A 72,089-nucleotide genomic window follows, 5' to 3' on the forward strand; every position below is an offset into this window, starting at 1 on the left:
AAATCCCAAAGTGATGAAGCTGCACTGCAAAAACTTAAAATCTTACTTACCAAGTATATTTGTCTTATTTCTAGTCAAAAATATCTATTACACTTAAAATAAGACACATTCAGCTAAAGAGTATCATTTCAGTAAGATTTCTGAACTTGTTTTAGGACAGTGAATCTTGAAACTAGACTATTTTCACTTGTTCCAAGCAAAAATATCTTATATTACATGAAACAAATCTGCCAATAGAGCAAGCAAAAATCTTCTAGTTTGAACTTTAGTTCAGTTTTAGGTAAGGAGCTATCTTAAGCTTGTGGAAAAAGTGGTTACAGTTAAGGCTTGATGACATGAATAAATTATACATTGTAAGTAAAGGAGAAAGAGAAAGCTGTGACAAACCAAAAGTGTTTGTTTTTTCAAATTATAGGCTGCAAGAGCTGGATTGTGCAGTGCTAGTCACTGCTATTATCACTGTGTGGAATGTGAAAATGATCTACAGCTAAAGCCTGCGTCATAGACATGACATTTAAAGTAACCATTTTACTAGATGAAGTAATATGTATATAATATATGCAAAACAGATCTTCAAACATTCAAATAAGTAAATCGGATGCCGCAGACCATTCAGATTCATGAGTACATATTCTGATCCTTATTGCATTTTGCATATTCCAAAAGCTGACAGTCACAGCAGTGATCATTTACCTCAGCAGTGGAATAAAGCGTAAAAGAGCATAACATAAATCCCAGTTCATTCCAAATACATTCTTGTCCCAGTGCATCAAATAATTCTATCAGACCGTGACAGGGACAGAGCTATATACAAGATGTCATTTTGTGTGTGTGACTTACACACTTGCACACACCAACGTTACTGGAAATAATGGCCCTCGAAGCTAAACAGGTTTTGTGCTTGGGGAGTGTGATCGTGTGTACAGCGTCTCTTTATGTCTGTCTCCACGTTGGTTGAGTGTGGAGTGAGTGCATATGAGAGCATGAGGGTGGGAATGGATGTTTGTGTCTGTGTGTGCCTGTATGTCTGTGTGTCAGGTTGGGTATCAGACGCCACCTCTCTGGGGACACCTCAGGCCCTCCAAGGTTTGGAGGCCTATCTCCACCCACCACCACTTCCCCTGCCAGTGGCGGACTCCCTCAGGTGTCGGTGCGTTGGTGGTTCTTTGTGTCTGGGGGTGGGCGTCCAGGTACACACCGGCTCACTCCTTGGCGGCCGCTTATCGGGGCCTGGAGCCTGGGGCTCGCTTGGGCCCCTTCGGAGGCAGGGTGCCCCCGGCCTCTCGGCCTGGGGCTCGGTCACTCAGGCACAGCTGGGGGCCGGCGGAGCTCACGGGCGCGTCACTGCAACTCCCCCTGGCTTCTGCTCCGCGGCTGCTGAGTGAACCCTCATCTGGGACTCTCCTCAGCTCTTACTGGAACAGTGGCGCGGCTGCCCCTCTGTTGGTCTTCCTTGGTCTCTTGTGTTCTGGGGGCCTCTGGATGTCTGGAGTTTTGATCTCCTCCATACCCGCTTCACACCCCGGAGGACGGGGCTGTGGCCCCCTCACACTCCCTAGCAGATCGTTACATGGAGAAACCTTTGGAATACAAGCGCGCTGATCCACACAGGTATGCACACGGGTGTTCACTGCTCGTAGACCCAAATTACACCTTTCTTGGCTGCTACTTCGAAGCACATCTGTCCTGCGTGCTGCACAACAACATTGAATATTTAGTATTTACTGCTGTTTACACTTAGCTAGATTAATGCGATGGTGTTGTGTTTAGTATGTTGCTTTGTTGTTGTTTGTTTGTCTTTTTTGCTTGTTTTCTATTCTTCTCTCAACAGGTGATCCAGGAGATTTTTATTTTTTTTCTCCCCCCCTTTCTCACTGTCCCTCTCCCCTTCTGTTTTTCCTTTCCTTCCTCTTTCTTTCTCCCTTTCCTCTCCCTCACTCATGTCTGTCCCGTCTGTAACATCTGGAAATAAAATATAATAAATAATAAAAACAAAGATCGACCAAATGGACCAATACGGCAATGCCACGATGATCCATTTGGCAAAGTAAATCCATTGGGTATCCTTGTTGGTCTTCAGACAACAATTCTGACGGCTAAAGAACCAAATGGGACAGGCAAAAAAGAAGAAAATAAATAAATAAACAGGTTTTGTGCACGTCCCTGTGCAGAACATCAGGGTTTGACTCTCTAGAAACGAGAACAGGCATTTCATAAGTCAAATAGCACTGTTAGGTAGTGTCAGCATATTTTGTATTTATGATTCCTTTTCCTGTTTTGTTTGTTTTTTTTGCTGTTTAAGTTCAAGTTTTACAGTTAGTGTGGAATTTAGTCGTGTTTATGCTTCTAAGTTTAGTTATGGTTCGGTTCCATGTTTTCTTGCCGCTGTTCACTTCCTTGTTTCCTGTGTGAGTCTGTCATGTCCTCTGTGGATGTTCCTTAGCCATGTCCGTGTCTCCCTCAGGGTCTCCTCTCCTGTTCCCATGTCCCTCTCATGTTTCATCCCATGTCTCCCCCGTCTTTCCCGTGCTTCCACGTGCGTTCTTCCCAACCCATCATGTCTCTCGCCCTCTGTGTCTCCCTCTCGCTCCCTGTGTCCCTCACTCCGCGTCCCAGTCGTGTTGTTATTTCATCTCCTGTTTCTGTTTCTTCCCCAGTCCCAGTGTCGAGCCATGAGTCTGGTCATAGTTTGTTCCTGTTGTTTTTGACAGCCCCGCGTCCTGTGTTCAGCATGTTCAGTTTTGCTTCGTTCTGTGTAATTATGTCGATCCATCCCAGCTGTGTTCATCGTGTGTTTCCACTTCCCTCATCACCCTGCTGTGTATAAGGTTGATTTTCCTTTTGTTCATTGTCAGGTCATCTGTTCACTATGCATCATGTCTCTGGTATTCATGCTTCAGGTTTTTCCCCTTGTCCAGGTCTCATGCTCTGTGTTTGGTGTTTAGTTTAATTTCCCCAGTTTATATTGCTTAGCTCTCTTCTGCCTTTCGTTTACTATGTTCATTTCATCTTCAATAAAACAGCTCGCTTTTTGATTAATTCGCGCTTCATTTTGTCTGCGTTTCTCAATTCAATTCAAATCAATTTTATTTACACAACGCCAAATCACAACAACAGTCGCCTCAAGGCGCTTTATATTGTAAGGTAGACCCTACAACAATACATACAGAGAAAAACCCCACAATCATATGACCCCCTATAAAAGAAGGAAAAACTCCTTTTTAACAGGAAGAAACCTTTGTTGGGGTGAGAGAAGGATGACAGGATGAAGACATGCTGTGGAAGAGAGACAGAGATTAATAGCAAGTATGATTCAGTGCAGAGAGGTCTATTAATACATAGAGAGTGAGAAAGGTGACTGGAAAGGAAAAACTCAATGCATCATGGGAATCCCCGGCAGCCTACGTCTATTGCAGCATAACTAAGGGAGGATTCAGGGTCACCTGGTCCAGCCCTAACTATATGCTTTAGCAAAAAGGAAAGTTTGAAGCCTGATCTTGAAAGTAGAGATAGTGTCTGCACTCCATACTGTATATAAATGCCACTTGTTTTGCACATATTCAACTCTGTATATTTTATATATTTTATTATTATTATTATTTATTTTTTTTTTTTTTACTATTTAATTTGTAAAAATGTGTATACACACACACACACACACACACACACACACACACACACACACACACACACACGTAGGAAAATATTTAGTATACACATCCAGAAATGCATACACTATTATATATTGTACATATATTTATTAGTTTCAGGTTGGCCATTCTTGTATTTTTCTCGTTTGTGTTGTTGTGTTTGCACATCTCTGTTGCTTGTGGGGCTCGCACACAAGAATTTCACTCGCATGTGCTGTGCCAGTGTGCCTGCACATGTGATGTGACAATAAAAGTGATTTGATTTGATTTGATTTGATTTGATTTGATTTGATTTGATTTGATTGTCTGTCTCCTGAATCCAAACTGGAAGCTGGTTCCACAGAAGAGGGGCCTGAAAACTGAAGGCTCTGCCTCCCATTCTACTTTTAAATACTCTAGGAACAACAAGTAGGCCTGCAGAGCGAGAGCGAAGTGCTCTAATAGGGTGATATGGTACTACAAGGTCATTAAGATAAGATGGGGCCTGATTATTTAAGACCTTGTATGTGAGGAGCAGGATTTTGAATTCTGGATTTAACAGGAAGCCAAAACAGGAAAATCTGCTCTCTCTTTCTAGTCCCTGTCAGGACTCTTGCTGCAGCATTTTGGATCAGCTGAAGGCTTTTCAGGGAGTTTTTAGGACTTCCTGATAATAATGAATTACAGTCGTCCAGCCTGGAAGTAATAAATGCTTGAACTAGTTTTTCAGCGTCACTCTGAGACAGGATATTTCTAACTTTAGAGATGTTGCACAAATGGAAGAAAGCAGTCTTACATATTTGTTTAATATGTGCATTGAAGGACATGTCCTGGTCAAAAATGACTCCAAGGTTCCTCACAGCGTTACTGGAGGCTAAGATTTTCATGGCTGAGTATAAGTATTATCTGAATTTAGGAATTTAAGGGAAGCATGCATACAGAATTGGTCCTAGCACTGAACCCTGTGGAATTCCATAATTAACCTCAGTGTGTGAAGAGGACTCTCCATTTACATGAACAAGTTGGAGTCCATTGGACGATACGATACAAACAACTGCAGCAGTACCTGTAACACCTACAGCGTGCTCTAATTGCTCTAATAGGATATTATGGTCGACAGTATCGAACACTGCACAGAGATGCGTTTGAGTCTGCAGTCACAAACTCTCACAGATAGTGTATGCAATGCTCATTTTTTTCCTTCAAGAAATCGCGTGGCTTCATTTTGTGCCGTTTGCACAAATACATACTGAATGCCACATGAACATGTTAATAAGGGTGCACAATGGTATGGATGATGTAAGCAACAGTGACTCTTAAATGCTCTGAGGCTTTTTAAAAACCTTGATTATAATTATGAAGTCCTGATTATGTTTCCAAGTGAATAACTGTGACACAAAGTCGTTCAAGAGGCAAGCTTTAAAAGCTCAGACTTGGCACATACTGGTTTCTGGTACAGTTCACCCCTTGTGTGATTCGTGTGACTGATATCTCTGTTTGAGGTGGTGCAAAGTAACTAGAACATTTTTTGTTTACACTTTGTCTACATTTACATTGACAGCTTTTTGTAAGTTTGCAGGCCGTGACTGCCCTACCTCTCAAGCCCAAGGTCCTCACTAAAGAATGGTTTCCCTCTTTCTGATGTGTTGCCAGATTGTTATTGCAGCTGTCTTCAGACAGGTTTAAGGAACCTTCGGTCCTTGGGCGAGACACTTCACCTGTTGCCTACTGGTGGTGGTCAAAGGGCCCAGTGGCCCCAGTGTCCAGCAGCCTCGCCTCTGTCAGTGCGCCCCAGGGCAGCTGTGGCTACAGTGTAGCTGCCATCACCAGTGTGTGAATGGGTGTGTGAATGACTGAATGTAGTGTAAAGCGCTTTGGGGTCCTTAGGGACTGAGTACAGCGCTATACAAATACAGGCCATTTACCATTTCCTGTTCTTTTTTAAATCTAACAGCTGACAAATACCACATATACTGTAATAATGAAAAAAAGCAGAACAAAACCTAAACATACCTAACAATAAAAACTAAACTGAAACAAACAAATCTAATCTATATTTTGTCTGACAGACATTCATGACTTTTTCTGTTGCCTTTTTTCCATTCATTATCTCTAACTCCTGTTAAAGAAAAACCATGAAAGAAAAATTAAGCTTTAGTGCCTAAAAAGCTTTTATTAAGCTCTTTATTTATTGAAGGACAAAGTATACCTGTGAACCAAAGCCATAAGAACATAGTGGGCCTTTCTCAATATGCGTACTTGTGCGTACTTGCGTTCTTGTGTACTCGTGATACGTCACCAGTCGGAGACCAAGTACTGTTCCAATTCGAAGTACGCATCAAGCCGAGAACGCGAAAAAGTCCCGGATGTGTTCTTGCTCCGCCCGTTTTATCGAGCATGCATCGGTGGTGACTTGTGTGGACTTGGTACAGCTAAATATCCCAGAATGCATTTCGTCCAAAACTCAAACGCGGCAATGGCGGACGAGCGGGGCTAAAACTTTTACATATTCCTCTTTCTGGGTCACAAAATAAACTTTTAAGTTATTTTCAAGCGAGAATGTAGCTGTGTGAACTTCAAATATCTGCTCGATTTATCAAGATATCATATATTTCCAAACGCGCTCCGATGTTTTCGGAGACGTCTGTGACCCGCCAGCTCCATAGCAGACCGCGAGGTCGAGGATCATTAGAGCCGGCGAGAACAGCGGACTCCCGGCACATCGTTTCCAACCCCCCCCCCCCCCCGCGGTCTTTTCGCTACTCAGGTTAAACAAACCCCAGTAGTTGTCTATTTTATTGAGTGTCCACTAAAATAAAAATAAAAGCGTTCTAACATCTCACCTGCTTGTTTTTATTAAGGTATGTACACGTATGTACATGTACACTATTTTTATTAATAGAGATTTCACTACTGAGGTTAAACATGATGTATAAGTCACTTAGATCACTTCTAAATATTAATGTTTGGTTTATTTCAGTGTTTTATTTGTTCCTGAGTAAACCGGTTTGGCTGTGATTAAAGTTAAGCTTCATAACATATTACTCACAGTTAAATTAAGAGGGGACGGCAGTAAAAACTCCCATCCGTACTCCCGTGCGTTCTCGCCGAGAACGCGAGTACGTACTCGCCGAGAACGCGAGTCCGTACTCCCCGAGAACGCGAGTCCGTACTCCCCGAGAACGCGAGTCCGTACTCCCGTGCGTTCTCGGCAAGTACTCGCCGAGAATGCACGGGAGTACGGACTCGCGTACTTGAGAAAGGGCCAATATCTTTATTTTGTAATCTGAAAAAACAAAGTCAGGCCATGGAGCAACCACCGTGTCCCTATAATTTGCTGGATTTGCAGTAAACATGGGCATCCAGTAAGTGCAGGAGTAAAATGTTTTACAGTGAACTAATGAGACCTTTGTGCTTTTGAAGTGTTCTCTTAGTCTGTGAGTAAACCGCCAATAACACCTGTGGCTACCAAACATGAGGAAAGACAAAAAAGACCTGTTTGACAACATCTGGGCATGCCCTCGCTCATCTGCACTCTGTTTCTGAGTGCTGTCTTTCATCTGGCAGCAATGTCATCTACCAATCAGAAGGTTGGTGGTTCAATTCCTGGGTCCTCCAACTCCTCAGGCAACATACTGAACCTGAGGTTCCCCTGATACATCAATGCATGTATGAATGTTAGATGAACATGGCTTTGGCATATAAAAAGTGCTGTATGCTTGAGTCCATGACATTTGTAGCAGGAAAACACTTGAAAGTTGGAATTGAGTACACAAGCACTATATCTGTTCCAGTCTGTTGGCACTTGTTAAAGCATAAACAAAGAAATAATAAAGAGAAGGGAAAACATCGACAGATTCTCAACTTGGTGATTAACCTCCACAACTTTGCTACACTTGTTCTTGTATAATGTATCTAAGCAGTTAGGGACTTGTTATAATGTTATAAATGTTATATGTTATATAAATGTTATAAAACAAGGTGGCACCTCAGGCAGAAGAGGTGGTGGGACACGCCCACACAGGCACCTTGAGGAGGAGGCCTTGCTAGGGCCGTAACAATTATACACAAAATGTAAACACAGAGTGTGGGATATCTTTAACGCCACTCTGCCACACCACTATGAGTCATGTAGAAAAAAAACAACCATCATAACCGGCAGACAAAAATACAGAAGCGAGTCTGGTGTTTGTCTCCTCCTCCAAACAGAAAAGAGGAAGGACGACATTGCACATAAAAACCAGCTACACATTAGTAAATTGAGCTGTGTGTTCACAGAACTTTCCTCCACACATCAGGAAGACTCTGAAGCAGGTGAGTGCTGAAGATGACTGTAGTTACAGGACAAGATTTGAGTTTACTCTCGTTATTTAGCCTTTTATTAAATTATTCTTTCATCATCACATAATATCTGAGCACGTGGATGATTCTTTTTCATGTTGTTTGCAATCATTTCATGGATTTTTGCTTATTATTTTCACTCTCCCTATTTTATTTCAGTTTGCAAAGCACCAAATACAATGGCAGGTAAGTGCATTTAAATATTTGTCAGAACAACTGATCACTTTTATAGTTTTTTGCAGAAAAAACAATCACTTTTAAAGACGTTTGCATAATTAGAGGGCATTCTTCTTCCTGTCTACACCTACAACCAATAAACATGCCCACCTCATGTTCTCTATCATATCCAGACTATCTCTCCACTCTGTTATATAATGCATATGTACAGGGTATGAACCCCCTTGGACGTGGCGTGTGGATACTTCTTTAAGACACTCTGGCTCCACAGCTTACGTATAAAACACCTGCGCAGACATGAAACCGGTGATTGTTTGATTGGAACGTGTCTCCAAGCGGCATGAAGGTGGAGAGATAGTCTCTCACTCAGAGGACCAGGGTTACAGTGTAACCGTACGTTTCCTCTAAGACTTAAAGCTTGTTTGGTTTGCAGATGAGAGCTTCAAAAAGGAGTTTCTTGATACCCACAATGCCTATAGGGCACAGCATGGTGCACCACCACTGACCTTTAATACTGAGCTGGATGACGCAGCTCAAAAATGGGCCAATCAAATGCTGGCAAAAAAGAAACTTGGTCACAGTGACACCGATGATGGAGAGAACGTCTTCTATGCATGGAGCTCTGAAACCAAGACGCTAACAGGTAAATGATTCTTTGCAGATAACTCCTTTGTCCACCTCTTCACCTGTCAGAAACAGGTTGCTTTGTTATCACAATGAATTAAAGTCTCACTAATCTTTAAAAGAAACAGATTCCACTGTATCTCTTCTCATTTCAAGTAAACAATTAGAAATGTTCATCCTTATTTCATTTTAAAGTTTCTGAGCTATAAAACCCGTACTCCAACCACCAAATTAACTCTTTATGTTATTTTTCCTCTGTCTCCATGTTTCAGGAAAAGAAGCTGTGGATTCATGGTACAGTGAGATCAAGGATTATGACTTCAAAAAGTCTGGACATCAACCCAAGACGGGTAAAACACAGCCCTCCTGAAAAGTTCTGCATATACCTGTACTGTATATACCTGCGTTGCTAAAGTATTTGTCATTACAAGATCAGGTCATCATCAGTAAGTAGTATGTTTTTACACATTTTCCTTTTTCCACTAGGTCATTTTACTCAGGTGGTGTGGAAAAGCAGCACTGAGCTGGGTGTGGGCATAGCCACTGATGGCAATACGGTCTTTGTGGTTGGGCAGTACCGCCCAGCTGGTAACATTACCAATGCAGGATACTATCAGAAAAATGTCCTCCCAAAAGGAACAGGTAACACTCACACACATTTTGATGTTCTACTTAAAGTGTTGTGTTTGTATCAGATTATTATTACAGATTAAGAAAGACGAATATATAAAGTACTAAATTTATACTTTGTCAAAAAAAAATCAAAAGTATGTGTTGATTTGTTAGTTGTTGAAGCCTACCTTGAAACATTAAAGTGAGTGATCACTTTTCACATTAGTAAATTGAACTGTGTGTTCACAGAACTTTCCTCCACAAATGAGGAAGACTCTGAAGCAGGTGAGTGCTGAAGATGACTGTAGTTACAGGACAAGATTTGAGTTTACTCTTGTTATTTAGCCCTTTATTACATTACTCTTTCATCATCACATAATATCTGAGCACGTGGATGATTCTTTTTCATGTTGTTTGCAATCATTTCGTGGATTGCTGCTTATTATTTTCACTCTCCCTATTTTATTTCAGGTTGCAAAGCAGCAAACCAGGTGACAGGTAAGTGCACTGACAGTGTTGGGAATGTTACTTTTAAAATGTATTCCACTGCAAAGAGAATACATGCACTAAATGTAGTTTGTAAAGTATTCTGTTAAGTTACTCAATGTGAGTAATGTATTCTGAATACTTTTGATTACTTGTGATGCTTTTTACAACTACATGGAGCTGTTTTGCAAAGAAGAATGGGGAAGAATTTCAGTCTGTAGATGTGCAAAGCTGGTAGAGACAGACCCTAAAAGTCTGGCAGCTGGAACTGCAGCAAAAGGTGGTTCTACAAAGTATTGACTCAGGGGGCTGAATAATTACGCACACCCCACTTTGCAGTCATTTATTTGTAAAAAATGTTTGGAATCATGAATGATTTTCGTTCCACTTCTCACGTGTGCACCACTTTGTGTTGGTCTTTCACGTGCAATTCCAATAACATTGATTCATGTTTGTGGCTGTAATGTGGCAAAATGTGGGAAAGTTCAAGGGGGCCGAATACGTTTGCAAGCCACTGTATTACTATTACTGAAGGCTACTTGCCACCGAGCTAGCATTGCTAGCTGGCATTAGCTGAGGTTAGATTATAGACTGATTTCAGAACTGCACAGCTGGCAGGTTGTTAATACTAGCCATCAAGTCTAACAGTCTGCAGTCTATGAACTAACCTCAGGTAGCACCAGCTAAAAATGTTAGCTCAGTGGAGAGTAGCCTTCAGTAATAGTAATACATCACACAGCAGAAGTACGTCGAAGATACTGAAGTGGCACATAACCGAGCTAATTACTCAACTAAAACAAGGTACTTGCAGTAGACTAACGATAGTTTTTAAAAAAAGAACTTACTTCCAGATGTTTCTTTAGGTTGGAGTCTTTTGACGCTGACAGCAGCTTGGCTGCTAGCAAACAGAGTTTGCATTGCACGGTCAGATTTCATCCCTTTCTTCTTTAAATGTAAAACGGTGTCGGAATTTCCAAGTAAGAAATGCATTCCTGCTCGTGCACTGCTGGCTCTGTTGTGCAGGCTCCGGGTCCATTGTGTAACTGATGCCACCAACATTAACAGGACGCTTACATTAGAGCCTCTTATATCATATTTCGTCTGGGTTCCCAGCAATGCAAATTACCAAATTTTCACAGGGAATAGAGAGGGGATAGCCTAACATATGAAACAGGAACTGACCCCCATGTAATCCATTTATTCAACAAAGTAACTGCATTCTAATTATTGCCTATTTAGATGGTAACTGTAACGGAATACAGTTGATCATATTGTGTATTTTAAATACGTAATGTCGGTAAATGTATTCCGTGACTCATCAACACTGTGCATTGAATTATTTGTCAGAATAACCGATCACTTTTAAAGATGTTGCTTAACTAGAGAGCATTCTTCATCCTGTCTACACCTACAACCAATAAACATGCCACCTCATGTTTCCTCTAAGACTTAAAGCTTGTTTGGTTTGCAGATGAGAGCTTCAAAAAGGAGTTTCTTGATACCCACAATGCCTATAGGGCACAGCATGGTGCACCACCACTGACCTTTAATACTGAGCTGGATGACGCAGCTCAAAAATGGGCCAATCAAATGCTGGCAAAAAAGAAACTTGGCCACAGTGACACCGATGATGGAGAGAACGTCTTCTATGCATGGAGCTCTGAAACCAAGACGCTAACAGGTAAATGATTCTTTGCAGATAACTCCTTTGTCCACCTCTTCACCTGTCAGAAACAGGTCGCTTTGTTATCACAATGAATTAAAGTCTCACTAATCTTTAAAAGAAACAGATTCCACTGTATCTCTTCTCATTTCAAGTAAACAATTAGAAATGTTCATCCTTATTTCATTTTAAAGTTTCTGAGCTATAAAACCCGTACTCCAACCACCAAATTAACTCTTTATGTTATTTTTCTCTGTCTCCATGTTTCAGGAAAAGAAGCTGTGGATTCATGGTACAGTGAGATCAAGGATTATGACTTCAAAAAGTCTGGACATCAACCCAAGACGGGTAAAACACAGCCCTCCTGAAAAGTTCTGCATATACCTGTACTGTATATACCTGCGTTGCTAAAGTATTTGTCATTACAAGATCAGGTCATCATCAGTAAGTAGTATGTTTTTACACATTTTCCTTTTTCCACTAGGTCATTTTACTCAGGTGGTGTGGAAAAGCAGCACTGAGCTGGGTGTGGGCATAGCCACTGATGGCAATACGGTCTTTGTGGTTGGGCAGTACCGCCCAGCTGGTAACATTACCAATGCAGGATACTATCAGAAAAATGTCCTCCCAAAAGGAACAGGTAACACTCACACACATTTTGATGTTCTACTTAAAGTGTTGTGTTTGTATCAGATTATTATTACAGATTAAGAAAGACGAATATATAAAGTACTAAATTTATACTTTGTCAAAAAAAAATCAAAAGTATGTGTTGATTTGTTAGTTGTTGAAGCCTACCTTGAAACATTAAAGTGAGTGATCACTTTTCACATTAGTAAATTGAACTGTGTGTTCACAGAACTTTCCTCCACAAATGAGGAAGACTCTGAAGCAGGTGAGTGCTGAAGATGACTGTAGTTACAGGACAAGATTTGAGTTTACTCTTGTTATTTAGCCCTTTATTACATTACTCTTTCATCATCACATAATATCTGAGCACGTGGATGATTCTTTTTCATGTTGTTTGCAATCATTTCGTGGATTGCTGCTTATTATTTTCACTCTCCCTATTTTATTTCAGGTTGCAAAGCAGCAAACCAGGTGACAGGTAAGTGCACTGACAGTGTTGGGAATGTTACTTTTAAAATGTATTCCACTGCAAAGAGAATACATGCACTAAATGTAGTTTGTAAAGTATTCTGTTAAGTTACTCAATGTGAGTAATGTATTCTGAATACTTTTGATTACTTGTGATGCTTTTTACAACTACATGGAGCTGTTTTGCAAAGAAGAATGGGGAAGAATTTCAGTCTGTAGATGTGCAAAGCTGGTAGAGACAGACCCTAAAAGTCTGGCAGCTGGAACTGCAGCAAAAGGTGGTTCTACAAAGTATTGACTCAGGGGGCTGAATAATTACGCACACCCCACTTTGCAGTCATTTATTTGTAAAAAATGTTTGGAATCATGAATGATTTTCGTTCCACTTCTCACGTGTGCACCACTTTGTGTTGGTCTTTCACGTGCAATTCCAATAACATTGATTCATGTTTGTGGCTGTAATGTGGCAAAATGTGGGAAAGTTCAAGGGGGCCGAATACGTTTGCAAGCCACTGTATTACTATTACTGAAGGCTACTTGCCACCGAGCTAGCATTGCTAGCTGGCATTAGCTGAGGTTAGATTATAGACTGATTTCAGAACTGCACAGCTGGCAGGTTGTTAATACTAGCCATCAAGTCTAACAGTCTGCAGTCTATGAACTAACCTCAGGTAGCACCAGCTAAAAATGTTAGCTCAGTGGAGAGTAGCCTTCAGTAATAGTAATACATCACACAGCAGAAGTACGTCGAAGATACTGAAGTGGCACATAACCGAGCTAATTACTCAACTAAAACAAGGTACTTGCAGTAGACTAACGATAGTTTTTAAAAAAAGAACTTACTTCCAGATGTTTCTTTAGGTTGGAGTCTTTTGACGCTGACAGCAGCTTGGCTGCTAGCAAACAGAGTTTGCATTGCACGGTCAGATTTCATCCCTTTCTTCTTTAAATGTAAAACGGTGTCGGAATTTCCAAGTAAGAAATGCATTCCTGCTCGTGCACTGCTGGCTCTGTTGTGCAGGCTCCGGGTCCATTGTGTAACTGATGCCACCAACATTAACAGGACGCTTACATTAGAGCCTCTTATATCATATTTCGTCTGGGTTCCCAGCAATGCAAATTACCAAATTTTCACAGGGAATAGAGAGGGGATAGCCTAACATATGAAACAGGAACTGACCCCCATGTAATCCATTTATTCAACAAAGTAACTGCATTCTAATTATTGCCTATTTAGATGGTAACTGTAACGGAATACAGTTGATCATATTGTGTATTTTAAATACGTAATGTCGGTAAATGTATTCCGTGACTCATCAACACTGTGCATTGAATTATTTGTCAGAATAACCGATCACTTTTAAAGATGTTGCTTAACTAGAGAGCATTCTTCATCCTGTCTACACCTACAACCAATAAACATGCCACCTCATGTTTCCTCTAAGACTTAAAGCTTGTTTGGTTTGCAGATGAGAGCTTCAAAAAGGAGTTTCTTGATACCCACAATGCCTATAGGGCACAGCATGGTGCACCACCACTGACCTTTAATACTGAGCTGGATGACGCAGCTCAAAAATGGGCCAATCAAATGCTGGCAAAAAAGAAACTTGGCCACAGTGACACCGATGATGGAGAGAACGTCTTCTATGCATGGAGCTCTGAAACCAAGACGCTAACAGGTAAATGATTCTTTGCAGATAACTCCTTTGTCCACCTCTTCACCTGTCAGAAACAGGTCGCTTTGTTATCACAATGAATTAAAGTCTCACTAATCTTTAAAAGAAACAGATTCCACTGTATCTCTTCTCATTTCAAGTAAACAATTAGAAATGTTCATCCTTATTTCATTTTAAAGTTTCTGAGCTATAAAACCCGTACTCCAACCACCAAATTAACTCTTTATGTTATTTTTCTCTGTCTCCATGTTTCAGGAAAAGAAGCTGTGGATTCATGGTACAGTGAGATCAAGGATTATGACTTCAAAAAGTCTGGACATCAACCCAAGACGGGTAAAACACAGCCCTCCTGAAAAGTTCTGCATATACCTGTACTGTATATACCTGCGTTGCTAAAGTATTTGTCATTACAAGATCAGGTCATCATCAGTAAGTAGTATGTTTTTACACATTTTCCTTTTTCCACTAGGTCATTTTACTCAGGTGGTGTGGAAAAGCAGCACTGAGCTGGGTGTGGGCATAGCCACTGATGGCAATACGGTCTTTGTGGTTGGGCAGTACCGCCCAGCTGGTAACATTACCAATGCAGGATACTATCAGAAAAATGTCCTCCCAAAAGGAACAGGTAACACTCACACACATTTTGATGTTCTACTTAAAGTGTTGTGTTTGTATCAGATTATTATTACAGATTAAGAAAGACGAATATATAAAGTACTAAATTTATACTTTGTCAAAAAAAAATCAAAAGTATGTGTTGATTTGTTAGTTGTTGAAGCCTACCTTGAAACATTAAAGTGAGTGATCACTTTTCACATTAGTAAATTGAACTGTGTGTTCACAGAACTTTCCTCCACAAATGAGGAAGACTCTGAAGCAGGTGAGTGCTGAAGATGACTGTAGTTACAGGACAAGATTTGAGTTTACTCTTGTTATTTAGCCCTTTATTACATTACTCTTTCATCATCACATAATATCTGAGCACGTGGATGATTCTTTTTCATGTTGTTTGCAATCATTTCGTGGATTGCTGCTTATTATTTTCACTCTCCCTATTTTATTTCAGGTTGCAAAGCAGCAAACCAGGTGACAGGTAAGTGCACTGACAGTGTTGGGAATGTTACTTTTAAAATGTATTCCACTGCAAAGAGAATACATGCACTAAATGTAGTTTGTAAAGTATTTTGTTAAGTTACTCAATGTGAGTAATGTATTCTGAATACTTTTGATTACTTGTGATGCTTTTTACAACTACATGGAGCTGTTTTGCAAAGAAGAATGGGCAAGGATTTCAGTCTGTAGATGTGCAAAGCTGGTAGAGACAGACCCTAAAAGTCTGGCAGCTGGAACTGCAGCAAAAGGTGGTTCTACAAAGTATTGACTCAGGGGGCTGAATAATTACGCACACCCCACTTTGCAGTCATTTATTTGTAAAAAATGTTTGGAATCATGAATGATTTTCGTTCCACTTCTCACGTGTGCACCACTTTGTGTTGGTCTTTCACGTGCAATTCCAATAACATTGATTCATGTTTGTGGCTGTAATGTGACAAAATGTGGAAAAGTTCAAGGGGGCCGAATACGTTTGCAAGCCACTGTATTACTATTACTGAAGGCTACTTGCCACCGAGCTAACATTGCTAGCTGGCATTAGCTGAGGTTAGATTATAGACTGATTTCAGAACTGCACAGCTGGCAGGTTGTGAATACTAGCCATCAAGTCTAACAGTCTGCAGTCTATGAACTAACCTCAGGTAGCACCAGCTAAAAATGTTAGCTCAGTGGAGAGTAGCCTTCAGTAATAGTAATACATCACACAGCAGAAGTACGTCGAAGATACTGAAGTGGCTAGGGCTGGGAATCGTCACTGATTTCTAGAATCGATTCGATTCCGATTCACAAGGTCCCGAATCGATTCGATTCAATTCGATTCGATTCGATTTTGAATCAGTCCGAAATATTATTATATGAACCATAATATATATAAAATTATGATAATTCACCTTGTATATGTACTGTCAAAAGAACCCTCTAAGCCTTGTGAATGAATTACATAAATTTCAAAATTAAGAACAGATACTAAAGCAGTTAAATAATGTAATTTTTAATTAACATTAGTATATATATTTTTTCATACATACATTTCAAGTGGATCAGGGATCCAGTGCAAATAGAACACATCTTTTGTAAACATCAGTAAAACCTCAGAGAAATAGTTTTGCTGTTAGTGTCTCACACAGCTTTTCTGAAATCCACTATTGTGTTTTGGAGACACACAGTATAACACAGCATGTACAAGTGAACTGACAGAAACTGACCGATCAGAAAATGAAAAACTGCCTTTTAAAATACTTCAAAAAATGAAAACATATTGAACAGTATTGTAAAACCTCTGTGAAACTAATGCAATTTAGCCTTATTTATAACTACCCTCTCACTTCTTTGAGACTGTAAGGTTTTTCTGCAAGAAGAGAAGCTGGTCTACATGTTGTGGAGTCAGGCAGCTCCTTTGTGCGGTAACAATGTCACCAGCAGTTGAAAACACTCGTTCAGAAGGAACACTGGTCCCAGGTATGGAAAGATACTGCTTTGCTTGTAGAGCCAAGAGAGGATACTCCCTTTCATGGTCCCTCCACCAGATCAAAGGATCCTCAGAAAGTGCAACAGGCTCAACGCCCCTGTATCGATTCACTTCTTCCTTTGCCTTCTGAGTTGGTGTTTTCTGTGGTGCTGTGGTTTTTGTTGAGTAGGCTGGCCCAAGGAGAAAAATTAATGCAGAGTCCTTTGACCTCTTAATTGGACGGGCATAATCCACTTCATCAACACCACCAAGAGAGATGTCAGGGACAGTTTCCTCAGATGTGTCACCATCAGACTGTCGCTGTAGAAAAATGAAAACTTAATTAATAAAGAAATTACTATTTATATTCTAACTCGAGTAGTGCAAAAAAACCAATAATTTTTTGTTTTTGTTTCTGTAACTCACAATAGCTGTGTCCACGTTCTCCAAACCTGCTGCTTCCAACACCAACTGAGAGAATGTGTTGTTACAGGTCTCTTTGGACAAGAATGGCAGGGCCTTAAAGCGAGGATCTAATGCTGATGCAATGTAGAGCTTGTCCTTTAGGGCCACATATCTTGAAAAGAGATTTTGCACATTTAACTCAGTTTATTATGTTGGATATACATGTGCATGGTTACATACACTCATGCAAGATCAGAAACATTAATATACGACTTTGTTTCCATAATTTATATATAAACATCTATAGATAGATAGATATAAAATCAAAAGGCCTATTACTGGACAAGAGGGCTTAACTAACATTTTTATAATATATATATTTTTTCACTATAATAAGAATTTTCATGTAATACATGCATCCATACAGTTACACTCATTCATGGCATATACACACAATTCATAAACATACCTTGACTTCAAGTTGTCGTATACAGCAGTCTTCAGGTCTTTAATCAGTGAGGAGTCATGAGAGACACTGATCATCTTCTCCAGCAGCTGTGCATGCAGAGGTGCAATGATGGAAAGGGTCGGGGACTTTTCTTCAGACATAACCAGTGTGGCTGCTTTCAGCGGCTTCAAAGCTTTCACTATATCTTCTCCATCAGTTATGTCAGCCTCTGTAAGACTACAGAGATTACTGTCACTTCTCCTCACTTCAGGTGAGAGTAGAGCTGCAGAGATTGCTGGTTGTTGCTCTAGGAAGCGTTCCAGCATCTCCAATGTGCTGTTCCATCTGGTCACCCCATCAGTCACCAGCTTATGGGCAGGTAGATTCAGTATCTTTTGCTTCTCTTTAAGCTTGCGACTTGCAACAGTGCTGCGATGAAAAAAGGATGCTATGCGTCTCACTCGGCCAAGCAGCTGAGCAACAGCTGGAACTTTCAGTCCTGCTTGTGAAGCTAAATTGAGTGTGTGGGCAAAACAACCAATGTGCAACCAGCCCGTTATTTCTACAGCTCGCACCATATTGGCAGCATTGTCAGTTACGATGACTGGATTTTTGTTTGTAAGCTCCCATTCTTCGATTGCTTTGAACATAATTTCAGATAAATTAGCTGCTGTGTGGCTTGCTTCGGTGGTTCTTGTCTGTAAGACATGAGACACGAGTCTCCACTCCTGGTCGATATGGTGTGAGGTGATAGTCAGGTAGTTATCTGTTGCTCTGGATGTCCAGCTGTCACAGGTTATAGCGACTCTCTCTGCTAACTTGAGTGAGGCTGTAACATCGTGTTTCACTTTTTCATACATGTTTGGGATTACCACTTCACTCAAATGTTTGCGTGATGGTAAAACATAGCGTGGTTCTAGCGTATTAATGAGGTTTTGGAAGCCATCATTTTCAACAACGCTGTACGGACGTATATCTTTACATATGAAAGTTGCCACAGACTGGGTTATTTTTTGGGCACGTGGAGAAGTGGATGCCAACTTCATTGCAAATGCCTTTTCGAGTGAGCGTTGCTTGGTGTCGGCCGTTTTTGATAGCGGGATATCTGGATGATGCCTCGTTAAATGATTTCTGAGATTTGTGGTATTTCCACAGTGCTTTACCTCCATTTTGCACATCTTACATACGGCTTTGCTTTTGTCCGGCTCTTCACTGTCTTCACAGTTCTTAAATCCAAAGTGTTGCCAGACATCTGCCTTTAGGCTCGGTGGCACATTCCCGGGAGTAGCCATGATGGTTCATGCGTCCAGGTCACTTAACTCTCGCGTGACTTCCTCATGTTAACCGCTTGCAAGTTTCATACGCGGCAAACTACATATGTATAAAAAAAAATCGATTTCCGGATTTAATGAATCGATATCGTTTTATTCCAGTTAGAATCGATTTTAATCGATGAATCGATTTTTTAAACCCACCCCTAGAAGTGGCACATAACCGAGCTAACTACTCAACTAAAACAAGGTACTTGCAGTAGACTAACGATAGTTTTTAAAAAAGAACTTACTTCCAGATGTTTCTTTAGGTTGGAGTCTTTTGACGCTGACAGCAGCTTGGCTGCTAGCAAACAGAGTTTGCATTGCACGGTCAGATTTCATCCCTTTCTTCTTTAAATGTAAAACGGTGTCGGAATTTCCAAGTAAGAAATGCATTCCTGCTCGTGCACTGCTGGCTCTGTTGTGCAGGCTCCGGGTCCATTGTGTAACTGATGCCACCAACATTAACAGGACGCTTACATTAGAGCCTCTTATATCATATTTCGTCTGGGTTCCCAGCAATGCAAATTACCAAATTTTCACAGGGAATAGAGAGGGGATAGCCTAACATATGAAACAGGAACTGACCCCCATGTAATCCATTTATTCAACAAAGTAACTGCATTCTAATTATTGCCTATTTAGATGGTAACTGTAACGGAATACAGTTGATCATATTGTGTATTTTAAATACGTAATGTCGGTAAATGTATTCCGTGACTCATCAACACTGTGCATTGAATTATTTGTCAGAATAACCGATCACTTTTAAAGATGTTGCTTAACTAGAGAGCATTCTTCATCCTGTCTACACCTACAACCAATAAACATGCCACCTCATGTTTCCTCTAAGACTTAAAGCTTGTTTGGTTTGCAGATGAGAGCTTCAAAAAGGAGTTTCTTGATACCCACAATGCCTATAGGGCACAGCATGGTGCACCACCACTGACCTTTAATACTGAGCTGGATGACGCAGCTCAAAAATGGGCCAATCAAATGCTGGCAAAAAAGAAACTTGGTCACAGTGACACCGATGATGGAGAGAACGTCTTCTATGCATGGAGCTCTGAAACCAAGACGCTAACAGGTAAATGATTCTTTGCAGATAACTCCTTTGTCCACCTCTTCACCTGTCAGAAACAGGTTGCTTTGTTATCACAATGAATTAAAGTCTCACTAATCTTTAAAAGAAACAGACTCCACTGTATCTCTTCTCATTTCAAGTAAACAATTAGAAATGTTCATCCTTATTTCATTTTAAAGTTTCTGAGCTATAAAACCCGTACTCCAACCACCAAATTAACTCTTTATGTTATTTTTCTCTGTCTCCATGTTTCAGGAAAAGAAGCTGTGGATTCATGGTACAGTGAGATCAAGGATTATGACTTCAAAAAGTCTGGACATCAACCCAAGACGGGTAAAACACAGCCCTCCTGAAAAGTTCTGCATATACCTGTACTGTATATACCTGCGTTGCTAAAGTATTTGTCATTACAAGATCAGGTCATCATCAGTAAGTAGTATGTTTTTACACATTTTCCTTTTTCCACTAGGTCATTTTACTCAGGTGGTGTGGAAAAGCAGCACTGAGCTGGGTGTGGGCATAGCCACTGATGGCAATACGGTCTTTGTGGTTGGGCAGTACCGCCCAGCTGGTAACATTACCAATGCAGGATACTATCAGAAAAATGTCCTCCCAAAAGGAACAGGTAACACTCACACACATTTTGATGTTCTACTTAAAGTGTTGTGTTTGTATCAGATTATTATTACAGATTAAGAAAGACGAATATATAAAGTACTAAATTTATACTTTGTCAAAAAAAAATCAAAAGTATGTGTTGATTTGTTAGTTGTTGAAGCCTACCTTGAAACATTAAAGTGAGTGATCACTTTTCACATTAGTAAATTGAACTGTGTGTTCACAGAACTTTCCTCCACAAATGAGGAAGACTCTGAAGCAGGTGAGTGCTGAAGATGACTGTAGTTACAGGACAAGATTTGAGTTTACTCTTGTTATTTAGCCCTTTATTACATTACTCTTTCATCATCACATAATATCTGAGCACGTGGATGATTCTTTTCATGTTGTTTGCAATCATTTCGTGGATTGCTGCTTATTATTTTCACTCTCCCTATTTTATTTCAGGTTGCAAAGCAGCAAACCAGGTGACAGGTAAGTGCACTGACAGTGTTGGGAATGTTACTTTTAAAATGTATTCCACTGCAAAGAGAATACATGCACTAAATGTAGTTTGTAAAGTATTCTGTTAAGTTACTCAATGTGAGTAATGTATTCTGAATACTTTTGATTACTTGTGATGCTTTTTACAACTACATGGAGCTGTTTTGCAAAGAAGAATGGGCAAGGATTTCAGTCTGTAGATGTGCAAAGCTGGTAGAGACAGACCCTAAAAGTCTGGCAGCTGGAACTGCAGCAAAAGGTGGTTCTACAAAGTATTGACTCAGGGGGCTGAATAATTACGCACACCCCACTTTGCAGTCATTTATTTGTAAAAAATGTTTGGAATCATGAATGATTTTCGTTCCACTTCTCACGTGTGCACCACTTTGTGTTGGTCTTTCACGTGCAATTCCAATAACATTGATTCATGTTTGTGGCTGTAATGTGACAAAATTTGGGAAAGTTCAAGGGGGCCGAATACGTTTGCAAGCCACTGTATTACTATTACTGAAGGCTACTTGCCACCGAGCTAGCATTGCTAGCTGGCATTAGCTGAGGTTAGATTTCAGAACTGCACAGCTGGCAGGTTGTGAATACTAGCCATCAAGTCTAACAGTCTGCAGTCAATGAACTAACCTCAGGTAGCACCAGCTAAAAATGTTAGCTCAGTGGAGAGTAGCCTTCAGTAATAGTAATACATCACACAGCAGAAGTACATCGAAGATACTGAAGTGGCACATAACCGAGCTAACTACTCAACTAAAACAAGGTACTTGCAGTAGACTAACGATAGTTTTTAAAAAAGAACTTACTTCCAGATGTTTCTTTAGGTTGGAGTCTTTTGACGCTGACAGCAGCTTGGCTGCTAGCAAACAGAGTTTGCATTGCACGGTCAGATTTCATCCCTTTCTTCTTTAAATGTAAAACGGTGTCGGAATTTCCAAGTAAGAAATGCATTCCTGCTCGTGCACTGCTGGCTCTGTTGTGCAGGCTCCGGGTCCATTGTGTAACTGATGCCACCAACATTAACAGGACGCTTACATTAGAGCCTCTTATATCATATTTCGTCTGGGTTCCCAGCAATGCAAATTACCAAATTTTCACAGGGAATAGAGAGTGGATAGCCTAACATATGAAACAGGAACTGACCCCCATGTAATCCATTTATTCAACAAAGTAACTGCATTCTAATTATTGCCTATTTAGATGGTAACTGTAACGGAATACAGTTGACCATATTGTGTATTTTAAATACGTAATGTCGGTAAATGTATTCCGTGACTCATCAACACTGTGCATTGAATTATTTGTCAGAATAACCGATCACTTTTAAAGATGTTGCTTAACTAGAGAGCATTCTTCATCCTGTCTACACCTACAACCAATAAACATGCCACCTCATGTTTCCTCTAAGACTTAAAGCTTGTTTGGTTTGCAGATGAGAGCTTCAAAAAGGAGTTTCTTGATACCCACAATGCCTATAGGGCACAGCATGGTGCACCACCACTGACCTTTAATACTGAGCTGGATGATGCAGCTCAAAAATGGGCCAATCAAATGCTGGCAAAAAAGAAACTTGGTCACAGTGACACCGATGATGGAGAGAACGTCTTCTATGCATGGAGCTCTGAAACCAAGACGCTAACAGGTAAATGATTCTTTGCAGATAACTCCTTTGTCCACCTCTTCACCTGTCAGAAACAGGTCGCTTTGTTATCACAATGAATTAAAGTCTCACTAATCTTTAAAAGAAACAGACTCCACTGTATCTCTTCTCATTTCAAGTAAACAATTAGAAATGTTCATCCTTATTTCATTTTAAAGTTTCTGAGCTATAAAACCCGTACTCCAACCACCAAATTAACTCTTTATGTTATTTTTCTCTGTCTCCATGTTTCAGGAAAAGAAGCTGTGGATTCATGGTACAGTGAGATCAAGGATTATGACTTCAAAAAGTCTGGACATCAACCCAAGACGGGTAAAACACAGCCCTCCTGAAAAGTTCTGCATATACCTGTACTGTATATACCTGCGTTGCTAAAGTATTTGTCATTACAAGATCAGGTCATCATCAGTAAGTAGTATGTTTTTACACATTTTCCTTTTTCCACTAGGTCATTTTACTCAGGTGGTGTGGAAAAGCAGCACTGAGCTGGGTGTGGGCATAGCCACTGATGGCAATACGGTCTTTGTGGTTGGGCAGTACCGCCCAGCTGGTAACATTACCAATGCAGGATACTATCAGAAAAATGTCCTCCCAAAAGGAACAGGTAACACTCACACACATTTTGATGTTCTACTTAAAGTGTTGTGTTTGTATCAGATTATTATTACAGATTAAGAAAGACGAATATATAAAGTACTAAATTTATACTTTGTCAAAAAAAAATCAAAAGTATGTGTTGATTTGTTAGTTGTTGAAGCCTACCTTGAAACATTAAAGTGAGTGATCACTTTTCACATTAGTAAATTGAACTGTGTGTTCACAGAACTTTCCTCCACAAATGAGGAAGACTCTGAAGCAGGTGAGTGCTGAAGATGACTGTAGTTACAGGACAAGATTTGAGTTTACTCTTGTTATTTAGCCCTTTATTACATTATTCTTTCATCATCACATAATATCTGAGCACGTGGATGATTCTTTTTCATGTTGTTTGCAATCATTTCGTGGATTGCTGCTTATTATTTTCACTCTCCCTATTTTATCTCAGGTTGCAAAGCAGCAAACCAGGTGACAGGTAAGTGCACTGACAGTGTTGGGAATGTTACTTTTAAAATGTATTCCACTGCAAAGAGAATACATGCACTAAATGTAGTTTGTAAAGTATTCTGTTAAGTTACTCAATGTGAGTAATGTATTCTGAATACTTTTGATTACTTGTGATGCTTTTTACAACTACACGGAGCTGTTTTGCAAAGAAGAATGGGCAAGGATTTCAGTCTGTAGATGTGCAAAGCTGGTAGAGACAGACCCTAAAAGTCTGGCAGCTGGAACTGCAGCAAAAGGTGGTTCTACAAAGTATTGACTCAGGGGGCTGAATAATTACGCACACCCCACTTTGCAGTCATTTATTTGTAAAAAATGTTTGGAATCATGAATGATTTTCGTTCCACTTCTCACGTGTGCACCACTTTGTGTTGGTCTTTCACGTGCAATTCCAATAACATTGATTCATGTTTGTGGCTGTAATGTGGCAAAATGTGGGAAAGTTCAAGGGGGCCGAATACGTTTGCAAGCCACTGTATTACTATTACTGAAGGCTACTTGCCACCGAGCTAACATTGCTAGCTGGCATTAGCTAAGGTTAGATTTCAGAACTGCACAGCTGGCAGGTTGTGAATACTAGCCATCAAGTCTAACAGTCTGCAGTCAATGAACTAACCTCAGGTAGCACCAGCTAAAAATGTTAGCTCAGTGGAGAGTAGCCTTCAGTAATAGTAATACATCACACAGCAGAAGTACATCGAAGATACTGAAGTGGCACATAACCGAGCTAACTACTCAACTAAAACAAGGTACTTGCAGTAGACTAACGATAGTTTTTAAAAAAAGAACTTACTTCCAGATGTTTCTTTAGGTTGGAGTCTTTTGACGCTGACAGCAGCTTGGCTGCTAGCAAACAGAGTTTGCATTGCACGGTCAGATTTCATCCCTTTCTTCTTTAAATGTAAAACGGTGTCGGAATTTCCAAGTAAGAAATGCATTCCTGCTCGTGCACTGCTGGCTCTGTTGTGCAGGCTCCGGGTCCATTGTGTAACTGATGCCACCAACATTAACAGGACGCTTACATTAGAGCCTCTTATATCATATTTCGTCTGGGTTCCCAGCAATGCAAATTACCAAATTTTCACAGGGAATAGAGAGGGGATAGCCTAACATATGAAACAGGAACTGACCCCCATGTAATCCATTTATTCAACAAAGTAACTGCATTCTAATTATTGCCTATTTAGATGGTAACTGTAACGGAATACAGTTGATCATATTGTGTATTTTAAATACGTAATGTCGGTAAATGTATTCCGTGACTCATCAACACTGTGCATTGAATTATTTGTCAGAATAACCGATCACTTTTAAAGATGTTGCTTAACTAGAGAGCATTCTTCATCCTGTCTACACCTACAACCAATAAACATGCCACCTCATGTTTCCTCTAAGACTTAAAGCTTGTTTGGTTTGCAGATGAGAGCTTCAAAAAGGAGTTTCTTGATACCCACAATGCCTATAGGGCACAGCATGGTGCACCACCACTGACCTTTAATACTGAGCTGGATGACGCAGCTCAAAAATGGGCCAATCAAATGCTGGCAAAAAAGAAACTTGGCCACAGTGACACCGATGATGGAGAGAACGTCTTCTATGCATGGAGCTCTGAAACCAAGACGCTAACAGGTAAATGATTCTTTGCAGATAACTCCTTTGTCCACCTCTTCACCTGTCAGAAACAGGTCGCTTTGTTATCACAATGAATTAAAGTCTCACTAATCTTTAAAAGAAACAGATTCCACTGTATCTCTTCTCATTTCAAGTAAACAATTAGAAATGTTCATCCTTATTTCATTTTAAAGTTTCTGAGCTATAAAACCCGTACTCCAACCACCAAATTAACTCTTTATGTTATTTTTCTCTGTCTCCATGTTTCAGGAAAAGAAGCTGTGGATTCATGGTACAGTGAGATCAAGGATTATGACTTCAAAAAGTCTGGACATCAACCCAAGACGGGTAAAACACAGCCCTCCTGAAAAGTTCTGCATATACCTGTACTGTATATACCTGCGTTGCTAAAGTATTTGTCATTACAAGATCAGGTCATCATCAGTAAGTAGTATGTTTTTACACATTTTCCTTTTTCCACTAGGTCATTTTACTCAGGTGGTGTGGAAAAGCAGCACTCAGCTGGGTGTGGGCATAGCCACTGATGGCAATACGGTCTTTGTGGTTGGGCAGTACCGCCCAGCTGGTAACATTACCAATGCAGGATACTATCAGAAAAATGTCCTCCCAAAAGGAACAGGTAACACTCACACACATTTTGATGTTCTACTGCTTCTACTTATAGTACAAAGGTGAAAATTAGTAAAGTCAGTTCACATGGAAATGTCTATATGTTAGACCTAAAGTTTCTCTACACCTACCTTTTTATGTCCCAGGCTGCTTTCAATCAAAACAAAGCATACTCATTTTTTTTCCACCTTTTTTTTTTTTTTTACAGCTGACTCTGGACATCAGAATAACATTTGCACAGCTCACTAATATTTCCTGTTATTTCCTAGAGTAAAACCTTCCCAGTTTCAAAGAGGGAGCTGCAGCAGACAACAGACCTCAGTGCACAGAGAAAATGACCTGGACCGCATTTCCTTCAATGTTCCGAGATTGAACACCAAAAAATATGCCTGTCGCATCAAACACGATTTTACACAACTGTCTAGTCAAATACTTTCTAAGTAGAATTGGTGTTTTGATCATCATCAGTGAATAATTTTTGAGTAATGTTTCAATGATTTGAGTGCAGTACAAATAAAAACAAAAGTCTTTGTGCTTGTTGTCCCCACACGATAATAACTAAAGAATTTTTTTGAACTGAAGTTCATTTCACAAAGTAGCTCCTCCTTTTCACTCAGGGAACAACTGTACATTACACAAATGAACAGAAACTTAGCAGTTAGCTGCTTTTAATATGGGTTAAGTCAGAAAGAAAGATTGTTGCACTACAATAACAAAATTAATTTGAACTGAGCCAATTAAAAAAAATGACTGATGATCAACAAGACATATTTAACTCTACTCAAGTTCAGTCATTTATTTACAGATTACATATTTGGTTTTTCAACTCACCTTAAGTTTAAAATTAAGTTTAATTGATTAAAACATTACATTTTCACAGCACTTATATTTTACTAATTAGTTTTACATAATTCTATTTTGTCAACAGGTTCCACACAATTGAATATAGGACACCCGACATATTTTTTTAAATTTCATTTATTGCCAACACGTTTAAAACAATACAGCAGTGCCATAACTGAAACACACACTGCTGGCCCATCATGTTTACAACAGTCTGTCAACAGATTCAGCATAAAAATAATTGATGCACAATATTAACATACATCCATATCTGCCAAAGTCTTAAAAATTAAATATCTGTATATAACAAAAACAAACCCCCCCGAAATTAAACAAAGTACACTTCACAACATTACATATGCACATGTGCTGCAAGTGTTTACATACATTCACTCCATTCCAAATCACACTTTACTATGGAAGCCCGTTTCCGCCATTAAAAAAAAAAAAAAAAAAAAAAAACAAGTATCCATATCCATACCTATAATTTCGAGTTACTTCTCTCAAAATCTCGAGTTAATAACTCGAGATTTTGAGTTAGCTCTTCCAATCAGTAATCGATGTGAATGAGGTCACTTTCTTGTTACCCAGAAGCATATGGCACAAAGTAACACACACTCAAAACAGGATTGCAACAAAATGGCGCTTTTGCGAGTACGTTTGCTGATAGTAACGCCGTGTGATTCAGCTAATAACACAAGGATTCCATCATTGTTGAAGCCACGCTGAAAATACTCAGTAATCTGTTTATTCATGACTGGATGTAATACGGGTAGCTTAGCTGTAGCATTTGTACCTGAGGGCTTCAGCTTCAGGGCAACAAGGAAATTACGTCATTCAGATTACTGACTGGCAGTGCCAACTCGAAATTTTGAGTTACTTTTCTCAAAATTTTGAGTTAATAAGTTGAAATTTCGAGAAAATAAGTTGAAATTTCGAGAAAATATCTCAAAATTTCAAGATATGGATCCTTTTTTTTGTGTGGCAGAAACGGGCTTCCATACTTTTTCTTTACTCTTAGTCTGTATTGTATTTGGCCATACAATTTACATAATGTTGCATGGAATATGAATACAATAGGAAGATACTACTACCTCATTTCAATATCATTTTCACCAAATTATGACATGCACACCACCCTTCAACAACGTTACAAATATTTTCTCAAGTGTTGTTTTTCCCTCCCCTGCTATTTTCAGACAATCAATCATTTTATTCACTTTCAGCCTAAAATGAAATTCTGCCCATTTGACAGAACATTCAGCCTCCAAATCAATTGTTGGCCCGTTCACGCAGTTTATTCCTGAGCAGCTGTACCTTGGCATCCAGATGAAGGAAGAAATTCTGAAATTGACTATGTGCACGAGACAATGCTAACTTCCTGGTTTGAGACCGGATGTGGGGTTGTGCATTTCCGGTAGCTTTACTTTGCGGTCAATCGCTACTGCAAAGATATACTCCAAAATCATGTCCAAAACTCGAAAACGGAAAGATGGCGTTAAGTTACAAAGAGCAGAAGCTGGGAACACTCACCGCTGTTGTGTCATAAAAAATCGAATGATCAATTTTGACGTTTAAAGAGTTTAGATCGATCAGTTGTTTACATCACTCAACACAAGCTGAACTGCATCACTGCAGCAGAAGACACATCGTCCACATTCAGAAGCACATCTGTGTATCGTGACTGGTCTGATGATTTAAACAGGCAAATGTTCAGCATTCAAACTACAGGTGAAGAATAGTCAAACCAGATGTTTCCCCCATTACGTCGAGATCAGCTAGTCAAGTACACACCTACACAGCATGTTAACAAACCGTGAAAAAAGCCACACAAAAAATGAATGATTACTGGTAACGGTTTCTATACATTAGTATTTACGAAGGGTATGTTGTGACTTACCTTAAAAATTACAGCAGTCCCTAGCTATAACGCGGTTCACCTTTCACCTCGCTGTTTCGCAGATTTTTTAGTGCAAGTTTGCATGCTTTATTTTACGTCACATTGTGTCCTGCGTCCTGATCGCTGCAGACGATCTCCTCCGTGACGTCTCTCCTGTACAGTACAGAATCGCTGCATCGATGCTAGCAGTGTGACTGAAGTGCAGTGCTGGATGTCCACGATGTCCACGAAACGTTTTGCACCGTCAAAAAATAAAATTGGCTACTTGATTTCACCTATCGCTGGTTATTTGAGAAGGGTCTGGCTGCAGCCACTGTGGAGCTCCAAAGTAACCGGATACACGTGACCTCCACACTAACCGGAAACACGTGACCTCCACACTAACCGGAAACACGTGACCTCCACACTAGCCGGATACACGTGACCTCCACACTAACCGGAAACACGTGACCTCCACACTAACCGGAAACACGTGACCTCCACACTAGCCGGATACACGTGACCTCCACACTAACCGGAAACACGTGACCTCCACACTAGCCGTAAACACGCATGGATACCGTGGAAGTCTTGCAAGTTGATCACAAAGGTTGGTTAAGTCTTTCTTAAATAAATTTGCCGTTAGTGATTTCAGAATTCTAGGAATCGTCTAGTTTTCTTACAATGATCATGTTGCCACTTATTTAGCGTTACAACAACATTCCTCCTTATTTTAATGTTATTTCATCGTGCTCCATGGCAGAGAAACACACAAATATGCTTTTTCCTGGGCCTGGTTTAAGTAAGAGAGCTGGATTAACGGCTTCTGTGGGCGAGAAGAAGCAAAAACCACATTTTGCATTAGAGTATGATTTATTGTTGGCGTCAGAGATGCAAAATAACAAATACTTCAATACTGTACTTAAGTAGAATTTTCTGGTATCTTTACTGCTGTACTTTTTTGTGCCTACTGTATACTTCTTTATACTTCTACTTCTCACATTTTAGCACGCGTATCTGTACTTTGTAATCCGTACATTTGTAAATCAGCCCCCCGCACGCGTGCTTTGGACGCAAGATTACTTCAAAATTTTGTACAGAAATTATATTTTAGACCCTGTACTTCTTGCTTCGACTTGACTAAAAAGTCGAGTCAGTGCTTTTTAAACAGAGGTATCTAAACTGTAGTAAGGAACGTGTGCACTTGTGACACCTTTGGTTAGCGTCAACACTGTAAATTTCGTCACAAACAGATTTATATATTTATCAATACTTCTATTCATTATTCTTTTCTGTACAGCTTTTTTATTGCCCAGATTTTAGTTAGCCTCTGTTCAATTGACTGTTATATGTCAATAGAAACATATCTCACAGATTAAAGTGTCTTTTAAAATATTTGTGGGGTTTTTTTTTTCAAGAATTTTCTTCCCAAATCTATTACATGCCAACTGTAAATTGTTATTTCTGCTAAATCCTTAACTTAAATGTATATATGGTGTTTATCTGTTTCTCTCTCTGTTTTAGATGCACACATCAATCTGGAATTCGGGCTTAAAGCCAGAATTGCAGGAATGCAACACGTGTTGCAGAGGACTCTTTCACTGCCCTCTGTGCCCCACTTTCAGCCCTACTGTCAGGGCAAAGATTGAGGAGCATCTAAGTGTGCATATAAAAAATGCTTTGCCTTTAAAAGGTATGTTTGTATTAAATATACTTTATAGTTATAAATATGCACTTTTTTAAGCACTTCTGCAGTATCTTTGTTGACTTAAAAGTTGCTGTTGATATTGTACTGTTCATCTGCAACAAAAATAGTGTTTTTATAAAATATATTTTTATTTACTTTTCACCACTTTTCTTGACATAACTTTTGTGATCCATACCATTTTGCTTTCATTATTGAGGTTGGCTTGGATGTTTTTGTTAACATGTACAATCTGATTGTTAGACAAATTGATTGCATTCTATACAACTACATTTAAATTACATCTGTTTGTTTGTTTGTTTTTTTCTCTTACAGATAAAATGATATGCAGGCTGCCTTGTAGGACAACAGGACACTTTCACTGCCCTGTCTGTAAGATTACAATCATACGGCGTGGGGATATGGCAAGGCATTTATTGTCTTGTCAGCATTCTTCAATGCCAAGTCAGCCACCATTATCAGGACTGCTCCCCGCTGAACTCTCCGAGGAGACCCGTATTCCTCCGGCAGTACTCTTCGAGGAGCCCCGTTTCCCCCCCAAGGTTTTGTCTTCGGTATCTGAACCATTTTCTGAGTCTTTGTTAGAACATTCATTGGCTCTACCCTCTGTGTTCAATAAAACTGCAGCTGATGGAAAGTCTATGAAAATGACATGCCCTCACTGTGGCCTTACTCTTCATAGCTCTGGCAAGCTATTTGCACACTGGAGAGAGGAAGCCAAAGCTGTGCTTGAAGGACAACACGTGCCCATTTTCAGACTGAAAAAGCGCAAGTTCCAGGAAGTCGGTCAAGTCAGTATTCACTTTAAACAGTAGTGTAATTACATGGTTAGTGAAATTTGAATAACTGTTAAAAAACTGTTCTGCAACAGAGAAATAACTATGTTTTCATCCCCATTTGCCTGACACAGGAGCCAGCAGTTGTTGAAGATCTGCGTCCTGCTGTGCAGTGGGTTGTCCAAAATAAGGCACTTTTCTGTGGACATGTAACAATGCCCAAATATGTGTCCTTAAATCAAGAGGACCAGCAGAGGGTCTTAAGAGACATGTCAGAGGAAGAAGACACTGGAGCAAGGGACTTGTTCCTCTTTGTTTTTCAGTTTGCAGAGGACATGGAGCTCTTTTTGAAAGCATGTGCTGATGAGCAGGGGCTAAGGGTCAGTGCTATGTTTGACATGTAATGGACAAATGAAGGCACTGGCTGTGTTTGTTTGTTTGTTTAATATGTTGTTGTTGTTGTTGTTTTTTTTGTTTTGTTTTTTGCGTAGTACAAAATTCCAATTAAACCTATTTCAAAATGTTGTTCACTTGATTCTGTGTCCATACTTATAATAAAGGATTACAGTGTAACAGCATTAAATGTAAATGTAACAGCATTTTTTTTAAACTTGTAATTTAAAAATAAAAAGCTTATTGTTGATATTAACAGTAAAGAATTGCAATCAATAATATTTTTATACATTTTAAACATTAACACTCTGGGCTCTATCCTGGCCATTTGTGGACACTTCACTTATTCTTTTTTTTGACTACTGCACTGCAGTGGACCAAAAGAATGACACGGGTTTGATCTTAAGGATCTAATAGTTGTGTGTGTTGTGCATGACATTGCCACACAAATATGTATTTGCAAGATAGAGTAGAATAAATTATGATGCATGAAATATTACATAGGCTGCAGTGAATTTCTGTTGATACAGACTATTGAGCTTTGAGTTTCCCAGTCAAACTTAGCTTTGAAGCACATGCTAACAACACTTTTACTCTTGTACATTTCATAACAAGACACCATAGCCAAAATATTAACAAAATATATATTATTAAAAAATTCAAAGCTGCAGCACATACAGCAACAAACACCGTTAGTAAATGTGTCCTGGAGTTTATGCAGGTGCAGAAAGTGCTGCTGCTGTAAGTCAGCCTAACAGCTTCCAGATCAATTATTTTTCTGGAAAGATGGTAGGAAGGGCATCACTGCTCATTTCTACAGTCTCCCAGATCTTGGAATACAATCCCTTTGTACCATGAAACCACTTCGCAGTACTAGGAGTCCACTAAAACCTATAAAGAGAGTGATCCCGGAAGAAATGGGGCACACACTAGTGACCTCAACAATTGCAAGACAGCCTTTTCCCCGATGCTCAGATACAATTTTGATTTTGATGAAAAGGACTGGTGCTATTTTAAAGAGTCACGTCGGCAAAAGTAGATAAATGTTTTAAGAAATATACATTTTATAGCATTTTGTGAACATACACAAAAAGTGGCCATTTTTGGCAACAAACAAGCTGAGAGAGAGTTTTATATTTTTTGCTCTCCTTGAACAAAAATAATAGTGCATAATAATCAATGTTGATGTTAATCAATTAGATGTCCCAGACACTACTATTAATAATACAGCAGCCCCTCGTTTATCGCTGGTGTTACGTTCAAAAAATAACCCGCGGTAGGTGAAATCCATGAAGTAGCCAACTTTATTTTTTACAATTATTATAGATGTTAAGACTGTAAAACCCCTCACTACATGCTTTATACACTTTTCTCAGACAGGCATTAACATTTTCACACTTTTGTCTTTTGTTTAAACACTCTTAGAGTTCAAACCTTCGTAGAAACATAAGTCCAGTATCATGGAATGAAACCTAAAGGTGCATTTGAGGGTGCAAAACGTTTCGTCGGCATTGTTGTGTTTGTTTGGGAGAAAACTTCCAAACATACAGTACAGCACTTCAGAGTTACACTGCTAGTGATCGAAGATTTATGTAAATTCGACAAGCTAAACGCATTCTGTACTGTACAGCAGGAGTCCCCAACCTTTTTGCACCACAGACCACTTTAATGTCAGACAATATTTTCAGGGAACGACCTTTAAGGTGTCGCGGATAAATACAACAAAAGAATAAAAAAAAGACACTGGTATTTTGTAAATATAATAATAAACATGACTTGAGCTGTGCGCCAGCAACAATGACAGTGACATCCTCCTCTCTGCTTCTTAACGTGCTCTGGTCGCTATGGTAACGCGTAAATAGTTCTTTCAAAATAAGACACACAACTACAACCATACATTTCACACCGGAGGATCAACTCTCGCGGAACGGTACCAAAAGACTCCTATTAGGGACCGCTCCTGTACAGGAGACACTGGACTAGATTGATTGACAGTGGTCTACAGCAATCAGAACGCACAACACGATGTACTGTAAAAAAAAAAAAAAAATCAGCGAAACAGCAAGTGTCACTTTTGGCCACGAACAATTTAGGGCATGGTGAATTTTTTTGAACAAACCCAGAGTGTTAAAAAAAAAAAAAAAACCCACTTAAAACCATTTTTATTTCTCAGCAGCATCAATAGTAACAAAAACGCAATTTAGTTTTCGCTGTCATAGTCGATTTAACTGAAGTTGCACTGCAGAAAAAACAAGAAGCAGGAAGAAAAGCAGGCACAGATGAGAGGTTTGTATATGAAGTAAAGCCCATTTGAGCTTTTTTACTTGACTCCTCGTGTTCAAATTTTGTTTATAATATTTTGTTTTCTTCCACTAAGAAAAAAAAAACATTTAAAGCACCACAGTGGCAACCTGACATCACACAGAAATGTCACATATTAAACTGAAGCTCTGCAGAGAGGGCAATCATAAGGAAGCAGTTCATTTAATTTGTAGATTCGAGCTGCTCTTCACCTTTTTGCCCAGCAGGTGTCACCAGAGAGGACTGTGTTGAAAAGCTTCACGTAATGGGTAACACCACCTGGGTCTGGGTGCAATTCCCCCCTCCAGGGGCAAGGGTACCTAGACCCGGTTTGTAGAGTACGCTTGGGGAGTGTGATCGTGTGTACAGCGTCTCTTTATGTCTGTCTCCACGTTGGTTGAGTGTGGAGTGAGTGCATATGAGAGCATGAGGGGGGGAATGGATGTTTGTGTCTGTGTGTCAGGTTGGGTATCAGACGCCACCTCTCTGGGGACACCTCAGGCCCTCCAAGGTTTGGAGGCCTATCTCCACCCACCACCACTTCCCCTGCCGGTGGCGGACTCCCTCAGGTGTCGGTGTGTTGGTGGTTCTTTGTGTCTGGGGGTGGGCGTCCGGGTACACACCGGCTCACTCCTTGGCGGCCGCTGGTCGGGGCCTGGGGCCTGGGGCCTGGGGCTCGCTCGGGCCCCTTTGGAGGTGGGGTGCCCCCGGCCTCTCGGCCTGGGGCTCGGTCACTCAGGCGCAGCTGGGGGCCGGCGGAGCTCACGGGCGCGTCACTGCAACTCCCCCTGACTTCTGCTCCGCGGCTGCTGGGCGAGCCCTCATCTGGGACTCTCCTCAGCTCTTACTGGGACAGTGGCGCGGCTGCCCCTCTGTTGGTCTTCCATGGTCTCTTGTGTTCTGGGGGCCTCTGGATGTCTGGAGTTTTGATCTCCTCCATACCCGCTTCACACCCTGGAGGACGGGGCTGTGGCCCCCCCACACTCCCTAGCAGATCATTACATGGAGAAACCTTTGGAATGCAAGCATGCTGATCCACACAGGTATGCACACATGGGTATTCACAGACGCGGACTAAAGCTTTCTTGGCTGCTGCCTCAAAGCACACTGTGCGCTGTCTATCTTGCGTGCTGCACAATATCGTTTATTACTTAGTAAATACTGATATCTATGACTAGCTAGTTTATTGTGATGGTGCTTTGTTTTCTCTATTATTATGTTGCTCTTTGTTGTTTGCTGTCTCCTCTGTTTGTTTTTTTTGTTTGTTTGTTTTTTTTCTCCATACAGGTGACCCAGGAGTTCTTTTTTTTTTTTCTCTCTCTTCCCCCCCCCTTCTCACCGTCTCTTCTCCCCTTTGGTTTTCTTTCTTTCTCTCCCCCTCTCTCTCTCATTCATTCCCCCTGTCCTATTTATTTAAAAAAAAAAAAAAAAAAAAAAATGACAAAGGATGAACTGAAGCTCTGCCATCACGTAATGTCGCATACTGCTGTTTCTGATGTCATTTAGAAAAAAAAAAAAAAAAAAAAAAAAAAAAAAAAAAGCTTCACGTAATGAACCTTTTTACAAGCTGCACAAAGCTTCATTTGGCCATCATAGCAGCTGTGGCCTCTCTCGTTCCCGTGTCTTGTTCTTTGTCTCTACAGTTATGAGTTTTGAGCGCCATGCCTATTTCTTTTACAATCCGGTGCGGACCTCCTTCTTCTTCTCCTCCCCCTCCTTCGTTTTCTTCTTCTTCTGTTTTAATGGCGGATGTTAAACACTTTTTGGATGCATTACTGCCACCTTCTAGATCAGCGAATGGATTACAATCTACCGCACCACCACTATATTCTTTTTAAAATTCCCCTTTCTTTCCACAACATATCAACAAAAACTGTATCCCCTTAGGCTCTTTGAGGTAATACTCTCATCCTTATCTTATTCTTGTTCTTGTGAAGGTTTCTGACTAACACCTCTCTCATGGCAGTATTTCTTACCATCTAAGAAAATATATGCTCTGTTGAAATTCATCTGCAATAATCCCAATAACCTGAAGCATGTTTGCTAACTATTTTACATGTGCCATTTAATCCTGTATGGCCAACTTTCATCCGTGATATAACATCCTCTTGTTTTTATTTATTCTGTGACATATTATAAAATCACCTTCTTTCTTTTGAATATTGTAATAATATGTAGCCCTTACTTCCCTATCCCATTCTTCTTGGCATTTGTTTTTAATATGCAACTTAACTTCAGTTTTGCTCATTTTTACATTAAAATCTAACACGTTTTTATTTGCTGAACATTTGCAAATTTATCAGCCAACCTGTTTCTCTCTGTGCCAATATGTGCAGGAACCCACATTAACTTGACCACTGTACCATTTCTTTTTATCCTGAAACTTGAATGAGTTTTTTCTAATGCAATGTCTGGTCTTGGCTCTGACTGCATATATGAATACGTGTTAAAGCGCTACTTGAGTCTGAACATACTAAAACCTTCCTCACTCTCCTCTACCAAATCTAATGCCATCAGAATTAGCATTAGTTCTCCTGTATAAACTGCTAAATTGTCTGTTATTCCTTTATTTTCCACAATATTTTGATCTGGAATAACAAAGGATATACCTACTCTACTTTCGAGCATTTCAGAAGCATCTGTAATGATCTTGATATATTCCAAATATTCCCTTTCCATGTATTTACCCACCTCTTTACTGTCTGTCTCCCTTTTGAAGCAAATGTTAGTCAGTAACTTGTCCAAGGATCCGTGGTGGAATCTCTGCCCCTCCAGGATCTTAATATATTTAAAATCCTTTTACCCTTTTGTTATTTATCTGCGTACATTTTCCATGTAAGTTTATATTTTTCTATAATGTCCTCATATAATTTAACATTAATATGAAGATTTGATTTCTTATTTGAAAGACCACAACTTTTTTTGGATGATGAAAATCTAAATCCCCATGCTAATGCCCAAGACTCTAAATTGTATAAAGCCTCTTGCAATGTTGCTTTAATGAATTCTTTATTTCTTCCCTTCTTCCAAATAATCCCATCATCTGCAAATAGCGAGATACCCATGGACTGTATTGCTAAAAAATATAATTGATCATGATAGTAAATAAAACTGGACTAATTATACTGACTTATGAATTATTTAAAAAAATTAAGACGGACTTTTGCGAGATCTCGCAAAACAAACTTTTAGCCACATTCTTCGGACGCCGGCTCGAAGTCGACCGGGAGGTTGAGGCACGATGTGCCGGGAAAGCGGTGTTCCTCCCGGCTGTAGTGGGTCTCGACCTCCCGTTAGCTCGAAGCTAACGGAAGAATGCGGCTAACACTTTTGCGAGATCTCGCAAAAGTTTCGCGAGATCCCGAGTTTGTTTTGCGAGATCTCGCAAAAGTCCGTCTTAATTTTTTTTTCTCCCATGTCCCCTGCGGGGCTCAGTAAAATATGCAATAACTGATTTGATCTTTGCCAAGAGTTGTTTCCCCAGATTTCTTTGATGACGTGTTTAATTCTGACAAAGAAAACTTCATATTTATTATGTCCTCTCTACCCTCTTCACCTTAAAGTATTTCAATATTTCCCTGTGAGGTTGTTCCTATTATTATTATTATTATTATTATTATTATTATTATTATTAATAAATAATCCTTTGAATTACCAGGCTTTAAAAAAGGTACACCAAACCCTGTCTAATGCTTCACAGTATTTTCTCCAATCATCCCTTTTAGCTTTCTTTATGATCCCTCTAACCTTTGCTAGTTTCCCTTGTTTTATTGCTCATGTACATTCTTGTGCCCATCATGGTACAAACCTTTTCTTTTTGTTCCCACGACTTTTAGAATAGCTCGGCTACATAAGTTGTACGAGTTCAATTCATTTATTGGTTTATTTAAATCCAGATTTTTCAAATAACCCTCACTCAGCACCTTAAGCTTGTTCCAATTTCCTTTTCAAATTTCCACTTTCCCTGTGCGTCTGTTCCTCTGATAACAAAAATCGGATGGTGATCACTACCTGCTGTGCTAGCTTTGAATACTCTCCAGCTTCAGATTGTGGAACCAACTTAAGACCAATTGTTGATTCCTCACAAAATCCATCCGTGTACCTGACCCAATATTTTAAATGACCAACTCCTTATTCTCAATTACTCCTTCTAATAATCCCCTATCACTCTCATCCCGAGTCTCCCATAAAGTGTAATGTGAATTAACTCTTTTTCAAATGGGATTGATTGTAGCTTCTCTTTTTCTAACTGCCTACACAAATAATTCCCTCATTTGCCCATCCTACAGCACTGACGTCTAACTCCTGTGTTGTATTGACTTGTATTGACTAATGTTGTGAGAAGCCCCTCAGACGAGCCTTCCCCATGTCTAAGATCAGCCTGCAGTCCTGTATTCCTGTAGTATCTCCTGTTATTAATTTCTTCAATTTATCGAGATCTTCTCCCACAGGAATGCCTGAAATCAGTCCTCTCGCTCCTGTTTTTATTCCCTACTGTAGCTCACACTACATTCATATCTTCACCGTTTGAAAGCCCACCACCACCACTTGCCATTCTGAACCACTCTCAGTCCAGATTATCCCAAAACCCACCATAAAAAAAACATTAGTGGTCAGCCCGGTCCGAATCTTCAAGGCTTCCTTCTTGGAGGTTGGCAGACAACAAAAATACAGTTGGTCCAGTCTTGGACCAAAAATACAAAAAAAAAAAAAATCTCTAATCTTCCATAAAAAGCAGTATATGTCCTGATAACATGCTTTCTTAACTGACGCCTCCCAATGTGCCTTTCACAACCTGTACCCCAACAATGGATTGGCTTTTCCAGCCTTTCATTGGGTTACTCAGATTTACCAATTAGCCAGTTGTAATTCAGAGAAACATGTAGTCCAGCAGAATATTCAATTTAATCTAAAACAGTTTAAATGTTTACACAATAAACAAAGCTCTAAAACAAAAAAATCACACCAAACTAATATTCTGCCTTGTGACAACAATGCGGCAGCTTTAAGTTTGCTTTAAGCAGGAAGAAAAGATTTCAAGTTCACTGATTCTGATCCTACTGCATAATTTTCATCTCAGCGACTGACAGGTGCGCATGCAGATGTTTGACGATTGGGCCTTTCCCTATCGCATCTTCATTCATTGTTCTTCAGTGACATCCACACTTCCATACCAGAGACACCTGCACTTAGAAAAGCTAGTACCTGAAATGCTCAAGTGTTCTGCTGTATCAGCCAGCTTTATGTAAACGATGTGGCAGCCTGTGGAGGCCAGTACATCACTAAGTTGTATGTTTTTCTATCCGGGTATGGTTTTACTTCACTTGCATGTGTGTTTGAAAAACCAGATGCTTTCGAGATGGTAATGACAGTTTGATGAACATCCCCAAACAAGTAACTGAAGTGCACTGAAATTCTCTGTTTTAAAGAGGCTATAGAGACTGTGTTATCTCTCTGCAGATCGTCTAATGTGGCATATTTCAGCCTTTTCCTCACCCAGTTTCCTTTTTGCCTCTTGACAGCCATGCTTCCGCTAAGACCATTTGTGATAAGGCCTGCCACTTTTTCTTTTGTCCACTGCCTTTCCAGTTTCTTCACATTGTTAAAGTACACACTGCAGAGCATGCAAAGAATGTGCGATTTTTTGGAACAGCCCTTTAGACAGCAAAAATCTTTGGGATTTTTCATAGATTCAGCTAAAAAAATGGGAACAAATTATGTGTTTTTGTGCTGCTAGAAACAAAGTACCTAAAGATACTATTTAAAATGGATCCTTTGTTAATTTGACTGTTATTACAAATTCACCCCTTGAGTTGTTGGCCATTTCATGCTTGAGTCGTTCATAGTTCAGTATTAAATCACTTAAAAAAAGATTCCTCTAAAAATGGTCAGCTAAAAGGAAGCTGAGGAGCTCCCTCGAAGTAAAATATAAAACAATTGGGTTTTATGTAAAAACGTTACACATTAGTTTTCCTTTAAAAATAATTCCAAAAAGCACCACAAGATGGCAACATAACACAAGTGACACGATTCACCTGCTCTGTAAGTTTCAGGGAGAGAAGACCACAACCCTATCAGTTTGAAGATTAACAATAAAAATTAAAAAAAAAAAAAAATCAAGTATCACACTCTGATTTTACTGGAAAAGGGTTAAACACAATAGCATTTTAAAAAAAAATTCTTAAGATTTTTTTTTTGTTCAGCTTATCTTTGCTTCCCTGCACATCCAAGCATTTAGACTTAGAGAGACTTAGAGCTTTTTATTGTCATTGTGCAGTTTCTTGCACAGCGAAATTGGGTAGCTGGACCACAAAGGTGCAAAAGTAAGAAGAAGAGAAACCAATATACAACGAGGGGGAAAATAAAATAAAATAAAAAGCAATGTATATGTATCCATATATGTGAGTGAAACTATGGTGTATGTGTAAGAAACAGTAAAACAGAAACATGTGGGTCTGTATACAAGGGCAGTTATATAATATAATAAATAAATAAGGGTGAAGGGGCTATGGTCATTTATGGTGGAGATGGTAGCTCTGCTGGGACCAAAATATTGCACATGAGCCACAAATATTGCACATACCAAGGATATTGCACAGAACACGGAAAGACTGAGATATTGCACATAGATGAACAACAGCAGTGTCGATGTGTTGGGGAAGTCTTTACACACTCTTAGTTTGCATTAAGAGTTCTGACAGCCCACAGGAAGAAGCTGTTTTTTAGTCTGTTGGTTTTGCACTTGCAGTTATTTCTGCCTTTAATCTCAAACAAAACCCTTTTTACAGAAGATCAGATGATAAATACACCTTATATGTTTGGCAGTACAAGTGTAAACTGTTGGTTTTGTTTTTAAAAAAGGATAATGAAAATGATAAATATATGTGTAAAGATTAGCCCAGAACATGCTTAAAAACACAGTGACCAAATCCATAATACATATAAACGCTGTATTCATGTTAAAAATCAGAGATTTTGCTCAGAGCCACAGTGTATATAAACGGTGAACTACTTCCATGTCTGAAATATTAGTCTGAATACGCACCAGTACTGTCATGGTGACAGTACTGGTGAGGAAAATTAGCAGATAAGAATGAATATGCTCTTTGTCTGCCTGATTTGCTTCCTGCCACTGTGAAGGTACAAGGTACAAGTGATATGCTGAAAAAACTTGTTGTCATCAAAGAACTGCAGGTTTGATCTCAGTGATGTATCCTCATGGAAGAGACTCATGATGTAATACAAGATCAAAACTAGAGTTGACCATTTTATTCCAAGTTATGAAGCAGTGACAATAAAATATTTGGTGATCAAACGGACAAAGGGAGCCCTCTTGTGGCCACAGATTCTCAGAAACGAGGCTTTGAAATAGAAGCGAGCTCCACCTCCAGACACAAAGAAAACCTGATTGTTTAAAGCTTCCTTTGTAACTTACTCTTTGATGACCCAGCTATTTACTGCTGAATAAAACAACAAAGGAGGAAAGTTGTTTTGTTTTGTTTTTTTAATGTAGGCATCATCTGTTTGTGCTGTGGTTTTACCTTTTCTATCAACACCTGCTGTGGATTTCGGGCATGCATGTAACAGCATTATGATACTTCTTCAGTTATTTCACTGTGGTGAACCCTTTGATTTTATTTGCACAATAATCACTGTATGCTTTTTCTTTGTCATCTTTGAACCTCTAATCTTTTCCCTGAGTCATCTGGTTTATGCATTTTATGTAAACCGAGCTGCTAGCAGAACTAAAAAGTGGTAAATTTACTGAACATAATGCAATTAGGAGAGAGTCTGGGGAAGTCACACATTTTGTGCATACTGGTGATTTTTGTGTAAATCAATTTGTATTTTGTTTCCTAAATAATTTTATTAAAATACCATATGGAAATATTTTTGGGTCAAGAAAAACCTCAATACATCTAATCTAAACTTTGTCTAATTATCTAATCTATCCAAGTACAGCCGTGTAAGTGCTGCTAATGTAGATGACAGTGTTGCAGAGCTGAAGACCTGTGACTAAAGTGTAGATTTATTTCATGGTGCAGCAAAGGCAAGTTTTTCACTCATAGCAGTAGATACAGTATGCTATCACAGTATAGCATACCCCAGTACAACACAGTGCAGCCAGCTAGGCCCACAGCACCATTATCCCGCTGGTATATTTTTGTAACGTGATATCCTCCATGAGCAGGGTGGGTGGATGCGCTGCGGACTTTCCCTGGACCATACTGACCATCATTAGCTCTTAATGTGGTGAATGCCGGGATGTATTAGCATCAAATGGACTTCCTGACTCAACTCTCTGGAGACAGGCGAACAGATACAATGCTCATGAAGGCACATTACACATGAAGGGAAAAATCAAAGGTTGGATGCATTTGTCCCTGTCTTATTTAGATACAGGGAAAACATTTCCTCCTGTTTTAAATGTTTGAATTAGCCCACATTAGAAGCGTTTCGAGCATGAAGGGTCTTCTTAAAGTCAGGCCATCTCAATAAGATTCAAAACCTTCATTTAGTTTCTCTTTATTGTTCGTTTATTTATTTGTTTTGCTTTTTCAGCAATGGTTGTAATGGGACATAAACCGTTAAAAAAGTTCAACTTTCATGTCATCGATCCACATAACATTTTCATCAAAGTCTTGGGGATCATCAAGATGTTTTTTCTGGAAAATGTCAGATGAGCCTTTTTGTTCTTTTTTGGTCAGCAGTGGTTTTTCCTTTAGGACTCTCCCATGGATCCCAGTGTTGCTGCCCAGTCTCGTTATTATTGTTCAACACTGAGACAAGGAAGCCTGCAGTTGTAGTTGTTCTGGGTTCTGGTTAATGGCTTTCATTATGGGTTGCTTTAGTACCAAAGACTTCTGTCCGTCCTTCTACACCAACGCCTCAGTCCTTTCCAGACTGACAGAAGTGTCAGTGACTTTGAGTCTCATCTGTTCTTTAAATCAGGGCGTGATGTCACAGGCTGGGTCTCTGACCCGGCGCTCTGAGTTCATTTTGTATTTGTCTCATTTTAGATTTGTGATTAGTTTGTGTCATTCCTATTTAGCTTTAGTTAAGGAAAGGCAGTTATTATTTATTGTTTCCTTGGTTTCTATGTTTGAGTTCTTGTATCGTTCATCACGTGTTAGGTCTGTTAAGCTTGTCATGTCTAGTTTCAGTGTTTCCTGTTTTATTTTGAAGGAGTCATGCGTTCTTTGTTCATTGTATTTAGTTTCACTTCCCCTGTCCTGTCATTAGGCTCATGTCAGTCAGCTGTTCCTCCATGTGTTCCCACTTCCCCTAATCACCTCCTGTGTATTTAAGTCCTGTGTTTTCAGTGGCATTGTCAGATCGTCTGCTTTGTTTGCAAGCCAAGAAGTTGTGGCAAGTTTCCTCATGTCAAGTCCATGTTCCTGTTGTAGGTTTTTAGATAATTTAGCTCACCCAGTTTAGTTTATTGTTAGCTTTGCCTCTTGTTTACAGTTATTTTGCCTGCCTCAATCAACGGCTCGTTTTCTGTTATTCAAGTCATGTTTCACATTTTGTTTTCGTCTGCATTTGGGTCCACCCTTCACTCTACACACAGTCAGCCCTGCTGTTTGTGACACGTGATTTGTTCTCTTTGGAGATTTTTTGGTCTTCACTTTAGCAGACAGGCTGTATTTAAGTAATTTCTTGATTCAACAGGTCTGTCACATATAGAAAGATAACATTCACAGTGACTTTAATGGCTAATTTTAGAATCTCCAATTAACCTAATCCCATGCATGTCTTGACTGCATGGGATTAGTTCTTTTCAGAGAACTTGAAAAGAACCCAAGCAGACACAAGGATAACATGCAAGCTCCACAATGCATCGCCTCAGACTGGATTTGAACCCAGTGTCGCTCTCTTATTAATGTTATGATATGATTCATATATTGTATTATTGCATGTGTTTATATCTTTTCACATTTCACTTCTAAATATGTTTGTATGTAGTGGATGTTTCCAGAAGTTTATTCATTTTATCTAATAAAATTTTAATTTATAACTGGCCCTAATATTCCCAAAACCATCATTAGGAATGGTATTGGAAGAGTGGCTGTGAAGAAGTCATTCTTACGAAGCAGAAACAGTGAAAAAGGACTGAGATATACCAAAATACGCAAGATCTAAACTTAGAATCAGTAGTACCAGGCCTTATGGAGTGATACATCCAAATTAGATATTTGATCTCCAAAAAATTGCCAGTATATACAAAAGACATATTGGACAGTAGAGATGTAAAACAATGCGTTTGTGTAACCAACTGCCTCTGAGAAGGTTTGGAGTTTCATATCAGGCAGTGATATTGTGGATTTTGTCAGAACTGATGGAATCATTAACACTGTTGAAGAACAAAGGTGGTGTTTGTGTGTGCGTGTGTGTGTGTGTGTGTGCATGACTCAAGACTTATGCACAGTACTGCGCATCTCTGTAAAAGTCTATGCTGTCTTTTTTCCCCAGCTTAGTCAGAGTTGATTTCCCAGGGTTTTTTTACAAAGCCACTACAGGGCGTAACCCATAGTGTGTGTGCGTGCATGTGTGTGTGAATGTGAGGCCTGAATGGGCTGTGGTGAGACTGACTGGCTGAATGCTGCTGCAGTGGGAGGCAGTAACCTGATAGGAGAGTGAATCAGTGTATTTCTCAGCAGAGGCAGAACATTAGTCCAGCTGTTCCTGTCTAACACCGTCTTCTCCGATAGCCTACTTCCTACTGTGTTTGTGAATTTCTGTATCTGTGTTAAAGCTGCACAAAACTGGTGGAAATAATGCTGTCAGTATCTTATATTGACAGCAATACAAGATATAATTCAATATAAGTCATGCATGGTTCATATACACTACATTTGTAAATCATTTCTGACCTGTTTTTATTGTACAACTTGTTTTACATTGAATACCAGCTTATTCTTTAGAATATTAGTTCCTAATGAACCAAACATGGACAAAAATGTAGACTAGAGATGAAACGAATTCACGTGGCAATAGAAACCAAGTGATTTTATTCAGACAGCAGAAACTGTGAAGACTAACACAGACAGAGTTGTTAAATCATCGTTTAACAGAGTTATGGTTTATAATATTTTTAGCCGCTCATTGCTGGTGCTGGATCTCTGGAAAAAGAAAGCTCAGTTTCATTTCAGTCATGTAAACCAGGAGGCCCTAAACTCGCATCCCCATCTTCAGACACTGGAAAAACGTTATGTCCCACAGCTTCTGTTAACAACAAAAAAATAACTTCAACACTGAGCTTTATTTAAATAAAGATGCAAATGATTAGCACAATACATTTGTAAGCTTTAGTTCATTTTCTCTTAAAAAAGCTAAAAGTTCTTCATCTGGTTTTCCAAGAACCAGATTTAGAAACATCGTGTCACAGAATCCATGTATCCTGGGTTGGGCTGTGGAAATGACTTTTTCTAAGACCATATTACTGAAACGAGCTGATTCAAAATTCTGTTGCACTGGACTCTATACTGTGGAGACTGCAAATTAACATACACAGTTGCATACACAATATGTTCTGTTAGACAGTGACAGTTGTGTTTTATTTCTGTGTGCGTGCGTGTGTCTCCCAACTGCATCTGTCTCTTTAATTTAATATTGATCTGGCTACTGGAGGCTGAATGCTGCAGTGTGCTGAGACATGCTGAGTCATAGAAATAGAAAGCCACAAATCACTGAGTGCACACACATTTCATGCCCCACCAAAGAAAGAGATCAGTGAATAATTGATAAGTAATTGCACACAGGCAATAAGAACAATAATGACCCAGATCAAAAAGGATACAGAATTTGCTTTATTGTAATGATCTGGTATCTGGTTGATCTTATCAGAGCCTGGAATTACTGAGATACTGAGGCCATTAGTCCAAGTTGTTTTTTCTCCCAGCAGGGCCCTACCCAGCCAAACATAATCTCCCTCTAAAAACCTTCGATTATAATTATTATTATTTTCTTCTATGCATTTATTGTTTTTACTCCAAACAGAATCTACAGTCACACACATTATTCTTCAATGGTGCAATTCCAGATGTAGATTGGAGCTAACTGTTAAATTAATAATGTTAAACCTACTCTTCTTTCCCAGTGTGATTCATTTTAAGATTATTTAACAACAAGTAAAAAACTATAATTAAACAATAAGTAAAAGCAAAACCAATAAAATGATCCTAGGTGAGATCTGATCTTTGGCCTCCAAGTCAATAGTCAAGCGTGAAGGTTTTTCCAGCACGTCTACTCTGATCAAACATCAGCTAATGCAGGATTCAACCTTGTCAATTTGATTTCACAGAATTGAAGCCATAAATTTACTGATAAAAGTTCATGGTACAAGGCAGGGCCGAACTGGGTACATCTCCATGTTGGTAACTTCCTGCAAATACACCAGAAAACAACAGCCCTCTGCTCAGCTATGAGAAGCTAACTGCTCATTTGTTTGTATCCTGCCATACTTTCTCTGATGTAGCTCTGCCATTGCGCAAACAGAGAAGGCCTTTGTGTGTCAGATTACAACACATACAATGCATGAGAATAACCTATATTGTATGATTTAAGCACAGCAGAGTCTGCTTGTACTCTTGTCCATCCAGGCCCAGGGTGAATGAAAACAAAATTAGATTTAAATAATAAGTGATATAAAAACTACTCGACTATCATAAAGGCAGCACATCTGTAAAACATTTTGTGAAGAACTGAGGCCATCCCTGTGTCTGCGCCACAGTCACATTGGCCCCTTGACATCCAGATTATCTATTAATAAGCATGTGTGCTCTCATTTGCTTTTACTCATTTAAAGCACCCAGTTCTAGATTCAACATTTTGTGGTTTCACCACACCTTTTACACCCATTATTGTGAGAATCAACAAGAGGAAAGAGCTTCATAAGATGAACACCAGAAACTTGGCGTAAAGTGCATGTTGCTTGTTGTAAAGGTATAAGAGGCTGGCTCTTTGCCCTGAATCAGTACTCTACATCATTGTTTTATTAATAATGTGCTAAAAATGTAAAGGGACTGCAGGTTTCCCATTTCAGTTGTCATTATGTTGATAATCCTGTAGACTTATTGTTCTAATTGTTCCTAAATGTAACGATTATTTTCTTTACTTGCTGCTACTTCACACATTAATGCATTCTTTATAATAGTAGTACGGGTTTACAGCACGAAATCCACTCATAAACCAGTAGAAAAGGGAAAGAAAATGGTAAATGAGATCGCAGAATCCAGCTGGATCTGTCTACACCCAGGCCTCAGACAGGCATAACTGAAAATCACTGCCCAGCCCTCGAGTAAAAAGCAAGGCGTCTGAAAGCCATGGTTAGCTCTACTGCGACAGCTTCCGCTAGATTTCTGATAAAATGGTCAGCCACGTGGACTGTTGCTGCTACTAGCAGCCCACTCGGATGACTGTTTTATATCCTAATGAATCGAAATGCTCTAATTTACTCGATGAGATGAAACCTCTAGCTGTCTGCACTAGCAGCTAACACTAGGATGTCAAAAAATAATCCCTACAGTGTCGCATTTTCTTTCCACCATCACGAGGAAGTAGGTCAACGTCTACAGATTAGACATTAGTCATAGGTTTGAGATGAAAATGATAGGCAGACCGGTTAGACCAATCAGAGATTAGCACATGAACCTTTGATTGGTTTACATTTGTGTCTATAAAGGAAGTGTTCGCTTATAAGCCAATAGGCACTTGCGTTGACGCCTTGAGGGCGTTTCCTGGACGTATAAAGTAAAGCGTTGAGGCATTCGGTACGCACTTCAAGTGAACCAAAGTCTGTCGTTGTAAGTCGTACGCTAACTCCAGTAAATATGAGGGAAATTGTCCATCTTCAGGCCGGCCAGTGTGGAAACCAGATTGGTGCCAAGGTTAGTGACAATATGTGTCATTTCAGGACGTTATTAAGTTGCATTATTTACGATCAACGTGTTCTTTGCACCAGAAGCCTGTGCATTGTGCTCGTTACGTCCCAGAAGCCACACCCTGGGAATATCAACGTGTCCTACTTAAATGTTGGCTAAGAAATTAGTAAACTATAGACATAACTATATTTTGAGAACTTTGTAGGACCGTAATATATCGACGTCTAATTAAATAAAATGGAAAAATAAATGTAATGTTCAACAGTTTAAAGATTTCCCCGCAACCCTTTGTTTTTGTTACTTAGATCAAAGAAAATTGCTGATTAAACTGAATGGTAACTCTAATTAACGTTTTTACGTCGAATTGACGGAAACTGAACTTGGCCATTGTTCTCTTGGTGTATGCTGCACTGCGGAAAAAAGGGAAGTAAAGCTAAGGATTGTCGACTGAATACGCAAAGCCTTAAGTAAAACAGCCCTATAGACTAAAAGATTGCTGGGTTTGTGGGTTAAACTATAATTTTAAACATTTTGTCACATAAGTCGGATTATTTTTATTTATTTTATTTAATTGCAGTTACCGGCTTCGTGCGGCCTACTTCGTGCTTTTGCTGCAGCCCGGCTTTTTGCCTGTAGTGGGCGGTTAGTGACGTAGCAAGGAATGTTCGAATTCATAACCATAGCAGCCAATGGCGTATGAGACCGCGCGCGCCTATGGCAGAACGGCGGGAACTTGTCGACCATTTTAAACTGAACGTCAAGAATCAGGCGCGTGGCTTCATCCATGTTTATGATTTGTAAATGTAACCCTAAATCACATTACTGCAACATCAAAACCACAGAATGTTAAATATAGTGTAGTGTGCCTCTTAAAAGAACAATAGACCAGGATGAGATTGCTCTATTAAGTCACTTTTTTTTATTGCTCCCTCATTTTTGCCTTTTATTTGTATTTATTTTAGTTTTGGGAGGTGATCAGTGATGAGCATGGCATTGACCCAACTGGCACTTACCATGGTGACAGTGACCTGCAGCTGGACAGGATCAATGTCTACTACAATGAAGCATCAGGTAAGTACATCATCCATACACCTGGGCCTAAGGCTGTATGTGGGTTTACTGATATTTAACTGGACTTTTATTTATTTATTTTAATAATTAGGTGGCAAATATGTGCCCCGTGCTGTCCTTGTGGATCTGGAGCCAGGCACCATGGACTCTGTGAGGTCTGGTCCTTTCGGCCAAGTCTTTAGACCAGACAACTTTGTTTTTGGTAAGTTGCATTATATTATGTCAAAATTTCTAAATTACGTTGCACTATGGTTACTAAGTTTAGTCTGGATTTGTTTATGCAGGCCAGAGCGGTGCTGGTAACAACTGGGCCAAGGGTCACTACACAGAAGGTGCAGAGCTGGTGGACTCTGTCCTGGATGTAGTGAGGAAGGAGGCAGAGAGCTGCGACTGCCTGCAGGGCTTTCAGCTCACACATTCCCTGGGTGGCGGTACGGGATCTGGTATGGGCACACTGCTCATCAGCAAGATCCGTGAAGAGTATCCTGACCGCATTATGAACACCTTCAGCGTGGTGCCTTCCCCAAAAGTATCAGACACAGTTGTTGAGCCCTACAATGCCACATTATCAGTTCATCAGCTTGTAGAAAACACAGATGAGACCTACTGCATCGACAACGAGGCCCTCTATGACATCTGCTTCCGCACCCTTAAACTCACAACCCCTTCGTATGGTGACCTCAACCATTTGGTCTCTGCAACTATGAGTGGCGTCACCACGTGCCTCAGGTTCCCTGGACAGCTCAATGCTGACCTTCGCAAGCTGGCTGTAAACATGGTGCCATTCCCTCGTCTGCACTTCTTCATGCCAGGCTTTGCTCCTCTCACAAGCAGGGGTAGCCAGCAGTACAGATCACTCACTGTACCAGAGCTCACCCAGCAGATGTTCGATGCCAAGAACATGATGGCTGCTTGTGACCCACGTCATGGTCGTTATCTGACGGTGGCTGCCATCTTCCGTGGGCGCATGTCCATGAAGGAGGTCGACGAGCAGATGCTGAACGTGCAGAACAAGAACAGCAGCTACTTCGTCGAATGGATCCCCAACAACGTCAAGACTGCAGTCTGCGACATTCCTCCCAGAGGTCTCAAGATGGCGGCCACCTTCATTGGTAATAGCACGGCAATCCAAGAGCTGTTCAAGCGCATCTCCGAGCAGTTCACTGCCATGTTCAGGCGTAAAGCTTTCCTTCACTGGTACACTGGTGAGGGTATGGATGAGATGGAGTTCACTGAGGCAGAAAGCAACATGAATGACCTGGTGTCAGAGTACCAGCAGTACCAGGATGCTACTGCCGAGGAGGAGGGCGAGTTTGAGGAGGAAGGTGAAGAGGACCTGGCTTAAGTTTACTGTTGCACAGCTGTTAAGTCTGTTTCCCAGTTGTCTGTTCAGTTCACTGAGGTGTTCTCCTGTCTTGTTGTGTCTTGTCATTGTTCTGAATAAAACTTAAAAGACATATTTCACGTTTCTTTTTCTTTTCCTAACTAACTTAATATTTGCAGATGCTCTACACTGTATATAAAGTGTAGTTTCTTGACAACACTGTAGTCAGTGCAACAGTACACAAATAATTTTAACTAGCTTAGTTTATACAGTATTTTTGATGAAAGCTGGCTCTTAAACTGAATATAATCTTCAAATGGGCTTAAAAAATGCAACTAACAGATCATGATGAGCAGTTTCACTATTAATTTGCATTTTCCAAGTCTCACCAGTTGCAGAAAGTGCTAGCTGCTGCTGAAATAGCTGTGCTGTCTACATTAATGTGAAAAATATCACTTGTGAGAAATTCACAAGAAGCACTAAATACTTTATTGATGTACTTGTGTAGGTTTTTTTTTTTTTTAAGTCAGTAGGGGGCAGTGTTGGCTAAGACATTCTCTTCCATAAAATGTAGGTGGAACCTTGTCCAGCTGGCAAACTAGGTCCTGCTTTTCCAAAAAGTGATACACAAACCCACACTATCAGGGAGGAAAAAGGAAGTGTTTAAGTTAAATACTGTAATATAATATGGGCTGCCAATATAAACTATTTTTAAAGGCACCTGTTTCAAATGCACAGCCTTCATCTGTGCACAAACCCCCAGCCTCAGAGGCAAATGAATCTGTTTCTGGCAACTTCACATGGAAATCAACCAAATGTAAGGCAATCTCAGCAGAATCCAAAAACGACGAAGGCAGTTAGGAATACAAGTCACCTGAAAACCTGAAATTAGCTTCATCTGAATCAGGCCTGAAAAACGTTATTTTACTTTACTTTGAAGTGGTTTTTTTTGTTGTTTTTTTTTTTGATAAACTATGTTTGTAACCTTTTTCTTTTCATTTTTAGTGGGTGGATCTCCGTGTTCACATAGAGTCTAACGATTAGCCTTTACACAGAGGATAGTGTTAAACAGCTGTCCCAAGGACATAACATAGACTGAGTCCTCTAAATGTTTTACTGCTGTTTTGACTTTGCTTTCACCAAAGCTGTAGCAGAAACAACCTGAATTCACTGGGACAATCTGGACATAAGCACATGTGTGGTATGTGGGAACATGAGATAAGACTCTTCTAATGGGTTGTTCCCCATGGCCTCAAGATTAGTCATCACAGAGCAGAATAAAACCCAAATTCTAATAAAAAAGGAAAAACTCCCTTTGAACAGGAAGAAACCTCCAGCACAGGGGCAGTGAGGGAAGTGAGACACGACCAAAGCACACTGTATGAGAGAGCCAGAGATCAATAACAAGTAATGATTAAATGCAAATTGGTGCATACATCTTTAAATCTTTGATTAAAGGGCCAAACATATGTTTTAGGCATCATTTTACACAACATTTTTGGTGCAGCTGGTCGCTGTATCCAGTTACTGCCATATCTAGAGTTACTATAAAGAATGTGAAATCACAGTCAGAGATGGATAAAGATGTAAGAAAGAGAAAATAGGAGAGGAAGAAGAGATGTTATCATTTAAAGGTAAGGACAGCTCAGGAACATTTTACAAACTAGAAATTTAAAAACTTACATAAATTGTCTAATTTTTTAAATGAGATGCTAGATCTGTAGAAGATAGAAATTTGTGATTTTTTCATGTTGTGAAAACATACTGAGGTATAATAACAAACGTTCAATGAAATAACAGGAAGCTTATTCAAAGGATAAACAGGTTAGCTTTCAGTACTGTTTTGCATTTACAGTAATGCACTATTGGAGCGGTGCACAGTGGCTGCAGTGTTAGGTTACATAAAGGGCAGTTTAAGTTATTAAACACTTTATATTATAACCCAATAGTCAGACAACCCCTATGACGAAGCACTTGTTCACAGTAGGAAGGAAAAACTCCCTTTGAACAGAAAGAAAGCTAACCATCTGCCACGACCAATTGGGGGTGAGGGGGAAGGAGCCAGAACAAATGACACACTGTGGAAGAGAGCCAGAGATTATTAAAAAGTAATGAATAAATGCAAAGTGGTGTATAAACACAGAGATTCTGTAAACAGGCAAGTGAAGGAGAAATGCTCTAGACATGAGGCTCAAGTTTTGCACTATTGTACGACAGCTAAACTACAGTGGCTTGCAAAAGTATTGGGCCCCCTTGAACTTTCCCACATTTTGTCACATTACAGCCACAAACATGAATCAATCTTATTGGAATTCCAGGTGAAAGACCAACACAAAGTGGTGCACACGTGAGAAGTGGAACGAAAATCAGACATGATTCCAAACATTTGTTACAAATAAACAACTGCAAAGTGGGATGTGCATAATTATTCAGCCCCCTTTGGTCTGAGTGCAGTCAGTTGCACATAGACGTTGCCTGATGAGTGCTAATGACTAAATAGAGTGCACCTGTGTGTGATCTAATGTCAGTACAAATACAGCTGCTCTGTGACGGCCTCAGAGGTTGTCTAAGAGAATATTGGGAGCAACAACACCATGAAGGGATAAAGTTACTGAGAAATTTACAGCAGGCTTAGGCTACAAAAAGATTTCCCAAGCCTTGAACATCCCACGGGCTGTGCCATCACCATCGCCACTGTCATGACAGTGTATGGCCATCTGGCCAGCTAGCACATGTACAGACAGTACAGTGCTCAGTACGGTGCTCCAGGCCAGGTCCCGGCGCTTTGTTCCAGGTGTAGGGGGAAGGAAGTGCTCGTCCAGGATACATATGAGGATCAGGCAGGCTGTGTTCTCTGTCACATCCTGGAAGATGGGGAAGGGAGTAAGGAGCTCGTTGCCAGCATGGTGCATGGCTGCAGTGCAGGCTGTGGGGACTGGACCCATGGTTCCATCTGCACCGCCACTGGTTAGTCTATGTAATCATAAGTCATTAGAAAAGCTTCTCTAACCAGACGGTCAGGACTGTTGACGCTCAGTCTGACCTCTGGCACCTCTGACTGACACATAGCTTCAATATACAACAAGCAGTACTACATTCCTCAATCCCATCAGTCCGGCTTGGGAGAGCAGGGATGCTGTCAATGTCAAACGAGCACAGAAAAGAAAGGAAAAAAAGAACATTCTTATTGATTAATTAATTTTTTTTAGTATCTATAACTTACCTTCTACTCAAAAAAAAATATCAGCAGGTGAAGCAGTGCTAAGGTCCTCAAGACAATATGTGCTGCAGTCACATAGTGTCACACAGTCCCCTTACCAGCGAAATATAGAGCTCTAGTTGGAAACTGACACCGACCTTAGCATCATGTGCACAATTACAGCTTGCTGAAACACATCGCCATTCCAACACAACTAAATATGCTCAATAAAGCACACAGAGAAGAGCACACACACTTTACAGCAAACAATCAGAAGCCATGCCATGATGCAGAGAGCTTTTTGTCTGTATAAGCAGAATGCTTTGCAGGAATATGAAAGTTCCTTTTTTCTTTTTAGCATTGAAAGTTTCTTGTTTTGACACTAAGTTCATTGTGAAGGTACTTGAACTTCTACTTGCTGTGCATGAACATACCATGTAACAGCAGCCACATCTCAGAGTAATCTGTGCTACATTGTGACACATGTTTTGCAGTCCTTATACCACACATCTGGCCCACGCTGTACACGGGGGGCATAACGAGTCTGTCACAGAGCGAACACAGAGACACAGACATTCACACTCACGTTTACACCTGTGGACACTTTAGAATCAACAATTGAGGAAGCCCCCAAAAACAAAACAAAAACAAAACCTAACTAAAATTAGTTTTTCAACACAACCAGCATGAAGAAGAGTTGCATGGCTGTATGGATGTACTGTAACATTCATTTTCATCCATATTTTAAGAAATTATGTAAGAAAGTGTTCTTAAATAGAAATGGTTACTGATGAAGGTCGTACAGACCGAAATGTTGCAAATGAATTAAAATAACAGTGAGCGGGACAGTGTGTGGAAGTTATACCACATTTCCACAAATAGTTTTCCTTCTGTGTACATGCCATTGATTTAGGTGTGCAGAGTTTTTGATTTGAATTTGAACAATTCATGTTTTCTTCAGTGAAAATAAAACTAATAACTGTGTGGACTATCCCTTTAACGAGTGCAGCCATGCTTGTTTTTCACCACACGGGAGCACTCGTGTATCACTAGTCAAACTACCCCTCATTTACCATTGTGTGTGTGTGTGTGTGTGTGTGTGTGTGTGTGTTTCAGAGAGAGAAAGAGCGAGCAAGAGGTTGGCTGGGGTTATTTCCGGATGATTAGCTTCATCTTCCCTTCCTTACACATTCACAATGTATGCTCCGCCAGATGGCCATAGAGCACAGTACCTTTAATAGTACCACTTGATCATGTCTTTGCTCCACTATAAATCAGTATATTAACAACCAACATAACTGGCATACACGGCGTTTAATTGAGCCCTGTGTGGTGCTTAAAGCCATTTCATGAAAGGAGAGCAAATTTAGGACAATGTAGCTTTAGCTTGAATCTCAGCTCATGGGAGAGCTCTCACGGGGAATCGCCCACAATTTAAACACATTTCCTTCAGTGAAATTTAAATGTTTGCATTCAAATACATATTAAATACATCAGGTCAGAGAATGGGTGAAGAGAGTTAGAGAGTTAATTGGCTTGCATGTGTGACTTGATCCCCCCTCCCTCACACACACACTACTTCTGATATGCTATCTAGAGTGAGTGGGTAAATGGTTACATAGTTGTTGCCCATTGCTGAGCCAGGAAGAAAGGAAGTCACATGGCTGATAGAGGCTCCTATCAGGCCTCTCATATGCTCATGTGGCAACATCTGCAAGCTGGGGCACTTCCCCTCTCCTGCAGAAAGGTTTTAGGTTTGCCGACATAGTTGAACTTGAAAGGAAGCTGCAAAGTTAACAGGAAACACGCTGTGACTTTGTTGCCATTTGACTCCGCTGAGCATTTTTCTTTTTCCTGTTTTGTTTTTTGTTTTTTTTGCAAAATGCAGCTGACATACAACACTAGCACCCTGCTGTGAACCAGGTGAAATGTTTGCCACTGTTGCCACATTAGCAGTGTTAGCATTCTGCGAGTACATTTTGCTAGTGAGCCAAAATGCCAGGTAATTTTATGTCAAGTATAATCAAAAACTAAACTATTTAAAATGTCAACGATAAAGGATTTATCATCTGGTCCATGTCAGTGTCAGGTCCTCGAGTTAAAATCCGACTCTGACAGCTCAGCATGTACCACAGAATCACTGCATGTATCAAGACACCAAAAGTGTAAGAAAAACACTAAAAACAAAGACCTCCTAGAAGCACGCAACGCAGGAGGTGGGTTGGGAGGGTTTTCTAAATACTATTTCTCCACCTTATAAAAAGTCTCTAAATTAATTCAGGGCTGAAACAGTGCTGTTAAATGTGTTTTTCGTAAGATGTGTGTATTAAAGATGGGTTTTATGTTTAATGTGGTCATGGCAGGGCATAAAGGTAATGTGTTAATGTTAAGATTTTGTATCTGTTAGACACTTCAGTTTAAATCCTTCACTCTTTCTATAAATCCTTTTTCTAAACAAAGATTCTCCCAAATATTAATTTACAGTTGTCTTCTTTTCTAGCTTTGAACAGGTTCTGCTTTAGTTTCTGTACAAACTTCTTTGGATGTCTGTGATATTTGGGCTGGGGTTTTATGGGCACTGTACTAATAAACTACAGAGAGGCCTCGCTGCTCATCCAGACCTGGCTGAACAACATCTTGTTTGTATTTCTTGTAATCCTTATAATGACTGAATTTCTCTGATATTTGTCCCTCCTGAGTCATTTTTGTCAGTAAAACAAACAACAACAACAATAATTTCAGTAATAATAAATTATTACTATTATTACCATTATATAACATAAATAAAACAAAGACAAATTATCTGCTATTATTCCAAAACATTATGTACATTGTGTATAGCTGCTGAGGAGACCTTAAGTGAAGGTAACTGATTACTCAAGATAACTAATCAGTAAGATGAGGTGTACATTTGAGCAGATACAGCAAAGTTGTGTCCTGCTGAATGGAACAATGCAGTTTTTATGTGTGTGTGTGTGTGTGTGTGTGTGTGTGTGTGTGTGTGTGTGTGTGTGTGTGTGTGTGTGTGTGTGTGTGTGTGTGTGTGTGTGTATTTGCCTGTTATCTTTTAAGGGCACAAGAGTATTTCTCACTCTCAGGAAGTGGCTTATCAACATCTACACGGAAGTAGAAGTGCACTTTTAAGTTTCTAACCAGTGGGGAAAAAAGGCTCCAAGGTGACAGAGAAAGGTTGAACAAGGCAGACGGACGAAAAACGACCTCCTCCCGCTCCTCCCCACCAACCTGCAGTCAAACAATCCCGATCTTCACGCCTCTTTGTTCAGGACTCCCATCAGCCTCGCAGTGGGAGGTGTGGTCAGAAAGAAGAGGAAATTGCTGTGAATTTGTGGGTAATTGAAAACACCTATATCCCCCTGAGCCTCCATATCTACCTGCTTTAAAAACCTCCACACCCCTTCTTTCTCACCATCACCCACCTTCTATACCAATGCACTCCTAATGGCACCCCCTTCCCATCCTGTCCTTAATCTCCCACTGGACTGAATTGATGCAAACGATTGCACGCCCATTTGCTGTCTGGTGGAGAGGTGACCCACTTGTGTGGTTCGCCCGCTGTCTCCTGCCCTGCCTTTTCCCAATTGCAGGTATTGATGCCCCGCCATTGTTTCCTCCTGCCCAGGGGGTGGAGTGGTTTGAGCAAAAATTGGGGGACCCCTCAGGTGTTTGATGGCTTTTATCGATTCACACCAGACTCTCCAGTTCCTATTTACCCTCTGCTATGCTGTGCAAGCTTTTTAGACAGCAGCTGTATCTGCAGAGGTGGCTATTGTTAAGTAGTATTATTCTGTTCCACTGATGCATAAGCACCCCTTTTTGTCTTCTCTTTTCTTCTGTGTGGTTGATCAATGCAGACAGAAGGACCTGTGCCGGTGTTTCTGCATGTCAAATGAAAGATGTCCTGCTTTCAAATGTCTCTGTTATTTGCAATGTCTTTTATGAGAAATACACCCTTTATAAACAAACGTCCAGAATTCATAAGGATATTTTAGGAACTCCAAAGTTTTGACCCTTGACTTCCTTAGCTTTTAGTGTGCATACATAGTTTAAAATGCTTTTTTTTTGGAGTGTACACTTTGCCTTGCTTGCTCTGAGTAATGGGTAAATCTAGAAGTCTAATAACTAGCTTTTTCCTTCTATTTTTTAATATTGACTATCATTTCCTTCGTCACCGAAGAATTTAAGCTTCCCTAAAGGCTCTATGAAATGTGACATAACAGCACCCCCCCCCCCCCCCCCCTCTTGTTTTTTCTTTTTGAAACATAGGGTTTCTATTAAGCCTCATCCTCAGTAATGACCCGCTGTACGAAATTGTCACCAGAGCTTACAAATAGCTGCCCTTTTAAAAGCGTGCACCAGCAGCACCTTATTGCTCCAGTGCCAAGCTGATGAAGCTCTTAAGGTTTTTTTTTCGGAGTGAAATGGTATTATGCTAGCATGCAAGCATTATTTTCATTAGCACAGATGTTGCGTTTCATACATTTACTACTTTTTACATGTTTCTGTGATTTCTGTGACTGCAATTGTTCACCATCAAAGTTATGAAAAAGGTCAACCAACCCTTTGTTTTGGACTTAACAGCAGGGTAGCAAAATAAGTGATCGTGCTGACAATCCAAGAAGATTAGCACCGTGCTGTCTGAGCCACATTAAATTCAGGAGTGGACACATTTTGGGTCAAATATGGTACATTTACTTGAAGTGTTAATATATTATCGGACAAGTCTGATAAAATGGAAAATGGACAAATACTTACATAGCATCTTTTTACTCGGTTGAGGACTTTGTTACTACAAGCAGGGGCGATTCTAGGATCAGAGCTTTGAGGGTGCTGAGCACCCAGAGACCTGCCCAGCCAGGCAAGATAAACCTGTCTCTGTCCGTCCCTGCATCCTTAAACGTTGTCCCGAGTTGTCTCTGACTGTCTCCTTGGTGCATTTAAACCCCTGTTCCTCCCTGTCCTCATTGTCTGTTGTCTTCGTCTCCGTTATCAGTCATCATAATTTTACCATCTCTGTGCAAGTCTGCAAATTTCTTTATTAAATCATAAGATTCTTAAATTCATCAAGTCTCTCTGTGCCTGGGTCCTCGTCTCAAAACATGACATCACTGTTTTGTACATTTTAACACAATTTAATCCCACATTTGTGAAAGAAAAGCAAAACACTTTTTTGAAAAGTGTAACAAAACCATCAAATCTGATAAAGTTTATTTAAATGCTGCTAAAGAAGAATGGATTGGAATAGAAAAAATCCTAACCTTAATTACTGGGGGCGAATAATGAACGATGCTCATAGTGAGTAAAAAGTAAACTGAGTGCATTTTTTGGACAGAGATTCACTTTTAATGTGTGTGTATCATATAACACAGATACATAAAAACACTCCCAAAACAGAATAAATTATTACAAATAAATTATAACAAAATATTAATAAAAAATATTAAACTGGAGGCAACTTTGCTGTGGTAGAATGTCTACAATGTATGAAAAAATCTTTACTGCAGATACTAATTTTACTAATTTAATAATATTAATTTTGTGTTGTAAGATTTATGAGTTTCATGCTTTCATAGTGGTCCTTAGGACAGCTTGACATTTTATCAGGTGGTCCACACTGTAAAAAGTGTGAGAAACACTGATAAGTGTGTGTGTGCTTTTGGAAAACATTTAAAGCTGCTGTACAGAATCTTTGAAACAAGCTTAAAACATTTTGTAGAAACAGAGCATCTGCTTCTCTTTACAGCTCCTCACTCCACCAGGGCTGTTTGGCTCTTTCTGATAGTGAGCACATGTGATGCACGTACTGCGGCAGTCATACAGACAACTGGACGGTCCAAAAGTTGGCCGACCTATTACTGGCTGAGGTTTTGAGTTGTGGCTGAACCACATAAAAATATATCATTAATTTTAATCTCCCCAATCAATGATAATGTTATGTTGGGATGTTGTTAAAGAGGGTCAAAATGTTTCAACCCAGTTTGTTTAGCAGATTCTGTACAGCAGCTTTAATATCGGGAGAACACAACTTCCAGATTGTGAGTAAAATCAGGTTTTTTCCTCTTTGTCAGTTTAACAGTTTCTGTTGTGCCTGTCACTGCTCCCTGTCTGTTTGCTTACCTGGTTCTTCCTGACCTTGTACTTTCTCCTCACGTTCCCTCTTTCGACTGACAATCATACACAAATAGATTGTATTCAATTAGATGAAAAATTACATTAATATGAAAAACTCTATTAAGATCACTAACAAAAAGTCCCCTCTCGTGTATTTTCAACCAAAAGGCAAATAACCAAACCACACGAACATGTAATAAAAGATATAAACATTGAAACACTGATCCAACATTAGTCTTGATTTTACACTTTTACCTGAATGTGGCTCCTTTTTTTGAAAAAACTTCCTCATATCCATTATGAACCTGGCTGTCTATCTGCACACACACACACACACACACACACACACACACACACACACACACACACACACACACACACACACACACACACACACACACACACACACACACCAGGCATTCAGTCAGTTAGTATCCATTTCAAGCAGGACAGTGGTAACAACAGCAGGCTGTGGACAATTTTAAGTTTTAGATTTTAAATAGACTGTATACATTTCAATGGGAGCAACAGGACAGTCAAATGTAGCTGATTTTACTACAGAGCAGGACAGATTGTAGGGTAGCAAACATCGTCGGAAAACATGTTTTCAACACTGCAGGTTACCTGGTGTAATGTTTTTCAGCTAAAAAGAAACATGGTCTGACTCCTACCAACTATATGAAGAGTAACTGAAGGTTAAATGCAGCTAATATGTCTCAGCCACCATCGCTCTGGCAGCAAGAGCGCTAGAGCCAGAGCAGGGGAGAGGCGAGCTGGAACAAACCATTTTGGGAGGGGGGGTTATCTATAATTTTGTTGCTAAAGTGTTACGTCTCAACCAAGTACTGTATACTTTTTATATTTTCAGTAGTGTGTCACACAAACAGCAAATATTATCAAAAAATTAAGAAATCTTTGGGGGCGATTTTAGCCCATTTAATGGGCTAAAATCGCGCCTGACTACAAGTCTCATTCACCTATTACACACTGCTTATGGACGTCATATAGTACTTTCATCCTAAGGATTTCTTAGTGTTCACACACCCTTGAACTCAGGAATCAGAACATTGTCCAAGAATACTTCAGTATGCAGACTGCGGGAGTCAGGAATTGATCCACTGACGATTCTACTGGTAGATGACCTGTTCTACTACTTACAGTGTTCAAGAGTAACGGAATACATGTACCACTGTCAGGGCTGGACTGGGACAAAAAATCGGCCCGGGCATTTTGACTAGAGACCGGCCCACCAGGTATGATAGGAAAAACCATAAAGCCTTTGAATGAAAACAAACGCTGTTGTCACAGTGATGCACACTGTCTTGTTGGTATATATGTATCAATCTAATAAACTTAAACCTACACCATCCTCCCTATTCTGGTATTTTAATCAGTACCCGAAAGTGGACTGCTTGGTCGAGTTAATCTCCTGAACTATCTAGAACACATGGTGAAAACCTGAAATTAAGACAGAGAAGACTAGAGGTTACGTCTTGCTAACGGTAACTAGCTTGATGTACAAAAAAGACGCAAGAAAACGGTAAACTATTGCTAACAGAGAAAAGGGAGAGAAAAACATGGTTAAATTGTACAAAAACGAATAGTTCTAGCTACAGTCAACAGGGGAACAAGGTTTGTAATGTGCATGATTTAATTTGAGCAATCTGAAACCCATAATATGTATTGTATAGTTTAATAGAAAACGGTTAGATGAATGAGTGAATGAGCGGTTAAAATGGTGTCACATGAATAACATGGTAATTGTTTTATTTGTTTGTCTAGCTCTTACGTTGGTTCGTTGTCTGATACACGGCAAGGAATAATAATAAGGATTGCATTTATATAGCGCTTTTTCGGGGCCCTCAAAGCGCTTTACATTTCCACTATTCATTCACTCTCACATTCACACACTGGTGGAGGCAGCTACAGTTGTAGCCACAGCTGCCCTGGGGCAGACTGACAGAAGCGAGGCTGCCATATCGCACCATCGGCCCCTCTGGCCAACACCAGTAGGCAGCAGGTGAAGTGTCTTGCCCAAGGACACAACGAGCGAGACTGTCCGAGCCGGGGCTCGAACCGGCAACCTTGCGGTTACAAGACAAACTGCCAACTCTTTGAGCCATGATCGCCCGGTAATAATAATAATAAAGGTTATTCAAAAACCATCAGTTCTGGCCTTCTCAGTTCGACTGGACGCTACATACTCTCATTGAGTAACGTAACGGAATACGTTACAAAATACATTTTGAGGCATGTATTCTGTAGTGGATTACATTTTAAAAGTAACCTTCCCAACACTGACTACTTAAGTCACAGCAGCCTCAGATAACATGCATTTGTCTACGCTTTCATATTACTTCAATGCTAAGTCACAGGTCCAATTGCTCTCACTTTAAATTTGATGTTTGATGTCAAAGCCACTGGTGGCTCTGAGAATTCACACGGTGGTGAGCTGGCACAAAAAGGACTTGTTGGGTTAAGGAAAAAATGGGTTAATTGCATCAAAATGTGAAATGAAAACTAAATTGAGATATTCTCATCCTGGGCCCATTATTCTGATCATTTGCTGTACAGTTTCATATGGAAAGCTCTTGTTTTACAATGACAATCATTCCCATTATAACTAAACATGATCCATTTACTTTTCAAAGAATTTTGCCTTCATGGGTGAAATAACCTGTCTCAGTCATTATCATATGAACCAAAATGTTGGTTAAAAGCTAAAACAGCATAATCTGCAAACCTTTCTCTCTAATTAATTTATTTTTATTTCAGTATCTGTATAATTAGAATTAGTTTGCAGTGTCTGTAATGAGGGGATATTTCCCATCCTGACTACTGGGAATTCTAACTGGCTGCTCCTTTAAACAAAGCTAGACTTTTCAACTTTTTGCCACATCTGACATACAAATTATCACAAGTCACAATAGTCACACAAAAGCTATGACTTCAAAACGCGGAGCAGAAAGAAGCTGCAGTAGGATACTTGCTGACTGATCTCCGAGAAGTGCCGAGAAAAACTGCAGTAATGAGCGCTTAGCACCAAACAGACAAAGTAAAGCAGGAAAACAAAACAAAACAGGGAACGTGCAGATTGCACTTTAACAGCCTATTGAAATGTAAAAAACAATCAGTGGTGTGTGATCCAACTGCAGCGTACAGAAATAGAGCTTTAGAGCTTGTTGTGCTGCGAAGGAGAGACGAGGTGAGACTCTGGTGCAGAGAGCGGGCTCTCCATGCACATAACTATCTCTTCATCGGTGGCTTTCTTATGCTAGGGTTCACCCACTGAAATGTATATCACTTCCAAATATTTAATTTTCAACTTGACGTGTACCTCTTGTTTATATAACCAAAGCGTCCTTTCAATGGGAGCACCCAGGAGTAGAGGACGGGAGTGATCTGTGCCCCCTCCTGCTTCCCAAACACTAATGTATGAACACGTTCTCTCTGCAGCTCTCTTCCTCACACACTCCCTCTCCACCTGCACAGCTGCTGAGATAATGAGATTAAAAATCTATTTTTGCGTGTTACCTGCAAGTGGTGCATTAGTGGAAATATTCGGCACCACCAAGGCTATCACCAGAATGAATGGGAATGAAATTGCTGTTGCCTTTTCCTCACTTTAACACCTGTCACACTTACAGAGTTGCGTACAATGACATTTTGTAAGGGCAAGTGCTCAAGCCAAAAACAGGGCACCTAAGTATTTACTTAAAAATTGCAGTCGGTAGGACACTTTGTACTTGCTTACAGACTTTATTTCTGTTTCTATGCATCTATTTATTTCAGCACCTATACAAACATGCACATTTCTGTCAGATGACAAAGCAACAGTTTAATAATCAACAACTTCCCTTAGTTCCCTTTCTGTCTGTGTTCTTAATCTATCCTTTTTCATGGCATTGTGCTGCGGCTGGCAATTATAAAATCAATATTGCACATGATAGTTAAAGGTTAATCTGTATTAACATGTGCAGGGTAAAACAATGATATAGATAACTAAGTGACTTGACACTTCAGCCTTGCCCTCAAGTGTGCACTTGCACAATCTCGGTGGATTCATTATTTTAATTCGGTAGTTTTATCCAGATTAGTGTCTGTCTCTGTTGGTTTTTCCTCAACAGCAGGTCACATTCACACATACAGCACATGCTACTAGTCATATGTTGCAAACTCATGCACTGACTTTTCATTGTTTCTTCTTGCTTGTACCTCTGAACAGTGAAAGAAACCTGCCTACAGTGCCAGGAACCTGATTCACTTGCACACGCACAACTAGGGCCGGGTCATATCATACCGTTCACGGTAATACCGGTATAATTTTGGGCAACGATAGAAAAAAGAAATATTGCGATAGAATATGGGTAAAACGCGCATGTGCAGTGCCTTTGGTTTCATACGCACACGTCGGAAAAAGCATGGTGGCGAAAGCGGATCGTTGAATGAAACGATGAATCAGAACTGGTTTGTAAAAATGCTGCAGCTTCACTGGTGTGGAACTGGTTCAGCTTTCGTCCGTCAGATACACAACAAAGCACTATTTTTGGTAGAGCATGCTAGCAGGCCGTCGTTATTACCGTGTTTGTGGAAAATACGACACACTTAAAATCAATCCTTTGATTTTTCTGAAAGTCGACAGAGCCCCTTATAATCCCGTGTGCCTTATGTATGAACTCTGGTTGTGTTTACTGACCTCGAAACGATTTTATGTGCACGGTGTTGTGTTGGGCTCTTTTAATAAAACTCCTCGTTTAGGCGATAACGTGGAACACCACCATCTTTATTTCCAGCTTACTCTTCCTATCCAAACATAGCCTCACTTCCTGTCTAGAAGGGTAAGTACTGCCGCCTAGTGGCGCATGATATTCACCAATATAGATTACACCACATCCCCCTTACTGAAGTTAGACTGGTATATTCTTTTGTTCTTCAAACAAAACATAACTGCATATAGTTTTTTCATTACAGGCATACCCCAACATTTCAGGAAACATAAAGTCAGTATTGTCATAAACACTTTTTCTTTTCCTCCTGTAACAGAATAAACACTTTCTCTCTTCTTTTCCACCCGCAAGAGAATAAACACTTTTTCTTCTTTTCAACCTGTAACAGAATAAACATTTTTTTTCTTCAACATGCTACCCTCAAAACCACAACTCAGCATTTGAAACACACTTTTCTGTTTTCAAACAATCAGCTTCACAGATCAAGTCTTTTCGGTTTAATCACCTCCCTACCCGACCGGGTTCTAATCACACCTGGTGTATGGGGTGCGCTTGGCTCAGAAACTGTCTCGGTAGGAGTAGCTTGAATCTGTGTGGCTTCGGTTTGAGCCTCTGTTTGTGGGATCGGCACAAGATGACTGCGGTTCCTTCTAATTGTCCCTTGGGGCCCACTGATGACGTACGATCGTGGAGTCGGGTGGACTGCTGTCACTGTGCCCTGTGCTCTTGCATCCATGATCCAGACTGGTTGTCCTGGCAACAGTTTATCCAGTTCTCTTGTTCTATGTCTCTTGTTAAAACTTTCGGTTTCTCTCAGCCGTTTCTCTCTCTCCGAACAACTAACCTGCTGAAAATCAGGCAGACGGGGCTGTAAGGTTTCAGGAAGCATTGGCAAGGTAGTACGAAGCCTGCGCCCCATGAGAAGTTGAGCCGGGCTGTAGCCATTTGCCAGTGCTGTTGTTCTGTATGCCAGCAACGCCTTGTATGGATCGCTAGCTTTTTTGAGGAGATTCTTGACGGTCTGGACGCCTCTCTCCGCTTCGCCGTTGCTCTGCGGGTACCTGGGACTACTGGTAACATGCTCAAAGCAGTAGTCCTTTGCAAAGTCTCTCATTTCTTGACATGCAAATTGTGGCCCATTATCAGTGATCAATACTTCCGGTATGCCATGGCGTGCAAATATTGACTTTAAATGCACAATCACATTGGCTGAACGAGTTGGACTGAGTTGAGCAATCTCGACATATCTCGAGAAGTAATCCACTACTAACAGATAGTTTTTGTCTTTTAGTGTGAACAGATCAGCTCCTAAGTTCTGCCATGGCCTCTCAGGTAAACGTGTGGGCATAAGAGGTTCCCTCACATTAACTCTCTCCTGAATGCACAGCCTGCACTTAAGGACAAGTTCACCGATCTGGTTACTCAGGCCTGGCCACCACACTGCTTGTCGCGCACGTTCTCTACACTTGACTACTCCTTGGTGTCCCTCGTGTATTTTGTCCAGAACTGCGTTTCGCATGTTTGCAGGTATGACCAACCTTGTACCTCTCAGTAGTAGTCCATTGTGTACACTCAAAACTGCTCTTTCCGACCAGTAGTGCTTTACCACTCCCTGCAGCTGGTTCCTGTCCGGCCAGCCCTCTGCACAGTACTTCATGACTTGCGAACAGACGCTGTCAGACTGCAGCTGCTCACGGAGATCTGAAAGGTATTTGCTGCTAGTAGGAAGGCCCTCCAGCACTGTGTCAACGTAGATATCAGTGTCCTCCATAAGGTCATTGTCTCTGGGAATCACGTTGCCTGCCAACGGCAACCGTGACAGCGTGTCAGCTGTGGTGAGGCTTTTGCCTGGAATGTGCATTATAGTGTAAGAATACCTCATCAGGCGCATGCGGAATCTCTGTATCCGCGGTGGAAGCAAATCCAGGGCTTGTCCTCCGAGTAGGCTCACTAGTGGCTTATGGTCGGTCTCAAGCTCAAAGTGTAGCCCTAGAATAAAGTCGCTGAATCTTTCACAGGCCCAGGTGAGCACTAGCGCTTCTTTTTCCAGCTGAGCGTAGCGCTGCTCTGTGGCTGTCAATGATCGCGAGGCATACGCGACAGGTGACCACACATCATTGTCTTTCTGTAGTAAGACTGCCCCCAACCCGTATGAAGAGGCATCTGCTGAGATCTTCTGGGGTTTGTTTGGGTTGTAGAGCTGTAGCACTGGTGCAGATGACAGTTCTTGTTTTAAACTGTTAAAGGCGTTTTGTTGCTCATGCCCCCAGTACCACATGTTTTTAGTTGAAAGCAAGTCTCTCAGTGGTTTGTCTTTCTCAGAAAGGTTTGGGATGAATTTCCCCAGCTGGTTCACCATTCCTAAGAAGCTCCTAAGCTCACTCACAGTGCTTGGCTCTTTCATCTTCTGCACCGCGCTAGTTTTGTCAGGGTCAGGGCTCATGCCTTCAGATGACACAATTAATCCTAAGAATTTCACTGCTCTTCTGCCAAACTCACATTTTGACATGTTCAGGGTGACGCCTGCCTTCTCTGCACGGTCGAGGATAGCGTGGAGTCTCATGTCGTGCTCCTCTCTCGTAGATCCCCAGACCAGGATGTCGTCCATGTGGCATACGACTCCAGCGAGGCCGGCTGTCACTTCTGTCACCATCATGTTTTAGAAATGCTCTGGTGCACTGGAAATACCAAATGGCAAACGGTTGAAATGGTACCTCCCAAATGGCGTAATAAACGTGGTGAGGAGAGCAGATTCTTTGGATAGCGGTATTTGCCAAAAGCCCATGTTAGCATCGAGCTTGGAGAAATACTGCGCCCCTGTGAGCATGCCTAGTGTTGGAGGATATATCTTTCACGGCACACCAACCCATTTAAAGGTGTCATGTCCACGCAAATGCGGACTGTCTCTTTGTCCTTTTTAGGGGCTACGACCATGCCGCAACACCAGTCTGTGGGCTCCTCCACACGACTGATCACCCCCAACTGTTCCATCCTCTGTAGCTCTGCTTTGACTTTGCCCAGTAGTGGGAGCGGAACACGCCTGGGCACTTTCAGTGAATAAGGTTTAGCGTCGGGCTTCAGCTTAATCGTGTACGGTTTTTGAACAAGCCCGAGCCCATCCCATAGCTTCGGGTACACTTTCCTCACCGTCTCAAGGTCAATATTGTCCATTCGGGCAATTAATTTCAGTCTCACAGAAGCTGTCCTGCTTAAGAGAGCTACACGCAGGTTTCTGACTACGTAGATCGTCTCTGCAGTGCTCCTGTCACTGTAGGAAATGTCCTCCTTTGTGGACCCAAGCACGGTCAGTGCTGCACCTCCTGGTCCATACAGTGGCTTTTCAGCTTTTTGCAGGTGCTCATTTGGCTGCTTAATGTCTTTGAATGTCTCTTCTGAGATAGCTGTGACATCTGCCCCCGAGTCTAATTTGAAGGTCATGCTTTTGCCTCTCACGCAGATGTTAGCGAGCCACGGGTCTTCTCCTGAATCCAGTTCACCCAGGAAGAATCCATCTGCACAGTCTGCCACCTCATGCACAGCTGTAGACCTACAAACTCTCCCGTAGTGTCCACGTTTCCCGCAGTTGCGGCATTCTGCATTTTTAGCTGGGCACTGTGCTGCTGGGTGCATCTGTGTTTTTCCACATTTAAAACATGTTTTAGTCTCTTGTTTTGTTATTTGTGGTTTTCGTGGCTTGAACTGCTTTTGCTCTCTGCTTCTGAATTTATTTGGCTGTGACTTTCTGACATGCACGGCATCCATGGCTGTTTTGCTTGTGCTGCTTTCGCCTCTGAGGTCAGTTTGCGGTCTTTTTATTTCCTCAGATTGTCTCGCCATTGTGATAGCTTTGGTTAGCGTCAAATCTTTGTTGAGCTGCATTCTCTCCGACAGTGATGAATCTTTAAGACCCACAACGAGCCTATCCCTCAAAAGTTCATCGTGGAGTTCACCATATTCACAGTTTTCAGCGAGAGCATATAGAGCTGTTATGAAGGAGTCAACTGTTTCCGCTGGCTGTTGTACTCGCTTATTAAACTTCGATCTTTCATAAATCACATTCTTTCTGGGGACAAAATGTCTGTCAAATGCGTTTCTGACCGCATCGTACTGCTGGCGCTGCCCGTCTGTTAGGTCTAGTCCCCTTAGCACGTCGTCAGCCTCGTCTCCCATGCAGTATACTAATGTGTTCACTTGGTTAGCATCAGTTGAACCATTCAGATTACTTGCCATTCTGAAACGCTCGAAACGTCTGATCCACTTCTCCCATTCTTGGGGCTTTGTGAAGTCGAACGGTTCCGGTGGCTTGATGGTGAAAGTAGCCGCTGGTGGAGCTGCCGTAACCGGGCCAGGAGTCGCCGGTAGAGCTGCTGCTTGCTCCGTCATTTTCGTCGCTAGCCGTTCGCCAAGCTGACGTTTACTTTGTCCACTGTCTCTGTTCACCGCCTAGAGCGAGTGCACTTCTGACACCATGTTGTGTTGGGCTCTTTTAATAAAACTCCTCGTTTAGGCGATAACGTGGAACACCACCATCTTTATTTCCAGCTTACTCTTCCTATCCAAACATAGCCTCACTTCCTGTCTAGAAGGGTAAGTACTGCCGCCTAGTGGCGCATGATATTCACCAATATAGATTACACCACACACGGCGCTCGAAAATCTGTCAGATGTTTCAGTACGACTTTGCTAAGCTACAAAGCCGCACCGCTTGATGGATTGTGGGAGCATTACGGCTATCGTAGGCAGGAGCCTCGCAGAGTGATACGTACTGTGCTTCAACATAATATTACCGTATTGTGTGTGTATAACCTCTTTTTAAGTTTTGTGGATATTATACATGGTTATGCTGAGGATATGTCGGCCAGTTTCCACTGGAAACGCCTTTTGGTTAAACTGTCAGCGAGGAATTTGCACTGTTACATTTTTATATAACTTTAATTCAAAAAACAGCTGCTTGTTTAAGTGAAAATACATTGATGGGTTTTTTCTTTTGCACTAATAAAGTTGTGGAATTTTCAAATGTATATCGTGATAAATATTTTTGGTCATATTGCCCTGCTCTACGCACAACTACTCGAGACGTGTTCCACAGTCCAAAGGCATGCAGTGAGTGGGGTTAACTGGTCATTCTAAATGGCTGAATGGTTGCCTGTCTAGCCCTGCGACAGACCTGACCTGTCCAGATTGTACCCTGCTACCAGTTCCAAGGGAGAGCCTCATGAATATCAGTATTATTTCATTTTTATTCTACAACTTTAAAAAACTGTCAAAATTTCAAATAAAATAAAACTACAAAAATGGCTTATGGATTTGGTTGTGTGTCCAAGATGTGCGTCAAGGCTTTACTAAAGAAGACCTGTCATATTACATGAAACAAGCTGTTTTAGCTTTCTTCCCCTTTCCTCGGAGACAGCTTTCCTCTGATTGGCTTTCCCTTGTAAAAGCACACTCGCAGCAGTCTATGCTCACAGTCGGCGGTAGGAGTCAGGAAGAAACATGTTGTGCTCTCACTGAGCTCATACAGAGACAAGAGCAGAACAAACTGAGTTAGAGAAGAACACACAAATGGATGACAAAGTGAAAGAATTGGGGGGAAAAGCCTCAAAAGACAGACCAACCCAAATGTATGTCCTGATTTTCACAAGTGGTTTACGCTAACAGGTGCTGGAAGATTCGTTTCAGTTCTTCTTGGCATTAATTTTCCTTGTGCCTGGAACTCTGCTGGATAGATGGAACGCCGTTCTTCCAAAGCATATTTTCTCCCAGTGTGTGTGATGATGGTGGTGATAGTGAGTGCTGTCTAACACATGTTCAAAATGTCCCATAGGTGTTTAATTGGGATGAGATCTGCTGAGTGAACGCCACAGCGCATGATTCACTCTATTTTCGTCCTCTTACAACCGTTTAGGGCCCTCATGGGGGCAAATTCTGCTGGACATATTATGTATCAGAATTCTTCACTTATTGCTTCTTTGGTGTACTGACTGATCTCACTGTGTTTATTTGTTATTTGCAGCAACCAGAATTCAAGGGAAGACGGCAGCACTAGCAGGCAGATAACACCACTGCTTAAAGCAGCTACAGTACAGGCAGGATTTCCACCAATTCCCTCAACCAACTAGAATAACAACAAAAAGTTACATTCCCAAAGTCACAAACTCATTAACCTTTGCTTAGTTTAAAGTCAAATAATGGTAAATTTGACTGGTTCCACTCTGTGGGGTCCAGGCCTGTTGGCACGACTTTCCCACCTTTAGCCTCAGATCAATTCCAGCGCATCCTGCCTACTCTGTTTGCACAGCTTGCTGCCCAACACTCATACTAATACAATACATTACCTCAAAGCAGAGCAAACTATTACCTGTCATAATGGGAAGTGACTGCAGTTGGCTTATCAAACAGGGCGACCTAACGACTCTGTGAAACTCAGAGGTTTTAGCAACTTTTAAGTTTGGGTCAGTATGAGCTCTGTGGTAAAACATGGTGGGTAATTCTCCTCACTTCTAGTGTCTCAGTGTTTCTGATATCATTACTTGCTTATTTCATATCACTGATATATTTGAAATGTGTTGAACATGACTAGTTTGAGTTGTGGGACCTCTGGGGTAAAATGTAAGTGCTTAACCCCCTGCTCCTTCCAGACTTCAGTAGTATGTACAGTTTGGGGTACAACACTGTATGAAATGTGACAGTGTGACTGAGTATCATCATTGCACCACAGACATAGAAGTCATGGCTACCTCTGACTCGCATCACTGTGGAGCAAAGACACTATAAGCTCTGCACTTGCTGCTGGACCACAACATGAAGGGTTGTAATAAACTATTGTGCCATAAAACTACTTCACGTCTGAAATACTGCAGCTATAACCTAGAAAATGCATGCATAATATTAGAGTGGATTATTAAATACTAGATAAAGCTTTATGCTTTATAAATGCATGCACCATTTAAAAGTATTTTTGCAGATGTAGCTCAGTTCATACGACCTTCTGAGTGATGAGTAGGAACTTTCCCCCCGTTTGTCAGTGTGATTTCAATCGTCTTTGTTTTGGTTTTGTGTGAACAACAACATGGCGGTGAATAGATCTGTTGCCATGACATAAGTTTTGTTATGAACTGCCACTATCTATTATGAAGCTGAAATGAAGTGAACAAGAACTTATTTAGAAAAAAACACTATAACAGTACTTTTTTACTCAAATAATATGAGTTTTAACTACAAGTTATATAACCTGATTATATGTTGTGGTAATACGCTCCAGTGCAGAGCTGTGATCGCAGTCAGCAGGGAAAAAGGAAGACAAAGTGTGATATTAGGACATATTCTCAAAACATCTGATTGCCAACAGTGAAACAATCGATCACTAGGATGATGTTTGTTTGTTTTTTCAGTCTCAGTGTCACAGCTGAGATCTATGTGGGACTTTTTTTTATTCTAGTAAAAAATGTTTTTTTAAGCACTATGTTAATAAAACCAAAATAGGAAGTTTAGATTTTCCATTTTTCATGTTGGCTAGTGTTGTTTTAGCCCACCAGACATATCATTTTACTGTAGATAGGAATAACAACCTTATTTTGACTACTGTGGAACTGACCCACAGTTCTCAGCTACAAGATAATTGTAAGCACCTGATG

General features: G+C 40.4%; 3 protein-coding genes and 1 long non-coding RNA gene across 4 annotated transcripts; 3 read left to right on the forward strand and 1 right to left on the reverse strand.

Moving 5' to 3' along the window:
• The first annotated feature begins 7,817 nt into the window (after positions 1 to 7,817).
• Positions 7,818 to 26,772, forward strand: glipr2 (GLI pathogenesis-related 2). The gene is made up of 31 exons (XM_026188242.1): positions 7,818 to 7,943; positions 8,130 to 8,156; positions 8,581 to 8,790; positions 9,044 to 9,121; positions 9,258 to 9,413; positions 9,633 to 9,668; positions 9,855 to 9,881; positions 11,341 to 11,550; positions 11,803 to 11,880; positions 12,017 to 12,172; positions 12,392 to 12,427; positions 12,614 to 12,640; positions 14,100 to 14,309; positions 14,562 to 14,639; positions 14,776 to 14,931; positions 15,151 to 15,186; positions 15,373 to 15,399; positions 19,910 to 20,119; positions 20,372 to 20,449; positions 20,586 to 20,741; positions 20,961 to 20,996; positions 21,182 to 21,208; positions 22,656 to 22,865; positions 23,118 to 23,195; positions 23,332 to 23,487; positions 23,707 to 23,742; positions 23,929 to 23,955; positions 25,404 to 25,613; positions 25,866 to 25,943; positions 26,080 to 26,235; positions 26,495 to 26,772. Exons 2-31 carry the CDS (start codon positions 8,150 to 8,152, stop codon positions 26,497 to 26,499), a joined length of 2,991 nt encoding a protein of 996 aa, XP_026044027.1. The 5' UTR covers positions 7,818 to 7,943; positions 8,130 to 8,149; the 3' UTR covers positions 26,500 to 26,772.
• On the reverse strand, positions 16,395 to 19,102 carry LOC113033990 (zinc finger BED domain-containing protein 1-like). Its single transcript, XM_026188243.1, has 2 exons — positions 17,293 to 19,102; positions 16,395 to 17,187 (listed from the first exon to the last, which is right to left on the reverse strand). Exon 1 carries the CDS (start codon positions 19,009 to 19,011, stop codon positions 17,674 to 17,676), a length of 1,338 nt encoding a protein of 445 aa, XP_026044028.1. The 5' UTR covers positions 19,012 to 19,102; the 3' UTR covers positions 16,395 to 17,187; positions 17,293 to 17,673.
• A 4,181-nt stretch (positions 26,773 to 30,953) lies between the features above and the next one.
• Positions 30,954 to 31,870, forward strand: LOC113033867 (uncharacterized). The gene is made up of 3 exons (XR_003274089.1): positions 30,954 to 31,206; positions 31,335 to 31,443; positions 31,563 to 31,870. It is a non-coding gene; the product is annotated as an uncharacterized LOC113033867 (long non-coding RNA).
• A 16,012-nt stretch (positions 31,871 to 47,882) lies between these two features.
• Positions 47,883 to 50,535, forward strand: LOC113033581 (tubulin beta-1 chain). The gene is made up of 4 exons (XM_026187534.1): positions 47,883 to 48,011; positions 48,968 to 49,076; positions 49,168 to 49,278; positions 49,361 to 50,535. The coding sequence occupies exons 1-4, from the start codon at positions 47,955 to 47,957 to the stop codon at positions 50,419 to 50,421; spliced, it is 1,338 nt and encodes a 445-aa protein (XP_026043319.1). The 5' UTR covers positions 47,883 to 47,954; the 3' UTR covers positions 50,422 to 50,535.
• Positions 50,536 to 72,089: the final 21,554 nt, after the last annotated feature.

Source organism: Astatotilapia calliptera, chromosome 12, assembly GCF_900246225.1.
Source record: "Astatotilapia calliptera chromosome 12, fAstCal1.2, whole genome shotgun sequence".
In the NCBI taxonomy this organism is placed as follows: domain Eukaryota; kingdom Metazoa; phylum Chordata; class Actinopteri; order Cichliformes; family Cichlidae; genus Astatotilapia; species Astatotilapia calliptera.

What these genes read in the sequence shown, in the direction of transcription:
- LOC113033581 (XM_026187534.1), top strand. Translation starts at nt 47,955, where the DNA reads ATGAGGGAAATTGTCCATCTTCAGGCCGGCCAGTGTGGAAACCAGATT. An exon ending in CTACTACAATGAAGCATCAG is followed by an intron (nt 49,077 to 49,167) that starts GTAAGTACATCA and finishes TTTAATAATTAG; the next exon opens with GTGGCAAATATGTGCCCCGT. An exon ending in ACCAGACAACTTTGTTTTTG is followed by an intron (nt 49,279 to 49,360) that starts GTAAGTTGCATT and finishes TTGTTTATGCAG; the next exon opens with GCCAGAGCGGTGCTGGTAAC.
- LOC113033990 (XM_026188243.1), bottom strand. Translation starts at nt 19,011, where the DNA reads ATGGCTACTCCCGGGAATGTGCCACCGAGCCTAAAGGCAGATGTCTGG.
- glipr2 (XM_026188242.1), top strand. An exon ending in TGTCCTCCCAAAAGGAACAG is followed by an intron (nt 14,932 to 15,150) that starts GTAACACTCACA and finishes GTGTGTTCACAG; the next exon opens with AACTTTCCTCCACAAATGAG. An exon ending in TGAAACCAAGACGCTAACAG is followed by an intron (nt 25,614 to 25,865) that starts GTAAATGATTCT and finishes TCCATGTTTCAG; the next exon opens with GAAAAGAAGCTGTGGATTCA.